The sequence below is a fragment of the Drosophila elegans genome, unplaced genomic scaffold, assembly GCF_018152505.1.
Source record: "Drosophila elegans isolate 14027-0461.03 unplaced genomic scaffold, ASM1815250v1 contig_149, whole genome shotgun sequence".
Classification (NCBI taxonomy): domain Eukaryota; kingdom Metazoa; phylum Arthropoda; class Insecta; order Diptera; family Drosophilidae; genus Drosophila; species Drosophila elegans.
In genome coordinates this window covers 6,091,102-6,155,195 of record NW_024545513.1, presented here as the reverse complement: position 1 = coordinate 6,155,195, position 64,094 = coordinate 6,091,102, and the positions used below count along the sequence as shown (strand labels likewise).

At 37.8% G+C, this 64,094-nt stretch overlaps 4 protein-coding genes across 6 annotated transcripts; 2 read left to right on the top strand and 2 right to left on the bottom strand.

The window, feature by feature from the left end:
• The first annotated feature begins 8,456 nt into the window (after positions 1-8,456).
• LOC108140748 lies at positions 8,457-9,822 on the top strand. The gene is made up of 2 exons (XM_017263729.2): positions 8,457-8,568; positions 8,637-9,822. Exons 1-2 carry the CDS (start codon positions 8,566-8,568, stop codon positions 9,717-9,719), a joined length of 1,086 nt encoding a protein of 361 aa, XP_017119218.1. The 5' UTR covers positions 8,457-8,565; the 3' UTR covers positions 9,720-9,822.
• Positions 9,823-23,505: 13,683 nt separating this feature from the next.
• LOC108140724 (proteasome inhibitor PI31 subunit) lies at positions 23,506-24,370 on the bottom strand. The gene has a single exon (XM_017263694.2). The coding sequence runs from the start codon at positions 24,309-24,311 to the stop codon at positions 23,601-23,603; it is 711 nt and encodes a 236-aa protein (XP_017119183.1). The 5' UTR covers positions 24,312-24,370; the 3' UTR covers positions 23,506-23,600.
• Positions 24,371-25,006: 636 nt separating this feature from the next.
• On the top strand, positions 25,007-27,198 carry LOC108149858 (fibrinogen-like protein 1). 2 transcript variants are annotated; one of them, XM_041710690.1, is made up of 5 exons: positions 25,007-25,416; positions 25,485-26,164; positions 26,225-26,378; positions 26,452-26,532; positions 27,024-27,198. In XM_041710690.1, the coding sequence occupies exons 1-3, from the start codon at positions 25,054-25,056 to the stop codon at positions 26,367-26,369; spliced, it is 1,188 nt and encodes a 395-aa protein (XP_041566624.1). In that variant the 5' UTR covers positions 25,007-25,053; the 3' UTR covers positions 26,370-26,378; positions 26,452-26,532; positions 27,024-27,198. The 2 variants fall into 2 exon arrangements, with proteins under 2 accessions (XP_041566624.1, XP_041566623.1); XM_041710689.1 differs by having other exon boundaries at positions 26,225-26,532.
• A 5,014-nt stretch (positions 27,199-32,212) lies between these two features.
• LOC108149868 (mucin-5AC) lies at positions 32,213-63,380 on the bottom strand. Of its 2 annotated transcripts, none has more exons than XM_017277750.2 (7): positions 63,287-63,380; positions 62,840-62,995; positions 39,750-39,879; positions 37,901-38,015; positions 36,804-36,964; positions 36,590-36,729; positions 32,213-36,144 (listed from the first exon to the last, which is right to left on the bottom strand). In XM_017277750.2, the coding sequence occupies exons 2-7, from the start codon at positions 62,918-62,920 to the stop codon at positions 34,108-34,110; spliced, it is 2,664 nt and encodes an 887-aa protein (XP_017133239.1). In that variant the 5' UTR covers positions 62,921-62,995; positions 63,287-63,380; the 3' UTR covers positions 32,213-34,107. The 2 variants fall into 2 exon arrangements, with proteins under 2 accessions (XP_017133239.1, XP_017133240.1); XM_017277751.2 differs by having other exon boundaries at positions 63,325-63,343.
• Positions 63,381-64,094: the final 714 nt, after the last annotated feature.

The following is a 64,094-nucleotide window of genomic DNA, read 5'->3' as shown; positions in this document are numbered from 1 at the left end:
TGTATTAAGATGCTTATATGTGTTCTTATAGGAAAAAGGAATGCACAACTTTTTTTAGCTTATTTTTCTCTCAATACTATTTTTTAAATATTTTATTTCATTATAGTTTACTATTTTTTATGTTAAATAATTCTTTAATTATTTATTTTGGGGCAGTCCGAAGTAAATACATTTTTTCTAGTTAAGCAGAACTTTTTTTGCGACTCCACATACATTAAGTTTAGTTTGATTATTTCCTGTCAAATTTGCAACTTTGTAATTGGAGTTAAGCTAAAACACAAAAAAATTTCAACCGGTGCAAAAATTATATTTGAATAATTTAATGCTAGATTTTGTCTATTTACAATGGATGATGAGTGCACACACCGAAAACCCGCATAGGCAAAATGCACAAATTTGCTATATTTATCTATCAAAATGCGTGATATGGGCATGCTGCCGTGGGCGATAAATGTTTGAATAAACAACCGCAAATGTGTGGGGGGAAAAACCTATCTTTCAAAACGAAAATTTGTTTCCCTGTAATATTAATACAAAATAATATAATTTAAAATATTTAAGAAGGGAAGAAAGTTTTGAAAAATATAAAACCTTGGCTTCAAAGTAATCTTTACTGTAACCAATATATATATTGTATTTTGTACTATTAAAACTATTAAAGGCAAAATAAGCTTCACTATGGTTATTAAATTGGGGAACTCTAAAACGTTAAGTTAAAACTGAAAAATAGAAAGCAATTTTGTAATACAAAATTATTAGAAACTTAGGGCAATCGAGGGAGCTTATAGAAATAGTAGAGATGACAGCAACGCGATAATGATTTCCGTTTTCACACCTCGCTGCGACACAAAGGATGTCAAATGAAAAAGAGCAACCGAGGGGCATGGATGAAGGAGGCGGGGTTCTTCATTTTTTTTTTAGCAGGGTGTTTTTAGGGGGAAATGCCGGCGGCAACAGCGGAAGTGCAGCATTTGCACATTTCCGGCGCTGCTCACTCAGTCCGTGCATAATCGATTAACTGGCGCGCATAAACATGACCGCAAATGTGCAAATGCAAAAACACAGAGGCGTGGGTTTTCAAAACGGGGATAGATGGGGAGGGGGGAGGGGGACTTTGTAGTGGGTGATGTCGACATGCATAAATGCAAATGCCATGGCAATACATATGCAAATTACTTTTCGCACACTCTGCCTCACTAAAATGCTCCGCAATCCGGACGGATACGAATCCCGGATACGGAATGGCTCTACGGCCATGCCGACGAGTGTGGGGAGGGGGGTTTGGCTCTGCGGATCTGGTTATAGTCTGCCACTAATTTTGTATTTTCTCTGCGGGCTGGCAGCCACTAAACTAATTGCCAAGTGAGACTGAGACTATACCCCATTTCCATCTGCATTTCCCTGGGAAATCGACAAATGGATACCGATACACGGATACGGTTGCAGATCGAACTGCACGGCGAAGAATTTGTGAAAACTATTGATTCTATATCGTTTTCTGGCACTTTTCCTGAATAAATATGCAGCGTGTTTTTTGAGTAAACATTAAAAGCACTTAAATAAATCACAGAAATCTATATTAAATTCTATCTGGCATAATAATAATAAAAAAATTTAAATGTATTTATATATATTTATTTATATATTTTATTTTTAATACAATAATTTAGTTACTGCAACTGAGTAATCTAAATAAAACTAGCAATATTTTAAATAAACTACCTTTCTTAGAGCAGTTTAAAACAATGGGGTAATGTAAATAAAAAAAATAAATCAAATTTCAATTAGGTAAAAACAATAATCAGAGAACTGAGAAATGGAATACCTAAATTCACAATTTAAACACAAAGCAATAAATAAGAAAATTGAATTAATCTTGTTGACAACATCTCTCGGAATTAAATGGAGCAAACTGCAGTAAGGTAAATTAATAATATAAATCAAGGTGAATTGTGGCAGAATATTGAAGGCCACTCGACCCTTTAAGGCCGGGAAAACCTCTGCCCAATTCCCAGCTGGGTAATCGATCTGATTTCGGGGTCATCACCCAGTAACCAGTATCCAGTATCCAATATTCAGTAGTCACTATTCTGTATTTCCCAGGACAGGATGTCTTGTTTGCCTTCGAATTACTTTGGAATTGACAAAAGGGCTCTCGGTTCGGTCGGCTGTTGGCCAAAATCCCGGTGAAATTTATGACCCTGTCCGGGAAAAGGTGGGGGGGGGTGGGTCCTCCAACCAATCCCGAATGGTGAAGTCAAGTAAATCAGAGAGCAAAAATGGCGCAAAACTTTTGCCTTGATTTTTGGCAAATTAATTTTAGTTAAATTTCAACACGTTTATTTCGTGTGTACAGAAGGGGGAAGGGGGATGGGGAGAATGGGGATGGGGAGAAGGGGGCTGGGGAGAAGGGGGGAGGAGGTGGGATGCGAAACCCAACAACTTATAAGCCAGGGGCGGTGATTTTCAAGAGGGGAGGGGGCAAAAGTTGGCTATGCTCTGGTACAGCGTGTTGGAAATTTCGAGGCGCATAACTTTTGCCATATTGTTTTTTGAGTCGTGAGAGAAAATTGAAAAAGCGGATGAAAATTTAGTAGGTGGGGGAAGGGGAGGGTTGCTCAAATTAGAAGGGTGGCTGTAGGGTCTGCGGCAGGTAACGGGGTAATTTGAGGTGCCCCAATTGAGGCAGACAATTTGTGAAGCCAAGACAAAAGTATTCCCGCCAGTTGCCAAAGTGTCCAAAAGTTGCCAAATTCAAAATCAAAATCAACCAACCCCCAAATGTTCGCCACCTCTTGCCTTGATTTCTATGAAGTCTATCGATATTGCCTCATAAACAAGATGCGTGCCAAAAGAAAGGTGCGTTGAAATGAAAAAATCACTTGAGGGAAAGATAAGGAAAATTAAACGAAGAGAAACTTAAAATAACATTTAAAGGCAATCTATTTTTAGGCGACAATAAAGGCTCGTTGTTGCCAAAAAATAGCAACAACAAGAAGAAAATTAGTGTGCTAGAGGTAAGAAATTTTGCGATAAAATATCTGTGGAAAAAAATATGCCAGAAAGCTGCCAAAAATAGGCTTCGGAAATGTCTTATGAAGATTACATAATTAACTCTTATGCCAAAACGTTATTGCAGTCAATTTTTTGTGGCTTAAATTCTGAAAATATATTTAAATAGAAAAAGGTATATTACTCTTGTTCAATGAGAAGTTCAGACAGATTACAGATTAAATGTATTGAAGATCTTTTATTTAAACAATATACAGATCGAAAACAAAAAAGTTTAAAAATTCATAGCATACTTTTTTGGGCACACTTAAAAGGAAATCACATTTACCAAGTTTCGCTAGAGAAAAGATGTCTTCTGATTTTTGTATCCTTGCTGAATTCTAGCAAACTTAAAGCTGCAGTCTTAAACTCAAATTTTAAGCAACAAAACTGAAAACTAAACCAATCTTAAGGAGCTGTCTGCAATGAAAATATTATTCTAGTTGGCATGGACAGCATTTGCAGTGAGTTTTTCTTTTTGTGGCATTGTCATTATGACCACGTCCCCTTTTCCCAGCATTTTCTTCCTTCTTTTTTATTTTCTTACATTTCCCATCTGCTTTCTGGTGGTCCAAGGAACCAAGGAACAGGTCCTTTTCCGGCTGCTGTTGTCGGTTTTGTTGATTCCTAATCAGAAACGTGTTTGCATGCACAGTGCCATTGAGGGGGTGGATGGCTGAATGGGTGGAGGGGTGGAGGGGTGGAGGGGGGTGAAAATGGACAGGGGGTTGGGAAAAGCGGGCGAGGAAAATCGGAGGATGCTGTGGCCACCCGTTGCTGTCGCTTGAGTAATGGCTGCAATAGGCAACGTGCTGTCTTCTGCAACCGTCGGAAAACTTGGGAAGAGGTGCTGAAAATAGTGCAAGGGGGGAGGGGAGCAAAAAGTAATGCACTAAAAAAAATCAGCCGCAGTTCATAACCAATAAACAAACTTATATGGAAGCTGACAAATATTTATTTTACTTAACTGCATAAAAAAAATATTCTTTAACGGCGCAAATATCATTTATTCTACTAGCCTAAACATTTTTTTTTTCTAATTTTAAATTGTTTAAAAATAATTGAAAATAAATTGATTTATTTTAAATGGAATGTTGTTATAATTTAAGCAATTAAATGTTCAAAGAATCGGCTAATGTTTTAAGTTTTGGCTTCAATAATTAAATGTCTTGGAAGCTGACAGACATTCAACACACCTTACAGCATAAAAACAACTATTATTTACCGGTGCAAATATAACCTCTTTTACTTAGTTTATTATAATATTTATTTGTATTGAAAATTAAATAAAAATGTGGCTGTCATTTTGAAGTGTAAGTACATTATATTTTATTTTGTATTGGTTTTTGTAATCAGTAAATGAATACATAAATTAAAGTATAAAATATTAGAATAAATCTAAAATATTTATAAACATTAAAATTAATAATGATTTTAATTTATATCTGAATACATTACATATATTAGGATTAGGTGCAAAACTTTCTGTCAGTGTGCGCAAAGTTGTGGAAGTGGAGGGCGGAGGGATCGGAAGGGGAGGGGCTGACAGGAGACAACCAGCAGACACTGGAAGACAAGTGCAAGGACTAGCCGAGTACAGAGTACAGAGTACAAAGTACAATGTGTTTTGCTGCGTGCGTGGTTTCATTTTCAATTCCGTTTTCCTGTCACACTCCCCCTCTCTTCCCCTCTCTCGCCCACCACCCCGCCACTCGTTTCCGGCTGTCAGCGGAGTGGTACACTTAAAGTATAAATTAAAGTAGATAACAAATGTTTATAATTATTATAGTTTATAGTATTAAATTCATGAAAAACTCAAATTCAAATTTCAAAAGTTGCTTCAAAGCTGGTTTTAATTGCTATGTTCATAAGTTAAAAAAACTTTTTTCATTTCGTACTTCAAATGCGAATATTACAATTTTTCTTAAAGTGCACAGTGGGTGGGCGTTAGGCATTTTGAACCGAAGAGAGATAGTGCGGAAGTGGCTTTATGCAACATGCGTTCGACAATCAAGCGGCTGCAAGTCAAAAAGGCGAAACTTTATTTGCAGTTGCACACAGAGAAAACCTCAAACACAGAGAAAAAAAGTGTTACATAAAAGGAAAGAAAAAAGTACGGGAATAGGAGTGGGAGGCATGGGAAAATAACGAGGAGTGTGAGAAATAGAATTGAAATCGAGATCGAAACATTCATTCATTTATTCATGGCATTAGTTTCTGACAGAAGGCTGCACCTTTGCCCTCAATCACTTCCTCAATCAGCCCCATTTTTATGCCCATTTTCATCCCACATTCACCCCCATTTCATCGCTTTTAAACCCAATGCAGATGGCGCCTAAAGTTTTGATAAGATTCTTTTTATAACCGCTGTTCGTCATGTTGATGGGGCAAAGTTGAAAAAATAAATAAAATTAACTATTTTTAAGAATCATGTATACTTTAATATAATAAGCAATTACAATTTAATAGCATATAACACAAGAACAATCAAACGTTCTTGCAAATATGGCAAGGAATTGAAGTAGACCCACGGTAATTAATAGTCCTTTACAATTTAACTTCTTTTTCTAGGGGCCTTTGGCATTGGGAATACGTTTTTCGGCTGCGATTGAAGAACCCGAAATGAGATGAAGTAGAACTGGAAACTGAAGAGGTGGAAGAAGTAGCAGCTGATTCAACTAATCGTTATATTCCACACTCGAATACACTTTACTCAACGACCCTCGACAAGGACATGGCCTCTCTTAGTCCTTTTCTTTCCTTTCCCCTAGTTGCTCATTGTTTGCTTTGTCCTTTGTCTTTCAACTTTATTTACACACTGAGAAAAAGGGTGTTTGGGAAAGGGTTGCTGTAAGTTGTATTCGTGCCTATGGGATACTATTATTTTTTAAATCTTAAAATATAAATATAAATGTTATATATTATATTATATAATTGTTTATATTGCATTATTTCCAATAATATTTTTTACCTTATTCAAGGTGGCCAACAGGTCTTATTATGTGTATTTATACATAATTAATAACGATGAATTTTTTTTATTTTTATAAATAAATCATTTTTACAACTCCATTATTAAGTATTTAAGGCTTTGCTGGTAGTGTTTGCATTACTAATATGTTATTATTACGGAAGCCAATAATATTTATTTAAACTTTTTTTTTTGCTTGCAATTATTTTCAAAAATATGTTTTTTTTTTTATAAAAGTTTTACGAAGAAATAAAACGAGTACCCAATGCATTTATTTGAATCTGTCTTATATTTTTTTACTGATTACAAAAAGAACAACAGGTCAGCTGATTGGGCAGAGACTGAGCTTTTGTTTTCAGTGTGCCTGACATGTCAATGTACACACACAACACTCAAATGCGAAAGACGAACACGCAGTTGAAGATGGAGAATTTCATAAATTTCCAGATGTGAGCAGCAAGGCAAGCAAAAACAAAATGGCAGCTGCAGCTGCTGCTGCTTGGTCCGATTTGGATGCGGATTGAGATTTGGCAAGCGCCGCTCCTTGCCTTATATCCTGGCACATCCTAACGATGTGCTGAGTGGTCAATTGTCTGTCCAAACACCACCATCACCATCACCATCGCCATCAGCAACACCATCTACCCCATTTACCCCATCCAACCAAACAAGCTGGCCAAACAATTTGCGTAAAATTGTTTTTTTATGCATCATCAAGTTAAATTTTATTTTCACATTGCCTTTTGTTGGCCAGGCTCACATCTGCATTTGCCATTTCGGTGCTGCTAATTGTTTCTGGCCAAATAAATCTGTGCGCCAGACAGCGATAAATCAATATCATATATGTCCGATATACTATACATACATACATATATGGCCAGACCGCACTGTACCGCAAACTAAAGTGCAAACACATGCCATATATGTTATGGTGAGCACAATCAACGCTCGAATTAATCCATTGAGGAATCAAATCGTTTCGTTTGTTAATCAATAGAAATTCAATTGGATTGCGGCCTTTGGCCTAATCTGAATTACCATTAAACTGCATTGCATTATGGCATTGCGGGTAAGATTTGAAATAAGTTCCTCCAGATGTTAAGATTCACATTTACATATATGTCTAAAAGCTATATCAAATTGTACATTCCAGAAAATGAGTATTTAGTTAGATTTTAGACTTTATTAAATTGGAAGCTCAAACTTATTTAAATCTGTTACTTAACAAATTATATAAAGTAATTTAAGCTTCAAATAATTTCAAGATAACTAAGAAAACTATGAAATCTATTTAGGTGCGTTCTCAATATAAATAAAAGAAAATGCTTCATTAATTTTCCATGCACACTGTTATGTAGGCTTAAAATAACTTACTATCAAAGTGGTTGCCCCAATGCCGCATGCATTGATGTAATTGAAATGCAAACCTAACTGGCTTTAAGCACTTGCCATATGACTTCGTCCCAACTTTAGCCCACAGCTTAAACCTCAAATGGAACCGAAAGTAGTCGTCGTCAAGCCAACAGCATGCAAAGTTCAGATGATAAACAAGTGGAAGTTATTGCAATGATTTTCCAATCTGCCGCCGCACGCAATACGGCGGAGGATTCTCCGGCGGAGGGACTGGGACTGAGACCGACTCCGGGGATTATTACGGCGGAGAACCCCGACTGCGTAACTTGGGAAGTTGCAGACGACGGTTTGGGGAGAGCCAAACCTGTCGCATTGCATATCACAACTGATGGTGATGGCGATGATCATGTGGTTGATGTTGATGTTGCTGAAGATGATGATGATGATGATGATGCTGATGATGATGATGATTGTGGTGCGGTTGCCAAGCATGTTAGAGCAAATCCTGAGCATACAGTGCCGAGCAAATCGTACAGTGATTCCCATAGATTTAATACGCAATTTAACTGCATTAAAATTCGGCATTTTTTTTGTTTATAAATTTCATGTTAGTTATTTATCAAACTAGTTTTTTTTAGTTCTTTTTGACTTATTAATAATTTGACAGTTCAGAATTACGCTTTTTATTTTATTAAAATCAGAAAAACGATATCAATTAGCTACCATAAAAACTATCGAATAATTAAGCTGCTATCATCATCAATCAATCATCATAGCTTCAATGTTTTTAGTTTTTAGTGTTTTCAAGAATATTTAATTTTTGCAATAGCTGCAAGGGTATATAAACTTCGGCTTGCCTTTCTTGTAATTTTTAAGATCAAATTCATACAGACCCAAGCCAGTGAAAAAAAAAGTTGGCAGCCCGCAAAGCTAAATTAACATTGCAACCATCTGGCATCCCTGCCGGAAGAATCACATTTTGGCGCTGCCACCCCGACTTTGCAAGTTTAAAATAGTCATGCAATTGCAGAGAAAAAAAAAAATGAAATTTGTAAATAGTGCAGGACTGCACTCATGGTGGCTCGGCAACTCTTTTTCTCCGGCCACAGTGTTCTATTTTTTGACGGACACAACGCATGCGCGCATGCGGACACTTACATTTTTCCAGGAAATTCAGCTGTTAAACAGAAATGGTAAGCAGTGACGCCTAGGAACACGCTGTCCGTTTTATATGCAACGTGTTCGTTAATATATTTCACAGCCGAAAAAAAGCAAATTGAAGAGAGCTTCTAAGGCTAAGAGGCGCCAGCCAACCCAATCGAAACCAATTGATCCACAGGCCGGCATTTTGAATCCTCATTTTACACGTTCGAGGGTGCTTCCTGTCTCCAACGGAGTCGAGGAGGTACCGGTCTTCGCCCTCTGCTATCACTCCGTTGGAGAGCTACCAGAGTCGGAGCTCAATGCCCCGGGGAGCAGGAATTGCCCTCGCGGAGATGTCATGCAGAATACTGATTCAAAAGTGACCGAAAATAATGTCCACCTAAGTGCCTATCTGGAGGAGTGGCGCCCCGATTTGAAAAGTGTCTTCGGCGAGAAAGACGATGTGACATCCGCAGGTTCTCAGACCATTCCCAGCACAGCTAAATACAAAATGCCAGATCAGTTCCCGATAATGGCCACAAACCGGGACTCAATGAGCTGCCTCAGCCAAAACGGTGCCTCTGGCATTCTCCTCGCAAATGGGAAAAATGGTGATCCCTTGTGGAGTTCCATTAGCGGATTCTTGGCGACCAGGGATCATGGATACTGCAAGACAGAGGCTCCGCGGAGCGTTTGGCACCCGGACAACCTCTGCGATAGCGCCTTGAAGCAGATCATGGACTACGAGCACCCAGATGCCAGCGCAAGCCTGGAGGAAGTGGAGCGTTTGCGAAACATCGAGGCGATCTGCATGCGTCTGAGGGACCACGATGTGCCGGGTCCGGCCGGTCTGATCCAGGGACCCGTAAGCTTTGATGAAATCTTCGAGGTTCTGGGAATGGAACAGGAGCAGCCACAAGCTGAACACATCGCCAACACCAGTTCCGGCACGCAGGTTGCACCGAACAATTGGAAAAAGTTTGATTACGAGACCAAGGGAGGACGAGGACAATACCTCGATCATGTTAATAAGGTCACTAAGATGAAAGCGACAAAGGAAGATGATTTCATTGATGTCGAGACCATCTCAGAGGATGAAAATCCAGTGGAACCGGCTGGCGAAGAAATAGACTCCAACATCGATCTCGGCCTCGACTTCGACTTCAACTTCGACTTCAACATTGACTCCGACTCCGTTTAAAAGTAAACGACTTCCCCCGGACTTAAAGTAAATGACGATCTTATTCGTTTTTTTCTTATTTTATATTCCGTTAAAAATTAATATAACATATTTTTGTGTTGATATCGAAAATCACAAAGTTTGTAGATCTCAGTGTAAAGATTTCAGTATTTTAATAAATTATTGAAACGAACTTTTGGTGTCTATATAAAAGTGAATTTATTTCCCTTCGAAATAAATTTATGTTTTCAGTTTTCAGTATTGAAACTGAAGTATTTGGTATTTATAAAAATAAAGCTCTTTAAGAGAAATCTATATTTTAATTGACACTGGAAGAATATCTTACAAGTGGAAATTTCATATAGAACTGTATAGGTTTTTTAATGGTATTTTATTTCCATTCAAAATTTGAAAATAAATGTGTAAGTCTATTATAATCTATAAAATAAAAATATTAAGGAGATTCATTTTTAAAATTGAACGATGGATGCAAATTTTACAAGTGGTTTAAGTCTTCAGATTATTAATACACATTGAAACCCTGTCTTTAAATATCTATGAAAAGATATATTTCGCATAATTTGTTGAATGTAATCTTGGTTTAAAAGTGGCACACCTCTGCATTGAAATTTTGATTTTTAATGTTATTTCGATTTTTGGTCAATTTTTTGATATTTCAAAAACGCAAAAAAATGTCCGAAAAATGTATTATTTAAGTACTCAGTAAGCTGCTTCGCGATAGGTATAATAGTCCATAATCTGGGTTAACTTGGCCAAATATGGTGACCATTAATCCATGATCCATTATTGTTAACCTAAAACTTCACGTATTGAGTTTCAATGACTTGCCCTTAGTTCTAATATTTTTTTTATGCTCCCACTGAAATCCATGGAACGTATGCTGCGGAATATACAGGTGCTCCGCGCACTATACTTGGGCTTCCCACGAAATGTGTGTGCGTGCCCGAGCATCTGGCGGCTTTCTGCTACAAGACCGCAACCATAAAAGACATCATAATCGTAATAAGCCGAGGCCCAAGAAAGGAACTCCCAGGATTGGCGAGTGCGGCAAAGTCCTGGCCGGAAAACTGGCTGTCGGGGGAGTGGGAGTGGGAGTGGTAGTGGGATTGGGATTGGGAAAACAGCAAACGGAAAACGGCAAATGGCGACAATGCGGTAAACTTTGCTTAAGCATATCGTCTGCTCCACTGCAGCCGGCTAAAGCCAATTTCAGTCAGAGTGGGTGGAAAGAAAGGTGGGCGGGTGAGGGCTCGGCTTAGGTGGCAAAAAAAAAATGTAGGATGGGTTGAAGGAGGGAAATGGCTGGAGATATGGACATCGCATCGTCCAACCGCAACTGCAATCTGAAATCCGAAATTACCAATCCCGAAACTGGCATCCATTTTCGGGCGTCTTTGCGGCACGAACGAGAAGCGGAGAATCCGGAGTCCGGACACTCTGTCCCTCCGTCCGTCGAAGAGATTTGCAATTCACGTACATAAACAATGACAGCCCGGCCACAGTAACTGCAGAAGTGGATGCAACAGCTCTTGGAGGCGGACGATTACACTGCAACAAATTAGGCAAACAGTGTTTGATGTCGAATTTCGTTTGGCTTTCTCGGTTTTGTTTAGTTTCTGGATATAATACAAATATTTGTGTGCTTAATAAAAGAAGATAAGCAAAATAACAAATATTATTTTGAGAACTCTTTATTTAATTCAGAAATTTTAAATTTATTTTGTTTTATTTTGATGTTAAGTTTAGTTTCTCTTAATGTTTTGTTATTTGGATCTACATTTTTTTGCTATAACATATATAAACAGTTTTTTACCTTAAATATTTTGTCCAGATAATTACAAAATGTAGTATTAATTTAAACAAGTATTTGATTTGTTTCTTCCCTTAAAATGTAAAGTAGAATGTTTAAAAGAAAAATATTAATTTGGTATGGCTTACGAACTATTAACGCTTTTCTCAGTGCACTGAGAGAATTGGAGTTAGTAGTGCTGGCCCGGTGGCAGCGACTGAATGAAAATGAGAAGCATTGGCCGAGGCAATGGAAAATCGGGAGGCAACGCCAACATTGCATGTTGCATTGCAAATGGAGATTATTTATGGAACATGTATGCATACACACTCGTGCGTTTCGCTTGCATTTGCCCGGGCCTCATTCTGCAGTTGTGGAAAATTCACAAAAGTCTGACTCGCCCACGCCTGAGGCACTGTAAAAAAAATCATGGATAACTATTAAAAACTATTGTACATTGAACATTTGTAATTATTTTATGAAATTCACAAATTAGTTTTGATAAAATTAATAAGTTCAAAGATTCCAACCTCTTAACAAATTTCAATTTTATTGTACATTTTATAATTAGTTTTGGGGAACTAAAAAAAGGCTTAGGTGTTTAGAGTTCACTGAAAATGAACAATTTGTAAGCATTAGCAAAATTAAGGTTTATAATTGGTGAAAAAGTATTTATCTGTTTATATTTATGGTTGGATTATAATTATTTTTTAAAATTCTTTTAAAAATCTGGCTTAATTTTTGTGGTGTGAGAACGTGGCAGGAAGTGCTGCAGCGGTTGCTGGAATTGCAAGTGTTGCTGGTGTTGCTGTTGCATCTGCAATGGCGATTGGAAGTGCACGGTTGACAGCGACAGCATCAGTGGCGCTGCAACGACAACCCATAGCGGCACTTTGCGGCTTTATGAGCTGCCTGGGCCTACAGGACTTGGGGCTTACGAGTCCTGGGGTCCTTCATTATCTAAAGCTAAAAATGCCGAGCATGATTGGGGGGCGTGGCACAGACTGCACTTTGAGGAGCTGGAAGGGCCGTTGAGTAAGCAAATTTGCCGAAGAGACCACAGTCACAAGGACATTAAGTTTGAAAAAAAGGGATAAAGTGGGAAACGAGTTGCCAAGTTAACATCCAAACACAATCAGAGGTGGTGGGGAAAAAAATTGATAGTGGTACGTCATTAACGAGGAATGAATGTTCAGTTTATATAGCAAATGTAAAGTATTATTAACAATAATTTATAAAACATTAAACAAATTACCACTAAACGTCTACAATTCAGGAAAAATTAGCTTTAAATCATTGGATTAAATAAATAGAATTTTAAATAGGGTTTTTTACCACTCGTAACCTAATAATATTTACCTAATAAATATTTAGCGTAAAACCAGGATTTAGGACAAACAAAGAGTGTGTCTTTCCATGAAATTCTATTTAACAATTTAATTCATAATAGTGATTATTAACAATAATAAATACAGGGAAGTGCATTAAACAAAAATCCAATAATAGTAAAACTTCGATATTTCCGAAAAAAATTTAATTAAATTCAATTAATTTTATTTAAAATAGTCCTATTTTACCACAAATACTTTGAGGAATATAATAATACCTAATAAATATTTAGCTCAAAAATACCATTTCATTTTCAGCCATAACCCGTTTTATTTATTTGCGAAATAAACGGCCGAAATTGTATCTGGAGAATGTATAAATAAATATATTTCGATGGGTGCCAGAACCCTCGACTCTGGAGGCAATCTACCGCAAATCGTGGGCGTAGCCACGCCCCCCTGGGGCCTGGGAATTCTCCGTTCCATTCGCAGACATTAGGCGGACAATAAATTGCGGCTTTGCCGGCGACATGAAGATGCTTTCTCGAGTGGCAAAAACAATCAGCGCGGGGGTGGGGCGAAAGTACTCACTCGAGTACAAGAAAACCGGGACAATCTGCCGCTGCTAGCTCACAATTTATTGTTCATTTATTCGCATTTAGAATACATACTTGCTTACAATATTGAACGACTCAGCGAGCACAAGGCCCCCCTTTCCCCACTTTTCCACTGATTGCTATAAATTTCAAATAGATTTTTGCATGGCGCTGATTGCATTGGCTTGTCCGGCTCCTACTCCTGGTCCTGTTTTTTGTCCTGTTTCTGGTCCTTGTACTCGCAGTCCTGGCCAGTCATTCGTAATTTCCCGAAACCGAATGGAAAATGAAATGGCGGCTCCCTCATTTCCCACTACTTGCCCTCCAGCAATCATCATCCAAAACAATGTGTACTTAATTTCCTTTTCAAAGCTGCTCCCCGCGCACTGTGAGAAAATTAGGCTAAAGATTTGTGAAACCCTTGAAACTAATACAAACAAATGTATCTGATCTATACGATTTAAAAAACTGCAAATAAACTTTGCTTAGAATCCAAACATATTTCTAACTTTAAATAAAATTTGCAAATATATATTTGAGTATGTATTTATTTATTATATTAAAAACTGCATTATAAATATTTTTTAAAATACCCTATTTAAATTGTAATAAAATGTAAAGATGAATATTACCAAAGAAATGTATAAAATCCAAAATTAACAACATTGGCTTCCTACTTTAAATGAGAGGAAATTAAAAAGGATGAGAAAGTAATTCCTAGCAGATTAAACTTCGTGCAGCCCATTTATATTAATATTGTAGCAATCTTTTTTGTAATGTATCCTTTATTATTCTCATTTCATTTTGTTTCGTTCCATTTCATTTGAACCTCTTAATGCTTCAGCGGAAACTCGGCGCGTGTTGAATATGAATCATGCTCTTCAAGTGCTTTCCATATTGATTGGACTACCCACTCCCACACCCACTCCCACACCCACTTCTACCCATTTTTCACCTGTCCATCGTGGCGCTTATTTTCCCCTTTTTGGCCATTGACCATTATTTGCCCTGCTATTGGAATGCAGCCGGGAGCAGCAGCTTGGAGCCACCGGGAGCATCAAATATTTTCCAATTTGGATTTCGCCCCATAATCCCCATTCCCATTCCCATCCATCCATCCATCCATCCTCGTCCTTTTGCGAACAGAGTTGGGTTCTGAAGTACATTAATTTTCCGACGAGGGGATGGCGGAATTTTGAGAGGCACGCTCGCTTAATTAACATTTGCATGCAGCTGGGCCAATGGGGCATGCAACAAGTGGAGCCAATGGGGCCCAACCTTTGAACCCAGTACCTGGGGGCTGTTTAGAACCCACTTTTTTAGCCCCCTCACTCAAAATCCTTTCTTGCCGCGACCAATTTTTGGGATAGCCAAAAATGTGGATACCATTGCAGTTCAGTTGTGTTGGATACACACTATTACCTACCTTTTTTAATTTCAATAAAAAACAAGAAAGAAAGCAAACTTCGGCAAGCCGAAGTTCATATACCCTTGCAGCTATTGCAAGAATTAAACATTTTTGAAAATATTAAAATTATAATTTACTTGCGTATAAGTTTAAAAACATTGAAGCTATGATGATTTGCAGCTCAATTATTTGATAGTTATTTTATATATTTTTATTGTTCCTATGGGAGCTATATGATATAGCTTTGATGAAACTTAAACCGTAAATTGGAAATATTTAACCATTACAAAATGTCGAAGAACTAAACAAAAAATTAAAAAACAGAAAAGTTATAATATTTTTTCATTTATTTCTCCGATTGTTCCTATGGGAGCTATATGATATAGTCGTCCGACTTTGATGAAATTTAAGCCGTAAATCGAAAATATTTAACCATTACTAAATGTCGAAGAACTAAACAAAAAATTAAAAAACAGAAAATTTATAATTTTTTTTCATTTATTTTTCCGATTGTTCCTATGGGAGCTATATGCTATAGTCGTCCGATTTTGATGAAATTTAAACCATAATTCTGAAATATTTAACCATTGCTATATGTCGAAGAACTAAACAAAAAATTAAAAAACAGCAAAGTTATAATTTTTTTTCATTTATTTTTCCGATTGTTCCTATGGGAGCTATATGCTATAGTCGTCCGATCCGGCTCGTTCCGACTTATATACTACCTGCAATAGAAAGACAACTTTTGGGAAAGTTTCATGCAGATAGCTTTAAAACTGAGAGACTAGTTTGCATATAAACGGACGGACAGACGGACAGACGGACAGACGGACAGACGGACAGACGGACAGACGGACGGACAGACGGACAAGGCTAGATCGACTCGCCTAGTGATGCTGATCAAGAATATATATACTTTATAGGGTCGGAGATGTCTCCTTCACTGCGTTGCAAACTTCTGACTGAAATTATAATACCCTCTGCAAGGGTATAATTATTGACCTGTTTCATATCAATAATATATATTTTACTTGTTATTATGTATGAATTGTAAATATTTTCTTAATACATTAATAATATAACATAAATATATACACTAGCTTTCTTAACAAAAAATATTACTCAATTTCTTTTTTCAAGGGGTATCATTTAGTTCTGTGTATTTCGCTTTAATTTCGGTATGTGCCAGGCATTCTAATTACATACAACATAAGGGCCAGATTTACCATTTTTACGCGGCACGCACATTGGAGTTCGTCCTGCCCAAGGACCTCTCCCCCAAACCTGCCTCTTTTTTCACCAACCCCCTTTTCCATATCTTCGCATTCATTAAATTTGTGATTTTTCCATATTTCCCCATCGTTCTTTAACTATGCTAAGCCTGAGTAGATTTGAATTTGAAAAAAAAATAAATATGGAGTGTAGCCATATCATGGGGCACAGTTCATGGTGTGAGGGGCGGGGTTTGGAAATGTGGGCGTGGCAACGCGCAAGCTTCTTTTTTTTGCGCTTCGCTTTGCCTGTGTTTATGCAAATATTTGTATTCCATTTGCATTTCAATAATTGAAATTTTTATTTCTTCAGCTTTCTCGCTCTCGCTGTTCCGCATTTATTATGCGATTTTCTGGGCAAAAAAATAAATGTAATTTTTGTGAACTTGATTAAACATTGCGCCGGGGCACATAATCCACCATTTGTTTGCCAAACTCTTGACACAGATGCGAGGCCATCGAAATTGCCGGATAATCCCCGCCCCGCCCCCTCCCGCACTCATTTTTCACCCACAATTCAATTGCGTTTTCATAACTCAAGGGGAAAACTTTTCGTTTTACAAACGATTTTGCTGTGATCGATAGGTCAAGAATATTGGGCTGAAGTAAAATAAATAATAATAGAACTGTAATAAAGTGAATTAAAAGCAATGATGTAATGAAAACATTTTTTTTTAATGCAAAAATTTATTATATGTAATAAGTTTTAATATAAATGTTTTAATTTACATCAGTTATTTCATTTCTGTCAGTTAATATTCCCTAATTTCCTTTATAGCAGAATGTCAGTTAATATTTCCTAATGGTAAATGGTGGTAAAAGTATATTTTAAATATTTTTATTATCCTTATTACTAGATTTTTTTGTGATAATCTAATCCAATTTGTAATAATTATAACAAAAACAAAATTAAATATCTCAAAGTGTGCTTGTCTAAACAGAAAGCCCTAGGTAAATTCCGCATAAATATGCAATACTCCTGGCGAACCTGATGTGCATAGAAAAACCAAAATCGAGGTCTATGCTTATGTCAATCCAACCAGGAAATCCCATTGATGGGGTGGTAATGTGATCCCTCCGATTCGGGAGGCACTACCCATCCATTCATTCATCCATCCATCCATCCATCCATCCATCCATCCACCCAGGCAACCATCGACCCGACCATCCATTTATCAATCTATCCATCATTATCAGGCCACGCACCTCCAGCGGGAAGCTCCTGTCTGTTCGTCCTTGTCTCCGCGGACCTCGTAATTGACAGGCAACGCCGCTTGATTAGTGACAGCCGAAGTGCGGAAAATGTGGGCGGGCGGGAAAATGAGGATGGGGAAAACGCTATGATGCAGTGGCCATGTCTCGTTGAAAGTTCGCTGCGCTATTCGCTGCGCTATTCGCTGCCATTTTTGGGCAACCACATGCAAAATGCAACGCTTAATTAAGCCACCATTAAAATGCGTCCCAAAAATCACACAGCTGTAAAAATGAGTAAGTAAGCATAGGGACACTGAAAAATATATCGCAGGATATTTAATTCTAAATTAGAATTTCTATTATTTTTGAAGTAAGCCTAGAGAAATCTATAAAGATGTTAGAGCTTTCTCTATGTGTGTTTTCAAAAATATAATACAATTCTAATAACATAACATAACTCTAAAAATGAAAATAAATTAATTACATTTTCAGAATATCACAATATTTTATTAAAGTCGAAGTCCAGATCTTAGTGTTCTTTATAAGTATTAAAGTCTTAAGCCAATGGAACATACAAATTTACAATTAAACAATATAAAAAAACATTTTTTTCGTGTTAAACTTTTTTTTTATTTATAGTTTAGATTCTATTTGATTTTAATATCACAAATCTCCGTGTATCTGTGTGTTGGCTGATAGTGACAATATTGTTTGACGTTGCGTTCGGGGGAGTTGGCTTATACATATATATACATATATATATCCATATAGCATACCGGTGGTCGCCCGCGGCACACACAAGCAGTGCATGGCAAGCAGAGCGGGACAAGCAGTGCAGCCATATATTGATGTGATTCCTGTTGCATAATTCATTTTTAGCCAGCTTATCATGTGTGGTGCATCATCATTTTGCTAGATGACAGAAGTGAAAAAAGGAATGTTAGACATACAAGTAAAAATCCATCTTCCACACAGGGATCAACTGTCAAAATCAAAATCAAAGGGGAAAAAAAATGTATTAAATTTGTTTTGTATGCCCGCTTTAAATCAAAAGTCGGTAAATGCCTGCAGGATATATACTTTTGAGGGCGGGGCGCTGTTATTTGAGGAGCTTTTAACGAGATTACATTCAGCTCACAAGAAGAATGATGGGCGAGTGACGTTGCATATTTTTAGAAGTAAATAGAGACTCAAAGGCATTTCGAACCGATGGGGAAGCTAAAAGGTATAGGGTTCCAGTGGGCTTTTGCTTTATAATTTTTCACCTACGCCCCTCGTTTTTTGTGTGGGTGTCAGTCATACAGAAAGACTTTTAAGGGCGTATCTCCACTTCAAAGGGTCAAAGGTGTGTGAAATGCAAATTAAAAGCCAGCAGTGTTATTGTATATAAAACTTATAAACCAAACGTTGGATTTTATTTATCATTACATTTTTATTTTACTTATCTTATAGATTTTGCCACAAACCTTTGATGTTAAAGTTTATTTAAGTTGAAGCTCAGGACAGTTATTAAATTATGTTAAAACATTACTGGGGCTTATCCGTTCCTATACCGTTTATTATTAAAAACAGAAGCGGTATGAATTGGTACCCATGACATCTCATATTTGTATCCTCTCTTTATTGAATTCTTTAGAAAAATATTCGGCCAATATCCGTACATACATTTTTAAGCTCTATGGTTTAATTTCGTTTGCTCTCGCGCATCAAACTAACTAATAGGAAATGGAAAATGGTGTTTTTTTTTTGTTTTAATTTTTTCATTTTGCAGCTTTTTGCAAGCGGTCATGCTTTGTTGCTGTTACCGTCGGTCGTTGGTAGTTACCAGTTACCAAAATGGGCAAAAACCACCGCCGGCATTTCATAATGCTGCCTGCCGCTTATGTTCCAGCAAATAAATGAGCGCAAAATAGAGGAGCGGTACACAGGGAGAAATTTAGAAGCAAGTTTTATTGCTAATTCAATTGACTTAATTCCATTTTATATTAATATAAGTTAATCCATAACATATATATATATATATATAGATATGTATTTCCTTTAATACAAAAATTTGAATGCCAAAATTAAACGGTTCAACTCTCAATTTGAAGAATTAATCAAAGCACTTTTGATGAAGAATTTAGAATAAATAAATTGTTCCAAAATATAAAAACATATTTATCTGATAAGATAAATTTGAAATTAACATCTTCTTTAAATATATATTTTTTGGTTTCGGGAGGGTCAATTCCTCCCTGTGTTGAAGCGAGAGGAATGGGGCGCAGAAGGTGCTTTTCTGCGCGGCGGCTTGTGGTCGGCGCTTTTGAAATTAAGGAGCTGGGGAAATGGTGGAGGTCCTTCGTCGCCATGGCGAGTTACACAATAAAAAGGCCAATTTCTGTGGCGGCGGTGCAGCTGGGCCGTTTTGTCTAAGCCAACATGAAAATTTGCTTGAGCTTTGCCATTAACAAACAGCCGGCGGGAAAAAGCCAAAGTCGAAGCCAAATGCTTGGGACAACATCCTTCCCCAGTTTCTCCCTCTTGTTCAGCCGATAATACAATGTATAATTTTTGCCTTTCTTCAGTTTTCTTTACATATTTTGCCCTTTACTTGGGGAGTATATTGCGTTCTATTGCCGTTTGATAAAAAAAATAAATAAGAAACGTAATTTAAAATTAAAACTAGAGTGGAAAAATTATTATTTATTATTCTTACAAAATATATCAGAAATTTATAAACATGATTAACGTTCAAATAATTGATTTGCTAAATAAACGGCCTTTTTAGCTTAAATTCTCATTTAGTAAGTAGAAAGGCTGCAAAAGTAGACCAATATTTTATAAAAATATTTTAACTTCTTTCTATTTTATTAAATTGGGTTTCTAAGAAAGCATTATAAAAAATTTGCTTACCTTTTAGAATGATTTTTAACATTTAATTTAACATGTTTATTCAAGGCACCATTTTCTGTTGTTCTATTGTATCAAATTTTAAAATAAAGGTAATTTATGATTCGATTTTGCATACTTGAAAATGCCCACTGGTTTTCCAGTCTGTTTTTCGTGGTTTTTTTCACGTTTCGCCGTGGGCATTCAATTAAGCGGCTCGTTGGGTCCGTGCCCCATTACCCATTGCCCGATGCCCTTTACCCTCCACCGCCCCCTGTTGCTGGCCAAATATCGCCCCGAGCGGTCGGCTATTAGTTTGGTACGTTGTACAATGGACTATGGCAAATGCGGATGCCTGATGGCCGATTGCTGCCGTACCTAATTAAATGCAGCGCCCAAAACTTTGTAATTGCCTGCACGCAAGATGGCGCCATTGGGACTTTCATGGGTTAAGAGGTGAGTGGGTAAGAGGAAATGATGTTACATAAAGTAGAAACCCGTGTCATCGCCGCTATCACCTCGGTTTTGCCATCCAGACAATGGACACTGGATTGTGGTCAGCCATTTTCCCGGCTGATTGGCGGTGATGGATGGATGGATTGCATTCGGCGGCCAACTTATTGATTAAACGCATGGAACACTTTGCCAGAATGGAAATTGATTGCTGGCCACATGGCATTTAAATCCTACTTCATTGATGACCATCATGGATTCAATTAAAAATTAAAATTGCAGCTGTATTTAAAACAATATTTGATTTGTGCGAGCGCTCACAAAAATACAAACAAAAATAGTTCAGAAAATGGTTAAGTAATTACAATGATAAAAAAACTTTTTTGCATTACTATTTATATTTATTTGATTTGATTGCTTACAAAAATGGTTTCAAGCAAATTGTCAATTAAGAACGGATCTCTACTATCTATACTTATTTATTATTCATTTTTTGGTAGTGTGTTGTACCAAGGTATAAAAACACATTTCTTTATATAAATAATAATTTGCATACATCTTACTTTGACAAAGTCTTTGCCTTTTGATTTTTATTAAAGACCTTGTTTGGTTTATTTAAATGTGAACTACAGAAGAAAATGCTAATTTTTCTGAGCCAGTGGTTTTTGGTTTGGGTTTTCCGGTCTGCCGCAAATGTCCACTGTGACATGTGGATTTTAGTGTTGCTATATCGCTTTTGTGGCTGGCTTGGTTTATTATCAGCCATGCCACCCATTTCCCTGCCTTGGCCCGTTTTTTTTTTTGTTTGCTGGCAGTCTCGTTCCTGGCATTTGTTAATATTGCTGGCTTAACTAAGTCGCAATGACTTTTATATGATTTTCGGTGCACTCCCCTTTCGGCCATTTAGTCGTGTGGTGGTGGTGGTACAAGCTTTTCGATTGCCATTACGAAACTGAAATGGTCGTAAAAATACCGCAGCAACTTGTCCTTGTCCTTGTCCTTGTTCTCGTTCTCGTTCTCGTTCGTGTCCTTCCACGTCTATGTGGCCACCACCTCCTTTGATGTTCCTTTGGCAGCCATTCAGCCTCAGCTTCAGCCTCAGCCTCCTTCATCCCCGCCAAGTAATGAAAAGCGCGTTAAACCGCAATGCGTGCTGTTGTCTATTCCACACGCATACATATATTTATATATATATGAGTACACAGAAGGAACATAATTCATTTTAAATTCAAAACAATAACATGTACAAAATTAATAACCTATAATAAATAATTCGTATTATAGTAAAATGGAATATCTGACTATTGAATTCAAAATAATAATGTTTAATATTTATTTATTTATTTATTTATTATCAAAGAAGCATTAAAATAATACTTAAAATAAATATTAAAAACACCATATTTAATACAAAGCAGATTAAATTGAGTGATTAAATATTTAAATATTTTAATTAATGGAAAATAGTCAAATAATAAATTAAAAAAAAGTTATATATATTTGAAATAACTAAAAACCGAATGAACACCAAAGCAATAAACATTTCAATTGAGTCCAAAATATTTGGATTTATTATGCTTGTTTTACCTGTGTCCTTAACCACAAATAATTTACAATTTTTATTTTCAAGTACGAACTTTACTAAGCACCATACCTCAAATCATTGCATTTTCTCTGTGTGTAAACACCCATGGAAACCCGGAAACCCAGCCACACTTATGTGCTTTTCTGTGGGTTAGCTGCCACGCCCTCTTACATCAGCAAAGTAAATTGCTAGCCCAGCTCGGCATTTAATTTGATCTTTTGTTTGATTGTGTGCGTTTCGCTTTAATTGAATTTTATGATGATGCTGCAATACTCACACAGACACACAACAGGATGAACCCAAAGAAAGCTATAAAATTTAAAGATAATTGTATTTATTTGTATTAGTGTTTTGTTATAATTAAAGGCTTTATATAATTTGAACAAGGCAAACATGGTACTTTTGTTCTAGCAGAATTCGAAAAAATCAAAATCATTTTGAAGTAAATTTATATTATATATTTAACACTTAGCGCAGGTTCACCCCAATCAACTAGCTTACATCTGGATTACATTGTATTATTGTACAATATTAAAAGCAAAAGTTGATCTAGTTTATCTTTTAGGTCTTCACCACACACTCATTTGCAGCCACTGAAATGTAATATGATATTCATATTCCATTACGCAGTGGTTTTAATTTCACTGGATAAAACGGAGGTGGTTTTGTTTTGTTTTCTGCGGTGCCGCTGTTTCCATTCAGCCAAACCAAACCGAATCCAGACAAACCGAACCCAACCAGCCATCAGCATCCACATCAACATCAACTTTGCGGCGACCGCAGCTGCATCAACAACAAAAGTGTCAACATCCAATAATACATCCGCAGATATGCGACAAAAATTGAAACACAGCCAAAAAAAAAAAATAAGGGAGATCCGAAGCGATTGCTGGACAAGTGGACTGCCACAATGACATTGCCGGACATTATGAAATTTTCAACGCGACTGCATTATTAATACAATAAATAATAAATGCGGGACAAAACGCGCGAAAGGCAACAATAATGACAGCAATCTGTGACTGAACAAGAACGGCGACGAAAACAAAAAACCCAACCGAAAACGACCATCCGCATTTATAAAATGGAACAGAGGATATCGACTGACTAATGCCCTGTCCCACATCGCGTATGAGTTATAAATGTCTTTTACAGTTTGCAATTATTTTCTTAATTAAGCTCAGATTTTAAAGTTTCAATATTTTAAAAGCTAAATTTTCACTGGCATTTTTTGTATATATATATATTTACCAGTATTACATCTGCTTCAGATAACAGATAAAATATTGTCTTATATGTTAATAAGTTTTACAAATTTAGTAATATAATTTTCTCCAATTCGAGATCTATATTGGAATAAAAAAGGACCACTTTTAAGTGGAATTGTCACTGCCCGCGGGTGCATGGGTGTTTTTCGCTGAGGTTAAAGGTCACTCTGGAGGGCTGTGAATTCTGGAGGAGGAGCTTCTTTCTTTTGATCATTTCCTGAGCGAAAAACGGTCCATCGGCCGTTCTTTTCGTGCCCCGAACTACCGGATCTACCAGATCAAATCGCAGGCGTTTTATCATTTTCTCCGCCTTCGGTATGCACTTCGCCAAATAGGATTTACTTGTGGATTTGACGAGATTCTCGGGCTGCAAACAGGCGATGGACATTCGTTTGCTGGTCGAGTTCTGCAGGCTGATCACCAGATCCTTGCGGCTCAGTTTGGCCAAGAGAACATATTGACTGCCCAGCTCATCGATGTAGTGCATGGCGTATCTGTGGGCATCCCGATTCCAGTTTTTGGGCAGCAATTCACTGGTATTGGTACTGGTACTGGTACTAGTACTGGTACTAGTAATGGTACTCCCCCCGGCACCAAAATCAGAAGCATTCTTGATGCTCCGCAGCCGGTACTCCTTGGTGATTAAAAAGTGGGCTAGGGCCATCAACAGATCGGACTTCTTGCGTATGTTTGGCTGGATCGAGTGGAAAAGCGACTGCCAGTCACATGGCTCGATTTCGGCATCGCTTTCCGTTTTGGTTTCAGTTTTCCCAGCGCCTTCGACCTCCAGACTGAGATCTGATGATGAAGTGGTTTCTGGCGTTTCCATAACGATTAAATGGGGCACATCTTTTTTTTGGGTTCGGCCCTTTTTTCCGACAATTTTGAACTTATTGACAGGCCAAACAAATAACAGATGACTACAGAAAATTTGAATGCAAATATTATTAAAACCAATAAGTGTATTCAAAAAATCAAAAAGTATTTGTGACCTATGATGCAATACATTTTATATAATTTATTTATTTAATTAATTGGATAATATTGTTCAATGAATGAAATTTACCACTTGTTGGTTATCTAGTTGCACTCCAAAATATGAACGGTGAAAAGTAAAATATTCTTTTTTTGTTCACCTAATGTAAATGATTAAAATTCATAGTTTTAATCCGACGGGTCTGAGAGAACAAAATGTATGCTATTACACATTTGCCATCAACATCATTTAATTGTCGGTGCTTGGAAGCTATACCCATACCCCATTCATTTTTAAATAAATTGAAACTATTAAGATTGCTTGATAGTTGATTTGCTATTTTTCGTTTTTAAACGTAAAAAACATATATATATTGAGCAACAAAAAGCGATAAGAATACTAGCTAGTATTCATTTATATAGCGGTCTATATATATAATGTGATTGGGTTTCTACGATTCTGACAGATTTGAGCAGCCACGCACTGTACTTATATGGCTGCTTATCAGCAATATTTTAGGCATCGTTGGTTTTTTTACAGTCTCTCAGTGTCAGTACACTTTAAAACTGCTGTCGAGTAGTTGGAATAACGTAAAATGCTGAAGCTTGTATTGCTTTCATTCTGTTTCCAAATTGTCCTTGCCATGCAAGGATCACCCAAAGATCCTCAAAGACAATCGGAGTGCGTACTTCAGGATGCACCCAGGCAGTGTGGCTCCTTTTGCCTGAGCGCACTTAGTCCGCTCTTTGTCCATTCTCGTAAAATCCGTACTAGGCTGGATGGAATCGAGGCAGGGCAGTTAGCTTCCTCAGAGAACCTCAGGGCAGGACTTCAAGGAGTGCAGACCAAACTGGATGCCGAATTCCTCGCTGTCAGGACAAAGCTAGAATCCTGTAAGAGCAAGGGGCAAGAAGATTTCGAGGAGAGATTAGCCAAAATGGAAGAACACCTCAAAGCGGTAAGTTGCGAACTGACAAAACTACAGACTACTTCTACAGTCTTCAATGATAATTGATTTTTGTACAGATCAAAACAGCAGGCAATGCCAAAGATGAACTCAAATGCAACAATATTATGAAAGAGACTATTGTAAACTTGCAGAATCAAATCAAAACCAAAGACGATCTTATCAATACGCAAAAAAAACAAATCAACGAAGGCCTTAAAAATAGAGATGATCAAATCGCGGACCTAAAGAATTGGATTGAAACATCAAAACGTAACCAATCTAATGAGCTTTCGAAATGCCGATTAAAGCTCGATGAGATGGAACCATTTAAGGTGTCATGTTCGTCGTCTCCACATGGCTGGACCGTAATTCAGAGACGGATCGACGGATCCGAGAACTTCCATCGAAACTGGGATGATTACAAAAATGGATTTGGAAATGTTAAGGGAGAATTTTTCATTGGCCTGGAAAATTTGCATCAGATGACGAAGGCACGTCCCCACGAACTCTACATTAAGCTTGGGAAGGTTGATGGATCCACCAGCTATGCTCACTATGACGATTTTAAAATTGGCAGTGAGGACGAATTGTATGAGCTGAAGAGTATTGGGATTTATTCCGGTGAAGCCGGAGACTCCCTTGCATACCATAAGAACAAAAAGTTCTCTACATTTGATCGGGATAATGACGAATCGGATGCTGGAAATTGCGCTAAGAAGAAAAGCGGTGGTTGGTGGTATGGCCATTGTGGTTTAAGGTATAAACACTCAAATAAAATGTAATTCATTGTTGTTAAATTAACCTCTTAACATTACAGTTTCCCCAATGGAAAATATTATAAAGATGTCCAAATAACAAATGAAGGCACAAAGAACGGAATATACTGGGGCTCATGGCATGACTACGACTGGAAAATATCACTCACCTATGTTGAAATGATGATTAGACCTAAGTCCTTATGAAGCGCAGTTGTAAATGATAAAAAATCATAGTTTCAATCCAAAGGATGTGAATGGAAAATTGTATAATATTTTTTTGTCATAGATAAAATGGAGTTGTCGTACCATTTTGTGTGTGGAGCTGCTCCTGAGGAACTTTAAATCCTATCAGCAAAGTTCACTAAAGGTATTCGTTTCATTGCATTGATTTACATACATATCCGATTTTATTTTCGACGAATAGCTAAATTTCGGTACATTTTTATACCCTTAACTATTTAATAATATTTAATAACTTAGTTTTAAATTTTATTAACACCTACTTTATGATACATTTTTTGTTAAAATGTTGCATTTTTGTTGCATGTTTATTTAAATACGAATGGCCATCGTTTTACACTATTTTTGTGCGCTTCTCAGTGTTGGGAGTGCATGTTTTAAAAATGTTTTATTTACACGGCCTGGCAAATTGCAATTGGCAGTTGATTTTTGTGGCACAAAAACCCGTGCCCATGTCCATGTCGATGTTCTTGCCAGTTGTGTGCTCCCTCTATACTTTTTTTGTACACAGCTTGCAGTTTCTTTTTTCCTTGTCACTTTTTTGTTTGTTTTTATTCAAATTTGCATGCTTAACATAATTCATTTCATTTCTGCTTTTCCGCCTTTCCACTTTTCCAGTTTTTCGTCGCCCCTTTTGTTTGGGATGTCATCGCCGGGCCGTCTGTATTGATGCTGGATTCAATTGGATGCCAGCAGCTTGGCAAGGTCCTTTGTTATGGCACCTCCCCCTCGCTCCAAATTTATTTATATTTATATATGTCTATAGCGAAATATATTTATATATATATGTATATATATATATATGTGTGTGTGCGGCATGTGGCAGTTACTGGCAATGTTCTTTGGCGGCAATTTGGGGGATTGCTCTCGGTTTGGATGCGGCTGGCTCAAACGGCTTAAACGATTGCGGCCAAGTCAAGTCGGTCGCTGATATCGGGCGAAAGCGAGTAATAAATGCGCATCGCATCCACAAGCGGAAATAGACAGTGCTGCGGTTGGCGCCCAGGAAATGGGCACCCTGATGGGGTCTCAAATTTAGTTCAGTACAACCCGCAAATGCGTAAAGTAAGTTATTTATTACTGTCGAAGAAACCATTTTAATTGGACGGGAGCGTTAAAGTTAAACTTTATTTTTCGGAATTAATTTTAGAAATTGTAGACTTTGGAAAATATAATTAAAATTAAAATATTTCTAAAAATTAATAATTTATTTACTTAAAAATATGATTATTGTTAGTTGACGTTCAACTAAGTTTCATCTAAGAATTTCCGTAAAATTCACAAAGCTCAACCTTTGAGAAAGTACAACAAATCGTCTGGTTTTAATAAAAGCATTAAATAAACACCCCAAATGTAAGCAGACTTTTTGGCTTTAAATTTAATTCAGTACGTCCAGCAAATACGCAGAGTAAGATATTCATTTGTGAAAAAAAAACAATTTGAAAACCTGCTAAAAGAAAAGCAATGAAAACGTCACAAATGTTATTTCATAAATTAAAAGAGACGTGTTTAATATGCGCACATAATAACTAAAAAGTTGACAACGCCAACTTCCACAAAAATGAATTTGACTTTGAGTGTCATAAAATTTATTGCATGCGTTTTCTACTAATTGATTAAATTGTTTAAGCCTAACATAAAATTCGATATTGAAAATGTCACAAAACAGAAAATAAATGGTTTAGAGCAAGATATTTTGATAACTGATTTTGTTGGGCACAATTAAATTCTATTTTATCAAATGGCGTTTCTTTTGGCCAAGCTATTATTATATTATTATCCAGAAGAATAGTTCTTTGGGAACGATTTAATTTGAAGTATTGTATTTTTAAACTTTTAATATATACATTTGAGAAAGAAATCAAATTGTGATATCTCTTTGGTAAAATGCGTAATACAAACAACTTCACAATTTAAAATTTCAATTTAATAAAGTGCTGTATTTTTCATTTATCGAATGATTCTATTAAAAATATTTTCGAAACCAAAGTGCAGAAAAATTGCTATTTGAGCGTAATTAAATTTGCTATATTTTTAATGACCCGTTTGTGCTATTAAAATTGTGCGGACATGGCATGCCGTGGAACTTATTTTGGAAATCAATAATGGCAACCAAAAATAGCAGTGCCGTGTAGCCGCGGGGCATGGCAACATCGAAGTTGGTGAGATGGGGATCCTGGGTGGCAGGCAGGAAGAGGAAGGAGGTCCTGCCACATCCATGATGCCAATGGTCGCCGCAGAGATTCTGCAGTTGCCTGGCTGACGTTTGGTCGCTCGCCTGTGCGCGGAAATGGCGTCGTTAAATTGGTTCCGCATCCGGTTGCCATTGCCCTCGCCAAAATAACCCACAGTCGAGGGAGGCGGGGTTGGATGCTAAAAGGGGGCAGGGGCGCAGGATGACAAGGACGAGAGGACGAGAGGACAGTTGAAGTTTACTGCCATTTGACTGCAGCTCGATGACGCGATGCAACCCCCGGGGCTGCCGTCAAGGAATCCACTTTGCACTTACATTTCCTCCATTTTCAAACGGGTTCGGGTTTCGCAATGCGAATGAAAATGGAAATGGGATTGCCATTGCCATTGCCAGTCAGCCAGCCATCCAGCCATCCAGCCATCCAACCATCCAGCAGGATTGCAGCCGAAGGACGTCAACTCGAAACGACGGGATTAGGATAATTGTGTCCCGCGAGTGTTGCCTCTGGCTGACGATTGAGAAGTGATTAACCAAAACGGTAAGCGATTCGTGGTTTATCCATGCAAAAGATGCAGACATACAGCACCGCTCTTCGTTTTAGTATTTTAATTATTAAATTTATTATGACTTCTGCTAATTTACAGCCTTTAAACTGAAGTAAATAAAAAATACCTAAAACCCAAAAATAAAAATTGTAATTAAAACTGAAATATTAAAACTATACTTTTTATTTGGGGTGTCTATAGTTTTGGATTGTAAAACACTAATATCTTTATTCTAAAACCAAAACTAACTTTTCTCGGTATTGCTTAGTTCTTATTCTTATATTGTAAGCCTTTTTAAATCTTACAAAAATTAAACGTGTTGTTTGATTTCTGTATATATTACCTTTGTGACAATAAAACTTTCAACTGTTTTTAATTCTAACGGTTTATTTAAATTTTTAAGCTTTGTGAACCTAAAAAACTTGTAGGTTTATAAATTTAAGGTTTACAAATTACAAATTATTTTATTGAAAACCTTTTCTTAAACGTTTCTTGGCATGTATAGTTTTATATTTTTTAGTGTATAGTTCTATATATTTCTTTTTTTTTTTAATTACAGAGTTTTGAACAGATTTATTTTTTTAATTTATTATTTTTATCGAGTTTTTGCGTTCGTAGACTTTCAATTCATTTTAAGACATTAAATCTTTTAAATAAAGAAAACTAAAATTCTACATTCGTTTGGTTTTGTGGCATTCTCCTAGTTTTTTGTGTCAGGTTCACCGGAGCGAATTGATTGAGTTCGATGGCCGGATCAAGTGCGCCTGCAGCTCTTGTGGCAACTGCATAATTAAAGCCACCTCCGCCTCCGCCTCCGCCTCCACCTCACCTGTGGAAATTCAATTAACTTTGACTCGTTTGCCCCGAAAGGAGGAGAATATATAGTACGACGTACAGCCGTTAAGGCGTCAATGAGCAACCGCAATTGATATAAATTTCAAATTTTGCAGCCTCTTCGCAGGCACACAGATCCTTTTATGGTCGGGCTGTGCCCTTTTCCCCAATAAAAAATTTAATTTCCAGCCTAATGGTTGTCATGTGTATGTGTGTGTGTGTGTGTATGTGGGCTTGCCTCCTTTGGAAAGAGAAGACCCTATTTGCGCCGGCTGCACTAAATTCGCTACTCGCGTTGGCCATAAAGGGCGTCCAGCGACTGAAATGAAATAAAAGTGCGCTTGCAGTGTGTGTAATAAATTTTCTGAGTGCTGTCTGCCCTTAGCGCTTTTTAGCCGGCTAACCGGTTAGCCGCAGCACCAGAAAAATCCAGATTATAAAGATTTGCAGCCCCAAGGTATAAACTTAGACAATATTAAACAAAAGCAATAATTTTTTAAAAGAGCGCTTCCTTTAAATTAGCTTTTACAAATTCTTATAGGTACATATAATTATTAAAAAACATTTTTTCCGATTAAAAAAAATATGAATATTTTTGAAAGGAGCTTTTCTTTCAAATTACCTTTTTGAAATCTATTGAAATTCTTGAAACGACAACTAACAAGCAACTAACCAGTTTTTGGAAATTTTTTTTTTCAAATATTAATTTCATAGTTGAAATCAAAATCTTTTAACTTTTAGTTAAATCAATTCCTGTAGGTGGTCTTGTAAAACCATGAAAAATATTGTCGTATGCTTTAAATTTATTATAAGTGGCACCAAAAATTAAATAATCCTTCCGATTAAAAAACAAAAATCCTTGCATACATGTGGGCTCAAATTTCAGACTGGCGAATTCGTGGAGTGTCGTGTTTTCTCGAATTTTAGAAAGTTTTGTGGTGTGCGGGCGGCACGCCCCCTGCTGTTCAGCTATTTTCAGTTCAGTTGCCACAGTTTTCCGACTGCCCTTTTGCATGCCGCACGCAAAAATTGTAAAGGGGAAAAAGAAAAATGCAGAAGGGGAACAAAAAGCGAAGGGCCGAAAGGCGCTTCCAACACCCAAAGCTAAAAAGGACGCCTGGCTGGTCAGGACTCCAGTTGTGGCCAGGACGAAAAGCAGTGACCAACGACCAGAACCAGAAGCTCCGGAATGCCCACACTCGGAATCCTCCGTCTCCGTCCAAGGGAATTACGGACATCGGGCCACCATTCTGGCCAACAATCCACTTACGTTGAAACCGGGCATCGGACTAAGGTCTACGGACTTTTGATTAGAGAAGTCCAGGGCATTTCCGGCAAGACGGCAGAAATATACACAAATTTATAATAAAGGGTAGAATTCCATGTACTGCATTTATTTGCAAAAATTAGTGATTTTTAGACGTATATATTTAAGTAGCATTTTTTAAAGTAAGACTTATAAAACAATAAATTTATATATTATTTATTTTATTTATTCTTACCATTACACCTACCTTTCATTTTGTTTGAACTTGTATGTGAACTTGAACCTATGAATAACGTATACGGCATTACGTATACGACGCGTGGGCAATATCTACTGTAGATTTTCATTCGAACAGGACAATAGCCCTGGGTTAGGGTATTCCGCAGGCGGCGATTGAGTTAAGGGCACTCATTCGACCCTGCCCTCGTGCTTTTCAATTTACAAAATACGCCTCCAGCCACTTTTCACGCGTCGCGCACTCAAAAACAAGCAAAAAGTGAAGCTGGAAAAATAAAATTGAAGGAAAACAAGGCGGGAAACAAGAAACAAAATAAAAATCGACAGAAAAGGAAAGTAGATGCTAAAGGTATTGCACTCATGATTCGGATTTCAATGGACCAAGTTATGGACCCAAAAATAATGGCTTCAAGTCGCCAAACACCATCTTCAGCACATCATAACTTGGCTTAAAATAGCTGGATCATACAATGTTATGCCTTCTAATTGAGTTTTATAATAAATAAATAAACAACAGGATACATTTTGTTTGTTGAAAGAGTTTACATATTCAAAAATAATTGTGCTTAATCCCAATAAAACACTTTAGTGTTTTACGACTTTAAAATCAAATTAAATTGGATAAAGTTATGGGTCCAAAAATTAAGCTGTGGGTATAATTTCTGCAGTCATATTTTGCCCCATTTTTCCATAAATTTTTCCACCCTTCCGAATAAAAAACGCATTGGACTTTGTAATTTCTTGAAGGGGTTTCTTTTTATTCATAATTCATTACTTGGTTTACATTTATACTATATTACTGCATGTTTTGGTTTTTTTAGAGCGACCCAACGGAACCGTATTAATCTGCCCGCTGCTCCCAAGTACCTACAAATAATTCTCTACATCAAGTGCTTTCTTTTTTCGGCCTTTTTCCGTTTTATTTGGGGACTCGTCATCGCTTTTCCTTTGGTTTTATTTTTCTCTTTTTGGGTTTCTTTTTCGATTCGTTAAATTTTAGCTTAATCTTAAGTGTGCTCGTTCTTGCAACGCATTTAACTTCTTATTTTCTCCGCTCTGCCAATTTGCCGCAATCATTCGAAGTAATTTTCTCAAAATTTCCAAATGACAAACGCCCGCTTTTTACTTATTTTTTTTATTTTCCTTCACTTACACAAATTGTATTTGACTATTTCCATACACCAAAAAAAAAAAAAACAACATCTATTTCATATGTTCATAATTTATAGGTAAATATGTAATTTGAACGGCGAGTTCTGTTTTGGATTTTCATAAATCTTTACCTTCAATGCTTAGTCTTTATAAATTTTAAGTGTTGTAAAAAGCATTTGGTAAGATACAAGTTTTTGGCAAGTGAAACCTTTTATTGCTAAAAAAAAAACAGCTAGTAGATTATTGAAGTAGGGGCTTAAAATAATTCAAAATAAAACGAAGCAATCAAATATTTATCAACTCTTTTGAAATACAATAAAGTAGATATTGTTAAAAAATTTGAAAGAAAACTTTTGGAAGCTCGGTTGATCGATGGAAGCACAAAATAAATATTTTAATGAAAATAAATTGTTGCAAAAATTGAAAAGAAGAGCAAAAAGGCTTTTAAATTGGATTGTTTTCATAATTCAATTAGCTCTCAGTTAGAGAAAAATGGAATTTAAAAACTCGAATAGTCAGAAGGTTTGAAAAATTGAAAAACAAAATTTTTATCATATGAAAAGCCGGGCATTATTGGGGTAAAAGCAAACGGAAAAGGCGTCAAGCGAAAAGAGGCGAATAATTGCTGTCGAGTGTTTTCCACTTCGCCCTTTTCTGGTTTTCCCTGCACCTTTCCCACTTTCTTCTGCAGTTTTTCCCCTTTCTAGACCAGTGTGACCACATGTCGCTCGTAGGCAAAGCAAACGGAAATCCAAAACAGACGCCTTATGTATACGTTTGTAAACACTCTTCTTGTAGTATTTATCGTACTTTAGATTTGGCCTTAACACTCCCTGTTCGCCAACTTTCTCCTCCTGCCTTGCCATCTAAATTTCCTCCAGCGTTTCGGTTTTCGGTTTTCGGTTTTCTGTTTTCCTTTTTTCTATCTCTTTTTTTTTCCCACCTGACAGACTTCGCACTTTCTCCGTCTGTAACTGTAAATGTATCTGTTTTTGAGTGTGCGTGTTTGTTTGTTTGTTTTTTTGTTAGCATTTTCATTCCATTCTTTTTTCCGGTGAAAAATTGACATATTTCGGTACTTGCAACTGGAGTCGAGTCGAGTTGAGTTGAGTTGAGTTTTCTTTTGGGTTTCCGCTTGGATTTCCGGCATTTCTGCCGCAGACACAAGACTTTTGGAAACTTTTGGCCGGAATGTGGATATGGAAAGGGCTTGATTTTGAGTTTTCTATTTTTTTGAGGAGAAATGGCCAGCGGGGCAAACCCCAAACAAGTGATTAAATTTGCTCTGATTTTGAGGACCAATTATGTGGCTGCAGGGAGTGCTTTCTTCTTACTTTCATCTGTTTTTTTTGTTTTCTTCTTATTTATGGATTAACAGTTTGGTTACTGTTACGATTACGATTACGGTTACTAGTGCGGATTACGGCTGCAGCAATGCGGCTCCCGTTTCTGTTTCTGTTTCGGTTTCGGTTTTTAGCCCAAGATCTTCTTGAAATAGCTAACCGTTTCCGGCTTGGTTAGCGAGCGTCGTCGATTTGGCTTGAATGGCGCCTCGGTTTCCTCCAGGAAGTTGTGTCGCGTTGTGGCTGCCTCGACCTCCGAATGCCCCTCCTCCTGGTCGCCGTCCTCCTCCTCCGGGCTGCCCATTCCGTTGTTATCCACCTTGAAGGATCCCTGGTTCAGTGGGGGATACCGGAAAACTCTCACTGGCTTCGGAATGGGTGTTGTTGCTGGTTTAACTGCTGATGTTGCTGCTGTTGTTGCTGGTCTTCCTGATGGTGTTGCTGCTGTGGCATTCGATTTGATTTCATTAGCTGCGGTTGGTCTTACGGCATTGGTTGTTGCTGCTGCTGCTGCTAGCGCTTCACTGGCAATTACTGCTGCTGCTGTCGTCGCTGATGTTGCTGTGGTGTCTTCAGCTACTTTCACGCCTGTTGTCAACTCCACAGTTGCACCTGTTGTCGCTGTCACGGTTGTTGTTGCTGCTGTTGCTGTTGCTGCTGTTGCTGTTGCTGCTGTTGCTGCTGCTGTCAGCCCCTTCAATGACGTGACTGTTGATGGCTGAATTTCCTCTTTGGCTGATATTGGTGCTGGAGTTGCTGGCTTGGCTGCTGCTGCTGCTGTTGTCGCACTGGTTGTTGTTGTTGCTAGTGTTGTTGTTGTGGTTGCATGCTCGCTGGCATGTTTGGCCGGCGGCACATAGTGCGACTTCACCAGTAGCATTGGCGGTATAAAGCGCGTATTGTCGGCGGACTCGTTGACGTGCGTAGCATGCTGCTGCTGCAGCGTTGAGCCTTCGTGCAATATCTGTTGCTGGTGGTGTTGCTGCTGTTGCGAGGGATGAATGGGATGGGCCATGTTGTTGCTGTTGCTGCTGTCGGTGGACGTGGCACGGCTGGCTGTTGCTGTTGCTATTGTTGTTGTTGTCGTTGCTGTTGCTGGTGGTGGTGTGGCAGCGGATGTTGCTGTCGTCGTGGTGGCCATCGATGAAGTTGCTGCTGCCGTTGTCGGTGTTTTTGTTGTTCGCGGCGTAACCATTGTTGTTGGCTCTGGCTTCTTGGTTGTTGTCGTCGTTAGTTCTGGCTTGGGCGTTGTTGTTGTTGTTGTGGTGGTTGTTGTTATGGTGGTGCTGCTAATGGTTGTTGTTGGTCTTATGGTTGTTGCTGGCGCCTGCGAACTTGTGGTGATCACTGCTTTTGGCGTGGTCATCTGCACTTCAGTTGTTGCTGCTGCTGTTGTTGTTATAGCTACTGTTGTTGTTGCTGGTGTTGTTGTTGTGGTTGCTGTTGCCGGTGCCGCCAACGTTGTTGTCTTCAGCGTTGTCGTTGTCACCATCAGCGATTCTCCTGCCTCCCCAATTGGCGACATGGTGCGCAGATCCTGCGGCAGGATCTTCTTTTTGTGCGGCAAATGCTCGAATATCTCATTGGAGACATCGCTATTGCTGTTGTCATCCTCGTTGAGCGGTATACGCAAGCCCATTCCCATTCCCGGAGGCAGTTGCTCCTCACTGAGTGCCGGCTGGTCGCCCAGCATCAGCTCCTCCTCCTCATGTTGCTGCTGGTGAACCAGCGATTTGCGCGACTTCTGTTGCTGCTGCTGCTGCAGGCTGTGTTGCTGCTGCTGCTGCTGATGGCTGCCCTGCAACTTCTTGGTAAAGTCCGGCGTGATCACCTTCTTGGCCGCCTTCTTCACCGGCTTGGGCACCAAATCCGGTATGCGATACAATCCGGATAGCGAAACGGCACCTGGGGCATCCGCCTGCATTAGTTCACCCAATCCGGGAACGGAAACGGCAGGCACAGGGGGTGCCACCTCGATGTTGATGGCCATTCCCGATCGTCGGCCATAGTTGGGCAACAGATCAATGTCGTTGTTCTCCTTGTTGTCCGTGCGAATGTTGTTGATGATCTGCAGCGACTTGAAGTGCGAGTTGGTGATGTCATTGATCCGCTGCGCCTCTAGACGCTCCTTGGGACAGATCAGCTGCCGGATGGCACGCTCACGATCCTGAAAAAGGAAAGAGCATCAAAAGATAGGGGAAATGATGTAATGTAGGAAAATGTGTCCCATATATTATAATACATTTTTTAACTACCAAATACCTTCGAAACTATCTAATGTCACTTTATACGGATTTGATTTATATCAAATAAAATACAATACATTTTTAAAATTATCATTACACTAACTACAAACTAGCAAAAAGGTCAAAAAATAAATAATAATAGTCCACATAATATTATGGTCATTGAACATCCTTGATTTTAATTTATATATAATTTTTGTATTTTATATATCATGCTTGTTCAAATCTCAAAATAAATCTCAAAATAGTTCGCGAAATAATATAACCTTTATTTTATTTTTTATATACATTTTTGAATGGTTTTTTATTTGAAAGTGTTTGATATTATATTTTACAAATAATTACGGCTGTGTGCTCACAACTCACCTCCTTGCCCTTGCAGGTGTGTCTCAGGAGTCCCTCCTCCTGGCAATTGCGGATCAGCTCGATGCTGGCCGTGTCCGCCATGTACTGCATGGTCAGGTTGGGCATGTCCTTCAGAATGCAGGCATCCGCCCAGCTGGGCACTAAACGGTGGTGGAGCAGGGGCAGCATATCAGTCAACTGGAACCTGGAATCCCGCTCAGAAATCGAGCCTTACCTGGCATTTCGCAGAGGAAGGAGGCGGTCTCGGGTCCGCCGCATCGCAGGGCGTGCCAGCGGTAGTCCCGAATGGGATCGATTACGGCGCAGAGCGGAGCGTCCATGAGGGGCAGCGATTCCGCCCAGTATCCAGTATCCGCCACCAAAGGACGAGAGTTCCTAAGCACCCCAGTAAAAATATATGTTGGCTTAAAATTGCAAAAGGCATTGTTTGTGTTTGGTTTTTGTTTATGTTTTCATATGGACCTCTGCACCTAAATATATACAAAAATTCCCACATTTATTTCACTTAAACTTCTTTTTGCCTTTGACTTATTTAGAAAACAAATTTTAAGTTTTTTATGCACTTTTATACAAACCCTGACAATTAAAAAAAAAATTAATAACCTGTAATGCCAACCTGATTTCTTAATAAAAAATTCTGGCAAAATTAAAAAAAACTATACATACAATATAATAAAAAGAAATGCCTTTAAACAGAAGTCGAACTCGGTCGCAACTAACTAACGCGTTGCGCCACTAACCACTTGCATTCTATGTGCATAATGCGGCTGTTACATTTACGTTTAACCAAAAATTGAAGGCCAACTTCAAGGAATTCTAAATAGAGAACTCATTGGCGCTGCAGCCTTTTCATTGTTATTTTATTAATTACCCTTCTTGGTTTTAATTAGATTGCTTTGTATTTAGTTTTTTTCTAATTTCAACATTGAGCCAAGTTTAACTCAGAGCTATGAAAACCGATATGGTGCGGCCTTTCCAATATTATTTTATTAGTTAGTCTTCTTGGTTTCACTTAGTGTGTCATGTGTGTTTTTCGCATTTCCAGTTGGGACTGCCCCCACTCCGATCTATATCTATACACAAATGGAGGACCACTATACACATGTCGGCCCCAACAGGACAATTGTCATACAATCCCGTTCGGCTGTATCCCAGTGTCCTGTATTCTGTATCCTCTATCGCGTAAATGTATCTGTATCTGTTTCTGTTTCTGTTTTCGTATCCCTGTATCCGTATCGCCGCCCGACTATATGGGCTGCTTTTGTTGCTGGTGTTGATGTTGATGTGCCCGTTTGCTATTGTTGTACTTACGACCACATAAAGCGATCCGAGTTCTGCGGTCGCATGAGACCAATCCAAACGATGTCGTTCACATCCAATTCCCTCAGCAGGTCGCGCGTTGCATCGAATTGAAAACTGTTGTCAACTGTAAGGACATCGTCGACACACACACAGGATATTTGGTAAAAAAGGGTGTAAAAAAACGAGAAAAAAGGAAGGAGGAGCAGAGAGAATAGTTCAAATGAAAACGAGACGACAAATGGTTTTTATTTGTTCTACACAGAGTATTTCTATTAAAATCGCCTCGTCTATTGTTGTTTTCTTTTTCGTCCCCTGTGTTTTTTTATTATTTTAACTTTTTGTTTCTATTGAGTTTTTCTTTTTTTTTTTGAGTTTCGGCAGTGGGATGCCATCAGCTCGATGTTACCCTCTAGTGACAACACAAATTGTTAACAAAACGATGTTGAAAATTATTTTTGTTTCCATTTTTGCCGCTCTCGTTCTTGTTCTAGTGAATGTTTTCCGCTTTCGTTCCTGTTTGCAATTGTTATTTAGCTTTTGTTTGTGTTACTCATACTGTCACATTTGCATATGGTGCCAAACCAAAAAAAAAATGTTGTTCAATGTCAACAAATCAACCTTTGACCCTATAGCCATAGCTGCTAGCTATAGGCGTTTCATCTTGAAAAATGTATCAAAAATTTAAGTTTTGCTAACTTAAATTTGATACATCCAACTATGACCTCGGGCTTTTCACTTTAACTTTCTGACTTTCATTTCCCCCTTAGTAAAGATTACAGTGTGAACTTGTGTTGAACAAATCAACGCTTGACCCCAAAGTCTTAACTCCTAACTAAATATTAATAGAAAAATCAAAAAAACTTTGTGTTGAAAATGTTTTGTTTTATATACAAAATATATATTAGAATTTTCAGTGTTGCTAACTTTAATTTGATTTTAAATCACCTGCTAAAATCGTATTTTGCTCTTTTTAAATCAGCGGTTGATGCTGAAAATTCCGCTTTGTTCTAAGCTTTTTGCCTGGATAAAAATGCTTTATTATTCAAATGAATAAATTTACTCTGCCTGACTTTTATTTCTCCCCCCAGGTAAAGATCACAGTGGAAACTTTTGTTGAAGGCAGATATATTGGCAACTTTCTGGCACACTATTGAGTTGGTTGTTTTGGGTCATTTGAGCGACCGGGTGATTGTGATTTAGATGCACCGGACCGAACCGTTGGCCATCTTTATCTTGCCACTGTGACCCCAATCTCAACCTGGTACAGGGAGCCCCTTGGCACCCCTTTTTGCACTGCAGCGACAGCATTTGTCAGGAGGATTTATTGTATTATGAGGTTGGCTTAGAATTCCCCCCAGAATATAAATGGAAAGCAAAAGCAATGCGGTAAACTGTGGTGAGGGGGGTGGTGGGTTGGCTGGGAAATGCAGGGCAGAGGTTGATTCTACGGCAAAGCTTTTGCTTTTGGGGTCCGGCCACATAAAAGACTCGACTGTGGCTGCGTCACTTTGCTGTCATTTCATTCATTTGCGAACCACAATGGCAACGTCCCTTTGGCATCTGTCTTTTGCACCCAGTGGCCTGCCTTCTATTCCCTATTTTTTCTTGTTTTTTTTTTTTTGTAAGAGTAAGAGTAAGAGTCCTAGATGCATTCGTTCGTTGCTAGGTGACAGTTTCGCTCGTTGGCCGGACATTTGTAATAATGTCCTAGTCCCGGTCCTTGGTCCTTTTGGTCCTAGGCTTATTTGCATTTTTACTTCGTTCGCCTCGTCTTCTGTTTTATTTTTTTTCTCTCTTTTGCGGCTTTCTACTTCTACTTCGACCTCGACTTTAAATTTTCAGGTGGATGTTGGCTTACCCGTAACCAGATTGGCGTGATGAAATTGGCAAACGGCATCGGCCTCAAACCAGGATATACGATCGCGGAAGAAGCGATAGAAGACGTTCAGACCCTCCTGCGGCATCGTCCAGGTGTTGCTCACGTTTACCTGTGAAAACAGAAAACAGAAAACAAAATACAACAAAACGGGAAAAAAGAGTTCATTTCGGTTTATTTGTATGCGAGCGGCGCACAGTGCGTATACGTTATGCATTAAGTATACACCGCGTGGCCCGTAAAGCGTTTACATTTTTAATGCCCAAAGCGGGCTGTGGGTGGGTGGTGTGGATGGAGATTTTTGCTGGGCTGGTAGGTAAAACTCTACGACATTAAAAATACATACAACACACGCGCACATTTGCTTAGTGGGTAGTGGGGTAGGTGAGGTAGGTGGGGGCTTTTTCTCGGATGTAAAATCTGCTTTGAAGCCTGTCCCCATATATTTCATTAGGGCAAAACTGTGCCAAGGGGAGCAAAGCGGGGTTGGTCGCAACAGCTGCCACAAAGCAGGATGCTACGCCTCCTCACTCCTCGAGAGATTCCAAAAATGTTCTTTGTAGCATGCCGCGTGCTGAGACCAAGGTACCAACGCCAGGGGAACCAACTTGGGTACTCAGCTCGCCATCTTCATGCCCATCCTCCATTTCCATTCCCATCGTGGAGTGACAAGCAGGCCTCGCTCTGCCACATTAACTAATTAGGAGCAGAGGCCCGGGGACGGCGGTGCATAAATACCCGACGCAAAATATATACATATACTTATGCCATAGTATCCGCATAAAGACGGGCAGCGCAAGGGAAGGTGGTTTTAACACACAAAAACACTCTTGTCAAACGGAAATTTAAATAGGTGATTTCCGGGTTGTGTCTTGTATAGAAGGTGCACGGCAACCCTGTCGCCTGAACAACTCTAAACGTATATCGATAACAGGCAGGGAAAAAATCGAAAAAGGAATTGGGAATTGTACATAGCAGTCTTCCTTGTGAAAAACAAAGTAGGTGAGGCTCAAGTAGATCCTTTTAAAGCTGTCAAATCGCCGCCGGTGGTAGCGGAGTGAGTAAGGTGTCTGCTCCCCGTTTTCTAACATCTAAGTGCCGCCGGTGCGGGTTCGAGTCCCGCTATTTAAAGAGCATGGTTTACAAAAAGACACGCGGGATATTATCATGTGTAAATATGTACATTGTCACACAGATTCTTAGGTTAAGCATAAAGTTGACAAGCAAAAACAATTTTTTGTTTTTTTTTTTTAATAGAAATCAAAGTTTAATTCCAAGGACAAACGCTATATTTAAGCTTGTGAAACAAGAAACTCTTTGAAATGTGAAATCTGTGAAATTCGAAGCTTGAAAAAGGGATAAATCAACATTTGCATAATTAGAACACTTCCCGTATCTTTTTTCAAGAGTATAAAAATGCCAGTTGATTGGAATTCTTGGTAGCCTCTTCAATTAAAAGCTTTTCTAACAACTGAATTTTGCTCCTACCTTTTTTTATTTTTTCTACCCAACTTAACTTTGTGTTCATCGTAAACGTGCCTAAATATACGTATATTTTTTGTAAACTAATTAAATTTGTTTTGTGAATATTGCTTAGCAACTTTTTGATGGGAAAATTTTTGCGGCAGAGCTTTTAGTGAAAACCCAGTGAAATTAAGACGAGTCAAAAGGAATGCTGGTCATAAATTTGGAAATTGTATTTCAACTTTTCTCAGCTCCCTGGGTTTCCCTCTTTCCGATCTGGGGCGGGAAAAGAAACGCATCGTATATATGCGGGGTGTGGCAGGCATTTCATTAACTTAATTAACATTTAATTGAAAAATTCAAAAAGGCAAAAAGCACCTTCTTCGCCATTGTGATGCGGGTAGAACCCAGGGGAGAACTTTCATCTCTTCAGCGCAAAATCTCCCATCAACAAATAAATGGAATAAAAAGCGGCGATGGCTATATGTACATATCTATATTTTTATGTACCCACGGAAGAGAAGGCAACACTTAGCGCTGGATAAGCCACTTATCAGTCGATTAACTTTGTTTTAATATCCACAAGAGTAATTCCTCCTTTTTATCGTCCAAAGAATTTGCTCGCGAACAAAATACCAATTTAATTTACCCACCGCAATTGCATTTGTAATTATGCATACATAAATACATTTATGGCCATATATTTATGACTGTTAATACCTTGATGGTCAGTTGCTACAGATTTTCGAGGGTGGCCACGAATTATTCAATTTCAACTCAAAGTGGCAACTAGCGCATTAACACATATGTCCGTGTGAGCGTGTTTGCGCTGGAATCATTAATTATGCAATGAAAATGGCTGTGGAAGCAATTATTCAGTTATTAACTTGCAAATCATTTGAATCGACTGCATGACAAAAAAAGAAATTATTGACAATGTGTGTGGTACATTGAAATAATTGATCAATAATTGCGCATCATTAAATTTACTTTGGGGAGTAGCTACATCAACGATACAAGGACTGTACTACCGACAGTAAATCCCTTAGATAACTGGAATAACTGGAATGGGAATGCAGTAGGCTTACAAAAAAAGTGAGAATCGAACCCGGGTGTAATTTCTACTGGGTGGACTTTCTAATCCCTGGGCCACAACCTGATTATACATTTATTTTATCTCCTTAAATTTTAGCTAAGACATACATTTATTTTTGTAGATTTATGGCGAGTTCGCCTGTGGCTATAGGAAATGTTAACCTTTGTTTTAACAAAGAAATAAGAAATAACACCGTCTTCGTTATAAAAACAAATTTTAAAATTTAAGAAATATGTTTGTTTAGTGTCAGTTGCCATACATTTGGTAAAATTATGTTATGTTTTCTAGAGAGATATTTAAGAAGATCATTTGTGAATCAGTTTTGTCAGTGCATAATATTTCCATCACAAAGTGGAGCTGCACCATAAGCTGCTTTCACATTAATAAGAATCGCAATTTAGCAACAATATCGGTTATTTTTGCAGAAGTAATAGGGCAATAAGTGCAGCATAATCATCTTAAAGTATTATAAAACCAATGTCGTTAGAATCAAACATTCTTACCAGATGGAAATTCTGAAGCTACAGAAAGTGCAGCATGCAGTTATTTATATTGGGGGCAGTTTAAAGCAGTTTAAAAGCACTAAGGTTTTTGTAATCAAAAAGGTGACGGTAAATAAAATAATAAAAACACTTGAGAATGGTTCAAAATTCAAGAAGATAAATAATTTTTTCTGGGAAATTATACGCATCAGTTGTGCCTTTAAAATTTCTAAAATATGTCGAATTATTTGGATACACCGGAAAACAATTTATGAGTTTTAGCAAGGACTATAGAACTGTAAACTGGAACTGCAGCAGATGTTCTGTTGCCGCCGTTTGTTGACTTTTATATTTTTTTCCTTTTTTTTTTTTGCTTTTTTTTAAACTTTTCTTGTGCTTTTTGGAGACTCCGCAGCAACTTGCTGTGCAAACAATTCCGCGTTTGCTACTTCTTTTGCAACGCCTCCTGCTGATGTTGCTGTTGTTCATGACAATGTTGCTGTTGTTGCTGCTGATGTTGCTGCTGTTGCTGCTGCTGTTGTTTGTCTGCTGTTTTTCCCCTAGTTATGCTTTGTTTGTAATTATGATGAAGACATCCTGTGGAAGCGCGGGCGGAGCCGAGTACAAATTAAACAAAAGAATAAGTGAAATCACAAAGCGCTGCAAAAGACTTCTTTGTGTTTGTATAATTTTTGTATTTGCATTTGCATTTGCATTTTATGAAAGTGAAGCGTATAGTAGAGCGGGTAACTAGTTAGGACATTGTATCCCCTCCCTTTTTCCCCAGACGCAACGCAATTTGCCGTGTGGATTTCCCTGAAAAAGTGCTCGGTTTGCACCTTTTAATCATGGTGAACAGCAGGGTTTTTATGTTATGGTACTTTTGAGCAGAGAAGGAAATAATGTGCAAAGCACTTGAAACCAAACATTTAGCAAAAGGATTTAATGAGATCACAAACTTTTAAAGTACTTTAAAAGGATGTTTTAAGAACTTGCAGTTAGGCATGTTTATTTTGAGAACGCATATAAGCATGGCAAAAGTACTTAAACTTTTAAAAGCGTCGCATATAAAGCTTTTTCATTGGAGAGGCGGTAGTGAATAAGTTGAACAATTATTAAAATACCCTTCTTTATAATCTCCATATTATCACTCTTGATTAAATTCATTACATATTAAAGTACATATATATATATTATATATATATATATAATTCATTTAATTGATTACATTGTGAAGTAGATATTCCAGAGCTGTTAAATATCAATTTGTTAAATCACCATCGGAAATTAAAAGCTTTCACTTAGACGGCATTTGAACAACCCAGAAATGCTGCACAATCCCAATTTTTTTCAGGACTTTAAGGTCTTTAACACGTTTATCATCCTAAGAATTTGTATTCAAGCTTCAGTGTCTTCCTTTTCTCCTTCAGAGTCGGACATTTTTCCGTAGTTACCATGCGCTCTTAGCCATCAGTTAAAACTGTATTATTTGCATACTACCTCAGCTCTGATCCAAAACAAATTGTGAATGCATAATGTGAGTTGATTTATCCCTTTTGATAACGTTAACATGCCCCATTCTCCATTCTATGTTCGCCAAACTTAGTTCACCTTCGCTGTCAGTCAGCTCAAAGGGAAATATTTTCATTTTGCTCTCCTTTATTGGCTTTTTACCAAGTACTCGAGCGATTATAATGGAGCCAAGGATGATGAGGATGGGTATGAGGATGACGATGCGGATTGGGGGCGGCACTTTGGCCCGGGGTGTCAACACAATCAGCGCCTGCGGCACCTTCAAGTGGCTCCAATCTTGGCCCGAGTCGTGCGTGAATCATAAGTATCTTGTCCCAGCACAAGCGACTGTATCCATTTACATACATACATATGTATATATACAGATATATGCAGAAGTATGCTAATGTGGCAGCCGCAAAATGGGGCGCGTTTAAAAATCAAATACGCCCGATGGCGCTTGATGGGTGTGTGTCTGTGTGTGTGTGTGTGTCTGGGTGTGTGTGTGCATTAGCAATCCTTTTGATATATTGGCATATATTTTATACCACCTGACTTCATGTTTATACCCTTGCAGAGGGTATTATAATTTCAGTCAGAAGTTTGCAACGCAGTGAAGGAGACGTTTCCGACCCTATAAAGTATATATATTCTTGATCAGCATCACTAGTAGAGTCGATCTAGCCATGTCCGTCTGTCCGTCCGTCTGTCCGTCTGTCCGTCTGTCAGTCTGTCCGTCTGTCCGTCTGTCCGTCCGTTTATATGCAAACTAGTCTCTCAGTTTTAAAGCTATCTGCATGAAACTTTCCCAAAAGTTGTCTTTCTATTGCAGGTAGTATATAAGTCGGAACGAGCCGGATCGGACGACTATAGCATATAGCTCCCATAGGAACAATCGGAAAAATAATTGAAAAAAAATTATAACTTTGCTGTTTTTTAATTTTTTGTTTTGTTCTTCGACATAGAGCAATGGTTAAATATTTCAGAATTATGGTTAAAATTTCATCAAAATCGGACGACTATAGCATATAGCTCCCATAGGAACAATCGGAAAAATAATTGAAAAAAAATTGTAACTTTGCTGTTTTTTAATTTTTTGTTTAGTTCTTCGACATACTGCAATGGTTAAATATTTCAGAATTATGGTTAAAATTTCATCAAAATCGGACGACTATAGCATATAGCTCCCATAGGAACAATCGGAAAAATAATTGAAAAAAAATTATAACTTTGCTGTTTTTTAATTTTTATACCCTTGCAGAGGGTATTATAATTTCAGTCAGAAGTTTGCAACGCAGTGAAGGAGACGTTTCCGACCCTATAAAGTATATATATTCTTGATCAGCATCACTAGTAGAGTCGATCTAGCCATGTCCGTCTGTCCGTCCGTCTGTCCGTCTGTCCGTCTGTCAGTCTGTCCGTCTGTCCGTCTGTCAGTCTGTCCGTCTGTCCGTCTGTCCGTCCGTTTATATGCAAACTAGTCTCTCAGTTTTAAAGCTATCTGCATGAAACTTTCCCAAAAGTTGTCTTTCTATTGCAGGTAGTATATAAGTCGGAACGAGCCGGATCGGACGACTATAGCATATAGCTCCCATAGGAACAATCGGAAAAATAATTGAAAAAAAATTATAACTTTGCTGTTTTTTAATTTTTTGTTTTGTTCTTCGACATAGAGCAATGGTTAAATATTTCAGAATTATGGTTAAAATTTCATCAAAATCGGACGACTATAGCATATAGCTCCCATAGGAACAATCGGAAAAATAATTGAAAAAAAATTGTAACTTTGCTGTTTTTTAATTTTTTGTTTAGTTCTTCGACATACTGCAATGGTTAAATATTTCAGAATTATGGTTAAAATTTCATCAAAATCGGACGACTATAGCATATAGCTCCCATAGGAACAATCGGAAAAATAATTGAAAAAAAATTATAACTTTGCTGTTTTTTAATTTTTTTTTTAGTTCTTCGACATACAGCAATGGTTAAATATTTCAGAATTATGGTTTAAATTTCATCAAAATCGGACGACTATATCATATAGCTCCCATACAAATAATAAAAATATATAAAAGAACAATCAAATAATTAAGCTGCAAATCGTCATAGCTTCAATGTTTTTAAACATATTCGCAAGTAAATCATAATTTTAATGTTTTCAAAAATATTTAATTCTTGCGATAGCTGCAAGGGTATATGAACTTCGGCTTGCCGAAGTTTGCTTTCTTTCTTGTTTTTTTAGTTCTTCGACATACAGCAATGGTTAAATATTTCAGAATTATGGTTTAAATTTCATCAAAATCGGACGACTATATCATATAGCTCCCATACAAATAATAAAAATATATAAAAGAACAATCAAATAATTAAGCTGCAAATCGTCATAGCTTCAATGTTTTTAAACATATTCGCAAGTAAATCATAATTTTAATGTTTTCAAAAATATTTAATTCTTGCGATAGCTGCAAGGGTATATGAACTTCGGCTTGCCGAAGTTTGCTTTCTTTCTTGTTTTTTTTTATTTAGCTGAAATTCTTCCACAAAAGCTGGCAAGTCAAGCGGCTTAGTTATGAATTAGCAATGTGATTTTTGAGTTTTGTACTTCCTCTGCGTTCGGTGCTGCTGCTGCTGCTGCTGCTTCTGCCATTTTTCGCTCACCTCTGCTTGGGAGCTTATGTTTCTGATGATTTACACCCCATAAGGTTGGCCATTATGCTAATGAAGCGTCTGGAGCCACGGAGTGGGGCGACCAGGCATTATGTACTTGTATGGCAATAATTTCTGCCCACGGTGCGTATGAGCGATGGCAGGCAAGAAGGAATGTTCAGACTTGCCTCGATTGGCAATCAAAAATAAGTAGAAAAGCAGAGGTTATGGTACACAGGGAAAAAAATTAATGAAAGATGACGAAGAAATTGCAAATGCTTTGTTTTAAGTACTATTGTTAAAAACGCATTGTACTGAACAATTTTTATACCTTTACAGAGGGTATTATAATTTCAGTCAGAAGTTAGTTATTTTGTACAGCTGGCAACCTATACCATCCGTCCCTGATCGATTTAAAACAATTAATTTTGTTTTGACACAAAAACAGAATTTAGAAAAACGTTTTTTAAAAAATTTATTTTGGTCCAAATTTCTGACTTTTTTGTAAGGGGGTACATCATAATTTTTTGCAGAAATTTGAAAATCTGAAAATTTTTTAACTGTGAATGCCATTCGATTGGAAATTTTATTACGAATTCAACGGTGTATGACATTCCACATTTTGACCATTATTTCCCAGGGTTTTGACACAAAAACCAAGTTTTTAATTTTTTTTTTGGGATTTTGGGCGATTTTTCAAACAAAATTATTTCTGAGGAGACTTTTTGTTGTAACTTTGCCAAAATAAGACCCAAAGTCAAAAGAGTTACTATTTTGAACAGCTGGCAACCTATACCATCCGTCCCTGATCGATTTAAAACAATTAATTTTGTTTTGACACAAAAACAGAATTTAGAAAAACGTTTTTTAAAAAATTTATTTTGGTCCAAATTTCTGACTTTTTTGTAAGGGGGTACATCATCATTTTTTGCAGAAATTTGAAAAACTGAAAAATTTTTAACTGTGAATGCCATTTGATTGGAAATTTTATTACGAATTCAACGGTGTATGACATTCCACATTTTGACCATTATTTCCCAGGGTTTTGACACAAAAACCAAGTTTTTAATGTGTTTTTTGGGATTTTGGGCGATATTTCAAACAAAATTATTTCTGAGGAGTCTTTTTGTTGTAACTTTGCCAAAATAAGACCCAAAGTCAAAAGAGTTGCTATTTTGAACAGCTGGCGACCTATACCATTCGTCCCTGATCGATTTAAAACAATTAATTTGGTTTTAACACAAAAACAGAATTTAGAAAAACGTTTTTTTAAAAATTTATTTTTGTCAAAATTTCTGACTTTTTTGTAAGGGGGTACATCATCATTTTTTGCAGAAATTTGAATATCTGAAAATTTTTTAACTGTGAATGCCATTCGATTGGAAATTTTATCACGAATTCAACGGTGTATGACATTCCACATTTTGACCATTATTTCCCAGGGTTTTGACACAAAAACCAAGTTTTTAATGTGTTTTTTGGGATTTTGGGCGATTTTTCAAACAAAATTATTTCTGAGGAGACTTTTTGTTGTAACTTTGCCAAAATAAGACCCAAAGTCAAAAGAGTTACTATTTTGAACAGCTGGCAACCTATACCATCCGTCCCTGATCGATTTAAAACAATTAATTTTGTTTTGACACAAAAACAGAATTTAGAAAAACGTTTTTTAAAAAATTTATTTTGGTCCAAATTTCTGACTTTTTTGTAAGGGGGTACATCATCATTTTTTGCAGAAATTTGAAAAACTGAAAAATTTTTAACTGTGAATGCCATTTGATTGGAAATTTTATTACGAATTCAACGGTGTATGACATTCCACATTTTGACCATTATTTCCCAGGGTTTTGACACAAAAACCAAGTTTTTAATGTGTTTTTTTTGGGATTTTGGGCGATATTTCAAACAAAATTATTTCTGAGGAGTCTTTTTGTTGTAACTTTGCCAAAATAAGACCCAAAGTCAAAAGAGTTGCTATTTTGAACAGCTGGCAACCTATACCATTCGTCCCTGATCGATTTAAAACAATTAATTTGGTTTTAACACAAAAACAGAATTTAGAAAAACGTTTTTTTAAAAATTTATTTTTGTCAAAATTTCTGACTTTTTTGTAAGGGGGTACATCATCATTTTTTGCAGAAATTTGAATATCTGAAAATTTTTTAACTGTGAATGCCATTCGATTGGAAATTTTATCACGAATTCAACGGTGTATGACATTCCACATTTTGACCATTATTTCCCAGGGTTTTGACACAAAAACCAAGTTTTTAATGTGTTTTTTGGGATTTTGGGCGATTTTTCAAACAGAATTATTTCTGAGGAGTCTTTTTGTTGTAACTTTGCCAAAATAAGACCCAAAGTCAAAAGAGTTACTATTTTGAACAGCTGGCAACCTATACCATTCGTCCCTGATCGATTTAAAACAAATAATTTTGTTTTGACACAAAAACAGAATTTAGAAAAACGTTTTTTAAAAAATTTATTTTTGTCAAAATTTTGGACTTTTTTGTAAGGGGGTACATCATCATTTTTTGCAGAAATTTGAAAATCTGAAAAAATTTTAACTGTGAATGCCATTTGATTGGAAATTTTATATGAACTTCGGCTTACCAAAGTTTGCTTCCTTTCTTGTTTTTCTAGGTTTTGTAGTTCAATGAAGTTTTTAAAGAGCTTTTTACATACTTTTAATTTTATAAATAATATTTTGAAATTTCTATGATCATTATGCTGCTTATGGAATATTTTCTTAGCATGAATTGAAATGATTGTTTTTGTTTTCTTTACTAAACGAAATTTTTTTTTTAATGAAAGTATTTAACCTTATTTTTATATGCTTTGAATTTAATAAGCTAACATTTTGCATATTCTAGGATCATTGTATTTCTAAGGAAACTTTTTTAAGCATCATTTGAAATGATTCTTTTTGTTTTCTTGTTTTTCTTTTGTTTTTTTAAGGAGCATTTTTTATATTGAAATTTTATTTAATGAAATCCCATTGCCGAAAGTCTAGCTCATTATATTTGTCGCATGTTTTTCTGTGCAATTGAAAATGAAAACGGATGGCGGGACCATCGAAAAGCTGCAGCTCGTGTTGGAGTGGCTCCTCCGTTAGCTGCTCAATTTGTCGATGCTGCGTTCGAGCATCCTCGATGTGCGTCAAGTGGCAATTGTGCAGCCAGCAAAGCACCCACGGCCACCCACTCCACATCACGCCACCTGGAATTTCACCCCACCGACGACAGGTGGTTTAGAAAAGTGGGGCCGTAGGTTGTATAAATAACGATGACGCTGGGTGGCAAAGAAAGAAAAATATGCACAGAAATAAATGAAACGAGAGCGTGACCCGTCGCCTTGTATAAAATATATCGTGATGTCACATTGCCGCTGCAATGTCCTTGGCAGGTCACCATCCCTCCTGCCATTCCTGCCATTTTCCACCCATTTCCACCCCCTAAGACAGACAGTGGGACATGTAATTGTAACAGACTGTGCCAAAAACAGCGGCAACAAAGCCGTTTTTACCCACCCACAGCCCGACACCCCTTGGAAAGCCAACAATGGACAAGGACGAAGGATAAAACACCACCCACTACTATCCAAAGGAAAATGGGGAAGGGGGAAAGGAGGAAGGAGGAAGGAGAAAGGGAAGCGAAGCTGCAGCTGTCAACTGTCGCGCTTGCTTACATGCACGGAAAATTTATTAAAATTGAAGACAACCTGCACTGCACTGCACTGCTGGCAAGTCGTTTTGTCAGTTTGTCACAGTGTCAGCCATTCAGCCATTCAGCCATTCAGCCAGTCAATCCATCAGTCAGTCAGTCATTCAGTCATTCAGTCAGCCAGTCATTCAGTCATTCTGCAGATGAGTGCGTGACACGAGGGCTTAAGGGGATTAAGAGAGGGCGAGATATGGCGGGAAATTGCAATCTGGCCAGTCAATCAGTGAGGTGAGACAAATGGAGAAAATGGGGAAAATGCTGCAATGGGGACATCTCGATAAAAAGATGCAGAATTCTCGAGAGCTTATATCTTTATAAAAGACAAGTTAGAATGCAGCAAATTCGAGTATTTAAGGGTTATACATATGTATATGAAGATTTAAAACCTACCTTAATATAATATAATATTTTTTTTATTAATTTAGAATTTAGAAAAGAAATCAATCTCGATATAATATATATAGAAAATTTAAAATAAAGTAATTCCTTGCAAATTTTTCAAGAAACACACATACATTTATATTTCTTAATAATACTAAATCAAGAAGCCTCAATAAACCTTCAAGAAAAGGCATTACCTTTAAAATGCGATAATTTTTTAACGAAATTTTATTCAGACACCATTTTGCAATGCCAAAAAGCACTTAAGAAAATGTTTGCAGCCTCAAAATAAGATGATTTGGTGCGCTTCATGGGTTAATGGGGCAAATGGGGCCGCCAATTAGATGGCGAGAAGGACATGGACAACGGCATGTGTTATGGGTGCAGTCCCAAGGATAACATCGTAATTTGTTGTGCATCGCCTAATCCTTGCGCTACTTTCGAGCCAATGTGAATTATGCGCACTTAAGTCAACTCTTTGCCGCACCCCAGGACACGAACACATCCAAGCACATCCTGCCACACGGATTCACAGTTGCTTGCTTCTCTGTGTGTTGGTGTGTGTCTGTTTGAGTGTCTGTGTGTGAGTGTGTGTGTGTGAATTTTCCACCGCTTGTATTTTTGCAACCAGCTTAAGAGATTTTATGCAGCTAAAACAGGGGGAAGAGGGGTGATGGTGTTGCAATTCTCATTGCCAAGACGTTCCGAATGGCAGCTGAAAAGAAATTAAATTTCTCAGCGAAAAAAGGCAAGGAAATGGCAGTGAATTCCAACGAAATTCGTTGACAGGTGCCCCTTACTGTTATTCCTGCAATCAAGCCAAAGAAGATTATATGGAAAAACCCAAATCAAATAGAACCAATTTCAGCTTACATTCATTCCTGCACAATTATTCGCATAATAAAAAAATGTGCACTTAACTGCTGTGGAAAGTCAATTTCAAAATCAATTTAAGTCCTATACAATTATTCAGTTAACCAAAGAAACCCTGCACCTAAATAAGCTATAAAAATAAATAAAATAAATGGAAAATAAATAAATTGGATTTAGATTATCCTCAAATAAATAGCAGTGTACTTAGTTTCTCATCAAATTAATTCACACATAATTAAGAGTTCCTATTTCGGTAAAACCCAAATTTAATTATTAGTATTCTGACTATCTAAATTGCTTCATAAAAACCATTTGATATTTTAATACATCAATTAAAATTGTCAATTTCTTACAGTGCAGCCAACTTGACTGCAGTGAACTAAACTAAGCTGAAGAGAATTCGCTGGGGAAGCCCAGCTGAAGCAGTTAAAGTTTCTAATTGAAATTGAAACAGAGCGGCGGACAACGGACAACGCTTAACGGACAAGAAAGGCTGCCAGTTGCTGGGTTCCTGTGAAGAAAGTACAAGAAAGTACTAACCAGGGGATGGCTAAAGATGATTGCCAAGCGGCAGGACCAGGACTCACACTCCTCCTGCTGCTGCAGCTATGCAAATTGATTAGCGAAAATGAAATCGCAGGCAGCCGGAGGCAGGGTGGCTAAATGCGAAATGGAGGTGCAAGTGCAAGGCAAGTTTGCAAGGAGTTTCTGGGAAGCTTTACGCAGCATTATCCTTTTTCATCGCCTCCATCCCGTTTTGCCCAGGGAGCAGCAGATTGTCATTGGATGACGGGGCACAGACTTTGGCTTTATGTACTATACTCCCGGATTGGCATCTGTTCAATTTATAAAATGTGCTGGCCCAGCAAGCAGCTTAAATTTAAGGCAGCATAAATAAATATCAAACATCAGCACTGAATAATTCAAAGCGCTTAATTATTGAAACAGCTTACGGACAACATTTAAATAAAGCGTTTGCTATCTTATTGCTTGTTTTCTTGCCTTTGATAGTCCCATGAATTTTATAAAAATCATGTTTGCACTGCAAAATATTGCAGAAGAGATTTACAAAATATCAGCAATAAATACTGGTAGTTTTTTGTTGCTAAATATTTTACAGATATAGACCTAGGAATTACAAATAGTAGACACTTTCTCGCGCAGTGTATGAAAACCTGCCCAGAAGCGGGTGAAAAGTAATCTCTGGTTAAGTTAGTGCTGTTGGCGACTCCAGTCCATCGATATCATAAAGTTTTCGATGAAAAGTTGATTGCGGGAGATTTAAGTTTGCAGCCCTGCCTCCCGAAAAAAAGTGCTGATAATCCCGAATCCCGTGCCCCCTTTTCGACCACCACCTTCAAAGTTGGCAAATCGTTGCATAAACTTTTGCCTGCTCCAAGGAAACTAAGTCCTTCCGCACCGCATCCCAAATCCCTGCAGGGAATAGGTGATGCAACCGTGGCACGCCCCCTTTCAGTCCCTCAGCGCCTGCTTCTTTGGTGGAATCCAATATCATGGCCTAGATAAAACTTGGACAGCTTGCGGATTCGCTTCGATTTCTAATTAAAAGCGCAGAAACTTTTGGTCCGCAACATTTTGGCCAGATGATCGCAATCGAAATTGTCGCACATTATGCAGGGTAAGTTGGGATACAGGGTACAGGGTGGCCTGGCTATAAAGCAACCGCAACATGGCCGAAATGAAAATGTGCAGCGGAGGACAAAAGCGAATGCCGAAAGGCAGCAAGGCAGAAAGTCGCCTGGGAAAAGTTTCTCAACTTTTGTCACATTTAATTAACATGAATCAATGGCTCATCCTGATGGGAAGGGGATTTATTTTGACGCTGGTGGGGCAGAGACATACACAGATTTTCGTTCTGGGAGCTTAAAGCAATGGGAACGAAAATATCTTGGGGAAAATAAAAATAATCGATTGGGAATTATTCAAAAGCAGACACTTTATTATTGTTTTAAATTCGTAGTCAATTTATTTAAAATGCTTTCATTACTTGTTGTTTTTTGTTTAGTTGATTAAAATGTGAGATAAATTTATTTAGTAAAAAAAAATGTTGGTAAGATTTTAATTTTATCAATTGCTCAGGTTTGTTTACTAAAATGTAGCAATTAATATTTAGTTTGTGAAACTGGAAAGAGATAAAATTATTAGAAAAATATGTTGTTAAGCAATGCTAAGTATAATGTTCAGGAATGTTTTGCAATTTAAATGGTTTAATAATTTGTATAGATTTGAATAAATATTTGTTGAAAAGGCGGCTTAATTTGTGTATCCCCTTGCCCACGCCCCTGTTTTGTTGGGTGGCGAAAGCGGAGGACCCGATTTCAATGCTCAGGCACGCAAACCAAAATTTATTGGGCACACCAGCTCGGCTGCAATAAACTTGAAATTTTCATGCCAACGACTCATTTAACTTGAGCACTGAATTAACAATTTATGCGTGTATGAGTGTGTATCGGCTTTATTTTACATATATGCATGGTAATATGTGTGTGTGCGTGAGTGTGAGTGTGCGGATGTGGGTGTGTGAGTTTTATGACTTAACCGACACAAATTACTTAATGCCGTTCGTTCTTTATTGTTCAATTATTAAACAAGGCCTGAAGGCATAAAAAAGTTTAACACACATTAGATGCCCATGTGGTGTGCGGCCCATGTGTTGTTGGGCTTAATCAGGCAGCTCGCCAGCAAAATGTTAAAGTGCCCCGATTAATGGGCCAGCATTTGTTATCAATGATGCCCAAGTGAACGATAATGTTTCAACAACAAGGACCCCAGATGGGCCGATGAAAGGGGGTGGCATTCTATCTCCTGCCCATTATACACAAACAACTGCAGACTCATCATCATTATCGTCCTCATTATCGTCCTTGTCAATTGCGATTATGTTGATGCGAACATCGGGGATAAGGCCGAAAATGTTCCCATAGATTGCGTTCAAGGCTTTGCGATACTTATAAAAATAAAGGTCTTGAAAATTTAAAGATTCATTTATTATTATTTCATATCATCATTTAGTTTTCTTACATTTTTGAAAGCTTGAGTTTATTTTACTGTGAACTAAGGTAAGGCTTTTTTTGTTTTTAGAATTTTATAATACTTTTTCTCGATCAATTTGCTGTTCATTTTTTTTTAATTAATAGCTTTCTTAAATTATTAATAGTTTTAGGTTAATTTACTTTTAACTACAAAAATGTAAATAGCAGAAAAATTTTTTGCTTTTAAAATTGAAAATTACGATTATTAATGACTGTTAAAATATAGAAAGATAATTTTTGTATATCTCTGTATTTAGATAATTTTTCATAATCAATTTGCTGTTCCTATTTTTCCTGACTTTTTCCAGTGTCACTATCATAATGTCCGACACATTAATATATGCTTGGGTCAAACTTTTGGCCAAGACCAAATTTCCTCAAATTAATCCTGCTCTTGATGTAAATGTATGCATATACATATATCCTGCTGCCCTTTGGGGGCCTTCTGTCTGCGTTTTGGTGATTAAAAACACACACTCGCTCACACAGCACTTTTATTTACTGTTAATTAATTCGTAATGTAATCTTGTTGGCAGTTTTTCAGCTCTGCTCGGTTTTTGCAAGGCTTTTTGCAAATGTACGTGTCACAAAAGCCCACCTGTCTCAGCCGCTTTGCCCACGTTTTTGTACTCGGTTATTTTTTTTTTTTCAACCAGACGTGGCAGGACCTCAAAGCGCCAGCTTCTAATTTGCTGCTAAATGGAAGCGAAAACGCTTTGTTTGTGCATAACGAGGCGTGCAGTGGCCCAAACAAAAGGGGCATAAGCCAGTCAGAGTGAAAAAGGGGCAAAAGCGGGGGGGCTTTTGTCCCCTCGTCAGCGAGGATGAAGACTGCACTTTGCCCGCATCCAGCGAAGGACAAAACCCCCCAACCCCCCTTCCCCACACACACACCCACACCCACTAAACGGGGTCAAAGGGCGTTTGGGGAAAGGGGAGGGCGGGAAAAGGGGGCGTGGTGGCAATCGAGTTGATTACCACGCGAATGCCGAACAAAAGACAATGGACCGTGCAACGAATAAATGGAGGGGGTGGCTATGAACTATGAAGGGTTTGTGCAAAAGTGAAGGGGCTTAGAAAAAAAAACGCGGGGAGCTGCTAGAGATCCACGTGCCAATTGCTTCATTATTTGCACATTTTCAACTCAATAACATTCGCCCGCAAGAAAAAAGCAGGGAATCCCTCGAAAGAATGCCAAAAACTTAGCTTAAAGTTACGGCAAAAGTGGTGTAACTAAGCTACAGGTATTTCTCAGCAATGAAAGGTAGAATTAATGTCCAGATTCCTGAGGAGCTTTATTAACTTTCACACTTTATTTGAAATCGTTGTACTACAAATAGCTATATTAGTAATAAAATGGTATTAATTCATTATTAATCTTATATATTTTAAAAGGCAATAAAATGGAACTTCAAAATTCTTTAAGCAAAAAAATAGAAAAATCAAGTAATATATTTTTTAGAATCTCAAGTTACTGTGTACCTCCAAATGTTTATGTATTTTACATTTAACATTTTAATCTGTATTAAGTTTAAAGTTTTTATTTGTAAAGTAGTGCCTATCTAATTTTCTAAAATAAGACTAAATCGGAAATCTATGCAACAAAATTCTCAGTATCTTTTTGTCTACCAATTCCCAGATACAATCTATGTTCGTAACAATCTCACGAATTTCACGCTCATATCGTTGGATACCGCAGTGCAAATATGTATATTGTTTATCCTCGTTAACCTGTGTCCTGGCCAAACACATCGACACACACAGTCACACGGTCGAGAAGAGCAAGCATCTAATATCTATGGGGCGTCCATTGCGGCAGGCAAACATTTGCGTAACCTCCACAAATCCCCCTCTCCCCCCGCCCACCTTTGCCTGGCCTAACAATTTCTTAATTACGTTTGTCAACATTCGAGGATTGCACTACTGACCACAGAGCAGCACAAACATTGCCGCTCCACACCGATGCCAGTGCATTCCGCATTGCGAATGCTGAATTTCAAACTCCGAGCTCTAAATTACGAACTTTGATGCCCGATGGTCTGTATTTCTAATCGGGTTAATCACTCGGTGGCCAAGGGACCAACAAAAAGCCAGCGGCCAAGAAATACTTAATTTATATAAAGTCGATTGACGTTCAATTGGAAATGCAATTGACATATGTTATGTGCCTTTTTTCAGTTATTTAGAGGTCGTACATTTGATGTTTTAATGTTTATGGTTTAACATAACTCAAAATTGCATTAAGAACATGGTTTTTAGTTTTTTAATTTTTAAACTTTGGAAGATAAGATCCCACAATTTAAAACAAGTTTCTATGTGCTTAGAATGTTGTTTTCTGCGTCAAAAAAATTATCTGATAAATTTGCAGAAAGGTAACTCCTATTGCCTCGTTAAGTGTGTAGCTTTGTCTCCTCTGCATCCGCATGAATATATATGTTATTATATACAAGTATTTTAAAAAATGAGATTCGCAACACAACTCGCAGATTGGCCTAAACGATGTGTCAACATATCTCAACTATCTGACGCATTTTCCCATTTTGCATTCCGTCGAAAAGTTTGCCTTGGCTTTGAAGCTGCCGGCAATCAGCTGATGAAGCTGAATGCAAACACTTTTCAACTTTTCAATAGTCGTGGTGAGGCGAAGATAAAGCAATTATTCTAAAGTTGCCCTTGCCAAAGAACCAGAGGAAAAGCGCATACATTCCCCGGCACTCGCACATTGAGTTATCGTGTGTGTTGAAAACTCTGTCCCAGAACGCTGATAATTTTATAAATTAAGCAAAATTAACACGTCATCGTGGGACATTTTGTGTTTTCCCCCCCTCCGCCATACATATTCGTTGAATATTAAAATTCAACGAGGCCAGAGTGCTCACTCATGTTCTCACTCACCCTGGGATTTCCATGGCAATCAAGTTTAACCAGAATTTCCCACTTAAGCCATCAGCTTCAGTGGAGTTTTTTGGGCTGCCAGCTGCCTTCGCTTCTTTACCTTTTGTGTCCCAGTTGACCTGGTTGCCCATTGTCCCCATTGTCCTTGCCCGGGGAATATATATACGTATATGTCAGCTATTTGATGGTCCATCTGTTTATCCGACTGTCTATCTGTCACTCTGTTTGTCCCTTTGTCCATTTGTGCATTTGTTCGTTTGTCCGTTGGTTCGTTTGTTCGTTTGTCCGTTTGCCAGTTGGTTCGTTGGGCGCCAACTTTGTTAATGTGCTGCTGGATTGTCTACGACGCTTAGTGTATCCAAGGGAAGCCCAACTTTGAACAAAACCATGGGTGTTTGAAAACAATTGCTTGGGGATGAAATATCTTATTTGAAAGTGTGAAATTCTGCTTAACTTTAAACAATATTTTAACACTTTAAATAATATTTTTATTCAATATTTAAATTATTATTCCAGTTTTCATATAGAGTATAGAGCCATGCGCAACTCATTAAATAATGACTTTCTCCGTATTTTTTGATTGACTTGAAGGCTAGGTTTTTTTAAGGGAATAATACCAATGATTTGTGTGGGGAAAGTGGCCAAGGTTGGAACCGTTTTGCGGTCACTCAGCAGTTCATTTTTACCGCATTCCAATGTGATATCCGCTTCCGTTTCCGCTCTCGCATTTTCCGCTTTCCCATTTCCTTTGCTACTACCCACTCCCTCCCATTTTTTTTCAGCGGGTGCGAAGTAATTGGCTGCAAAAATGCTGCCATAAATCAAACCGATAATTATGTGGGCGACTGCGCAACTTTTTCGCACCAAACCAAAAACCATCATCGCAAATAACCGAAAAGTAAAAATACAAAAAATACAAAAAATACAAGAAGAAAAGAAAAGGGAGCCAGGCTCATTTTGATTGCCATCCATAAATTATGATTTGATGTGCGAAATAGTTGGGCGCCAGCAAGGCCGGATTGTCGGTGGGTGGTAGGTAAATGCAGCACAAGGTCGTGAGTTTTTTGTATTTCCCAATTCTTTTTTGCTTCTCGTCTCGCTTTGGCGCTGCCTTCTGTGTCTGCTGGCGGCCTTCGCCGCTCGCCAGTCGCGTCCTTGAGTGGGTGGTGCTCTGGGTGGCTGGTACTCTGGGTGGCGGAGAAAGTGAAACCGGGGCGGGGGCAACTCCAGGCTTTACTTTGTGGCCGTGGCATGATTAATTGCTCATTGTTGCGGCGGCCACATCGTAAATTGCTTTCACGTTTCGTGAATCTCGTGTCAGGCGCACGTGAATGCCATGAATAAGAGCGGAATGAAACGGAATGGAATCGGCCTAGAACTTTGTCAAAAGGATAAGGCTGCACTGGAAAAAAACTAACCAAATAGCACTAGTTTCGTTTCAAACTTTACCCCAATCTGTTGCGATTTTGAAGAGCCGTGTAAGAATTTTTTTTAACAACTACTACTTTACTATTTACAATAGAACCCTTCATTAGTTCAAGTCTCTTTTTAAAAATTGATTGACACTACTCAAGTTAACGCACTAACAAGCCACTAACGTCGGATATATAATATTTCTTTAAAATTGTTCCTTCATATTAAAAGTTATTTTCTCAGTGTTCTGAGACCGAATTTGGGATCATCTCGTGTCATCCAGGCAAACGTTTAAGGCGTTCCGCATTGTTTGTCTTCCTGCCCTGAGCTTTTTCCTCCGCCCGGCTAATGTTACATTATTAATGCATCTGCATGAAGCTTCCTCAAGCCTTCGTATGTAAATTAAGGCCCAGGCCAAGGGATTTTCCCACTTTCCCACCTAAAACCCACCCCCCTGAATTTCCTCGTTGCCAGGACGTGCTCACCGAAAAGGGCCAACAAGATGGGGAAACCAAAGCAAGAGTAATTCTTGTCTGTTACTCTAGAAGTGATAAATGATTGAGAAAATATTCGGATATATCGCAAATCCAGGCTGCCAAACTGGATTTGGCACAGCCCAAAATTTGCGTATAAGATTGCTACCATTTAATATGATGTATAAAGTGTATTGTTTGCCCAATCAAATCATCCCCCCAATGACCCCATTTCGACTAATTATTTTTTTTTATTTCCACATCTCATACTATAAATTAGTCTCATGGCAAACTCGTTAAAATTCCGCTTTCCCTTTGAGCAGCTTAACGCAGTAAGCGGGGATAATCCCAGAATGTGTTCATCTGCCATCATAATTAGTTCTTCGCAATGAATGTGAAATGTAAATTCAAGTGTTGTCATTGCCACTGCCATTTCACTTGTTCTCGCTTTGTTCACCTGTTTTTTCCCCAACCAATTACTGTGGCTGGCCCCCATAAAAAACTAAATTGAGCCAAGTATCTTTTGTTGCATATAAATGACCTTATAATATAGTGTGCAAGAGCTTTTTTTTTTTAATGCGCTCTAGTGGCTTTGACAAATACATTTTTTGAGTAATGTTTAATTACTAGAATTATGTATTTTTCATGTTTTGCATATGTTCATTTGGGTGGACCAGATTTGAATAGATATTTTAAGGGCTTCCTTTCTTAAGGTGTACCCAAAAAAAAATTGTTTTAAAAATTGGTTTCAGGGTCCGCGCATTGACTTTAAAGTTTATCACTCATACGTACTGTTGACCGTAAACCAAAAAATGTATTTTCATCAAGGTAGAGTAGGCTAATGAGTAATTGACCACCCTAATATTCAAATATTTACCATGAGTACTTATTCTAAACCCATTCATGGTTATTGAAAACTTTCGCTTAATTCGAGTACTATCAATGCTAGTTCCTCCAAAGTTGCTTATAAATCAGATTACTCTCTTATATGGAAACCGTAGGACTTGTCGCACTGCAAGGGAATTTGAGGCTAAACTTTCTTTCTTATAGAGCTTGGCGCCGTTGTAGCTGTGGTTGCTTTTGCTTTTGCTCTGGGTATTTCAGTTGGTGTTTTTCCGACCTAGCAATAGCAATCACGATAATAAGCATAAATAAAAGGCCAACAAAAAATTACACAGCCATAAAAAAGGGCAAATGGCATGAAAGCGAGTGAGCGAGCGAGCGAGCGTGGGGCTGCCAGCCATGGCCCAGACCCCAAGCTTCAACCCCAACCCCTCCATCACCATCCGTCTTTGCTGGCCAAGTGGAAGGGGCCAAATAGCCCAGACCAACCCAGACCAACCCAAACCCAAACCCAAACCAGACCCAACAAACAAACAAACAAACAAACGTCGAGAATGAGAACACAAACAAGTTCTGTAGTGGGCTGCAACCACTGAACAACCTCGTAAAAACTTATTTAATTTGTGATTTATATGAATAAAATTGTGTAGTAAATTCCCTGAAATTATTCATTTCGCAGCGCTTACGGGCTGGTGGACAGTTCGAAACAGGACAACTTGCTCGAAAAGAAAAAAGAAAATTACACAGCAAAAAAAAAAAAATCAATTACAGATTTTTACTCCAAGATATAGGCTGATTATTACAAATTAGCCAAATGAATCTCTGGGTAATTAATTGAAAAGCAAAAATGGATTTTTATGCTCTTGGCTTAAATTAATTTTTTAAATTGTGGGGCTAAGTACTTAGGCGTATTTAATAGTCTTTGATAAAATACAACTTTGAGCTACAATTGAACTAAAATATCATAGCACGCTTATAATTTTAAGAAGTCCTATTTAAATGTTTCAAAATCTTAAAATAATATAGCACATTTATAGATCATACTTTTATTTCAACTACCAAATACCCAAAATTTATTTCTGTGTACAAACTGTGATGGAGGAAAAAGGGGAAAAAGATGGGGTCGAATGGATAAACTGAGCACAAGACCAAAACAAGAACGCTGCCAAAATCAACTGCTGAGGAGACGGCGACAACAGCAACATCAAGTGTACCAGCAGCAACAACAGCAGCAACAACAGCAGCACCATCAACGACAACAGCAACACACAGAAATAAAAGAAAAGTTTTTGCTGGCTAACCAAAGAGTTTCACATTTTTGATTTACTCTCGAGCAGCAGAATCGTAACTTTTGCGCATATAAATTTAGGGCCAAGCGATGGTCAAACAACTCTCTACTATATTTTCCTCCGAAATTCCCTTCTCCTTAAAACAGAGACCCTAAATTATTTTAGCCTCCCCCAACCCCTTTTCGGCTTTCCTACGTCGAGACTTTTCCGGGGGATTTCGTTTTGTTCAAATGATTTTCGATTTCCAACTAACCGCAATTTGGTCTGGAAATTTCTGAGCTGACCCCAATGGGAGCGGTAAAATGCTGGGGTTTCGTCTTATGAATTTAGCAGTTTGAGATCTGGATGAGAATTTTCAAAAGAGACATTAGAAATAGCTTCTGACATTTATGCCATCGATTGGCCCGTAATTATTTAGCAATTTATTACCATTTATTCTTTCCAGGGGTGCCAGGTATCACTTACAAAAGTTGTGGAATAATTAAATAAACATTAAGTTGTTGGAAGGCTGCGGGCATTTTTAAAAGTACTTGTGTGGCTAATTGTTGTTTTTGCATTGTAAAGTTACATTAGATTTAAATGGCATGGCCCCAAGACATTTATTCTTATATGTATTTGCCAAGAAATTATAGAAATTGTTGTTTTAATGAGCCTGAAGTAAATTGTAGAAAATTACAAAGGACATGTTGGAGACGAAATGCAATTAACAGAATAAATACAAGTCAATTTAGAAAATTGTAATTATGTTGCGATTAAAAGTGTCTCACTCAAGCAATAAAATTAAACATTGAAATTAAAGGAGAGTTTTAATAATACAAATAATTAAGTAATTTCTTTGGTTTGGTGTTGATATTGGGGGGTCATATAATAATAATATAATATAAGTTCGGGAGTTTTGGGTAGCTGGGATGAGTAATATCATTTACTTACCGCTCTAGCATCGCATCGCATTCCGAGGCCGATTAGCAGGCAAAGTCCCAAAAAGGGCAGCAGGCAGCGGGGTCGCAGCATTTCTTAATATTTTTTAATTAATTTTTGTCTTGGTCTTTTTATACTTTTGTGGATGTTCTCAATTTTTGGCGCTCACTATAAAAAAAAGGAACAATTATCTTGACGGTTGTTCATTAACGCGTCGGCACGAAAGGATTTTATTGTTGAGGTCCTTTGAACACACACACACACACCCCCCTCTCCCCCTGTCAGCCTTCCTCCTTTTCTTTCTGCCCCCCCCCTCTACCCCACTTAAAAAATATTTTTGGGCTGTCCACGCGACAATAACAAGGTATAAAACATTTTGCCGGCTACGCGGCGACTTGTTTACTTTCACTAACACACACACACAGACACACAGACACACACACACACGCAGACACCTACGCTCGCAGGATATGAAATACAGAGAGAGAAAAACAGACAGAGGGAGAGCCTTTTCAGGAGCCCCAAAATCACAACGAACCGAACGCGCGCGCGGCACGAATTGTTCTGGCTGCTCGACGGCGAAACAGTTCCTTTTTAATGTCCTGCCACGGCGAATAGCGAATGCCTAAAGACGAATGGCGAGGGCGAAAGCTCTGCGGCGAATTGGGCTCCCTGCCGAGCGAACACGAGTTGGGGCGAAGCGAATGAAGTTTATAAAATGTACGTGACTGTGGCTCGCTTGGAGCATGAAGTGTGCTAAGCTTTGCTTCTAGTATGCCGCCCCCTCCCCCTAATCCCCCTTTTTTTTGCCACCCACGACCATGCCCCCATGCCCCCATGCCTCCAACCCCTCTTTTGCCTGTGCATTTGGCACAAAATGCTCAAGGACACTTGCCCAAAACTCGCACCAGGCCCAAAACCAACTGCTGCACCTGCAAAAATCCTGCGGCGTTCCAAAGAAAGGCAATTAAAATTCAGGAAGATTCTTAAGTCGTTATGGTTTTAAAACCAAAGCCGAAAATTTACACCTAACCATCAAAACTGTATAAAAGTACTGTCTATCTTTTGTCAAATTATTATTATTATTGTTATTATCATTATTATAAATAATAATAATTGTTCACAAACATATTTGAAACCTTCAAATGCAGAACAAATTAAATTAAGCAATTTCCAAAATGTATAAATTTTTAAATAAAAAAGAAAAAAATAGTTTTAGGCCAAAACCAACTACATGCACTAAACAATTAAAATATTGAAATACAAT

Excerpts from the sequence above, each read along its gene's own strand:
- LOC108140724 (XM_017263694.2), bottom strand. The coding sequence starts at position 24,311 with ATGGAAACGCCAGAAACCACTTCATCATCAGATCTCAGTCTGGAGGTC.
- LOC108149858 (XM_041710690.1), top strand. The coding sequence starts at position 25,054 with ATGCTGAAGCTTGTATTGCTTTCATTCTGTTTCCAAATTGTCCTTGCC. Across the intron at positions 25,417-25,484 it reads TGGAAGAACACCTCAAAGCG|ATCAAAACAGCAGGCAATGC; the intron begins GTAAGTTGCGAA and ends ATTTTTGTACAG. Across the intron at positions 26,165-26,224 it reads TATGGCCATTGTGGTTTAAG|TTTCCCCAATGGAAAATATT; the intron begins GTATAAACACTC and ends TTAACATTACAG.
- LOC108149868 (XM_017277750.2), bottom strand. The coding sequence starts at position 62,920 with ATGCTGCGACCCCGCTGCCTGCTGCCCTTTTTGGGACTTTGCCTGCTA. Across the intron at positions 39,880-62,839 it reads TGCGATGCGATGCTAGAGCG|GTAAACGTGAGCAACACCTG; the intron begins GTAAGTAAATGA and ends CTGTTTTCACAG. Across the intron at positions 38,016-39,749 it reads TCACGCCAATCTGGTTACGG|TTGACAACAGTTTTCAATTC; the intron begins GTAAGCCAACAT and ends ATGTCCTTACAG.